This window comes from Anastrepha ludens, chromosome 2 (assembly GCF_028408465.1).
Source record: "Anastrepha ludens isolate Willacy chromosome 2, idAnaLude1.1, whole genome shotgun sequence".
NCBI classification, from domain to species: domain Eukaryota; kingdom Metazoa; phylum Arthropoda; class Insecta; order Diptera; family Tephritidae; genus Anastrepha; species Anastrepha ludens.
The window spans coordinates 153,739,049-153,799,996 of record NC_071498.1 but is presented as its reverse complement, the minus strand read 5'-3'; the positions used below and the strand labels follow the sequence as shown (position 1 = coordinate 153,799,996).

The following is a 60,948-nucleotide window of genomic DNA, read 5'->3' as shown; positions in this document are numbered from 1 at the left end:
GGGCTTATCTGCGTAGACAAGCGACTTCACACAGCCTCACAAGAAATAGTCCAGCGGTGTTATATCGCACGATCTTGGAGGCCACGCCACAGGTCCACGGCGCGAGATAATGCGCTCACCAAAAGTTTCCTTCAATAAATCGATTGTTGCGTTGGCTGTATGGCATGTAGCGCCGTCTTCTTGGAACCAAAGGTCGTCCACATCAACATCGTCATTAATCATGTCACTATAGCGCTCTCCATTGACTGTAACATTATGGCCGGCTTCATTTTTAAAGAAATATGGACCAATGATTCCCTCTGCCCATAGAGCACACCAAACAGTGACTTTTTGAGGATGTAACGGCGTCTCAGCAATGGCTTGTGGATTATGTTCACTCCAAATGCGACAATTTTGCTTATTGACATACCCATTCAACCAAAAGTGAGCTTCATCGCTGAACAAAATTTTCTTGTGAAAATCGGGATCGGTGGCCATCTCGTTTTGGGCCCAAATTTGCACGATTTGCAAACGTTGTTCAGGTGTAAGTCTATTCATTATGAAATGGCAAACTAAACTGTGCATAAATCAAGTGACAGCTGTCAAAAATACCATCTACGAAAAAAGTAGTGCCAACTTGAAAACCTAACCTCTAAAAAAAACACCCTTTAAAATACATATAAAAAAAAATAAATTCTTTTGTTGAAATTTTAATTTATATTAGTTTTCTTGAAATTTTTTTAATATTTAAAATTTTTTTAAATACAATAGTTTTTTTAAATTGAGACAACTTCGCTTCGTTTTAACAATTGAATTTTTTTTTAAATTTTTTTGGATAAAATATACTTTTTAAAAACATTTTTGAGACGGAAAGTTATAAAACAATTGTATTTTTCATTTTTATTTTACAAAAAAATAATTTTTATTGTTGAAATTTTAATTTCATTTTGCTGAAATTTATTTTATGTTACAAATTTTTTTTAAGAGTTTTTTAAAGTGAAATATCTTCAGTTCTTTTTAACACTTAAAGTTTTTTGGTAAAATATGCTTTTTAGAAACATTCTTTTATAGACGAAGCTTAAACAAAAAATTATATTTTTTTGAAAAAAATTATGTTTTTCTCAAATATAAATAAAATAAATAAATATAAATAAAAAAAAATAAATATGTATTACAAAAAATATACATATATTTTGTTGTTTGTTTTAATTTTTGTGGATAAGATATACCTTACATAAAAGATACTTTACTTTTTTACAATAAAATATAATTATTTTTGCTTACACTTTTTTTTTAATTTTTTGGATAAAATAAACCTTTAAAATTTTGTTTTTAAGAAAAAAAAAACAAAGTAAAAACAAAAGTAAAAATATATATATAGTTTACTCTCTCCTAACGGACGCCTCTCTTAAAAGAATACCTCCCAAAAGCGAACTTTTTTTTTCAGTACCGCAAAATTTTTCCCACGGCAGGTGTATAATCAGATTATTGGTATTTCCTGACGAAGCTTGGGCAGACTTAGAAAGAAGGTATACTTAAAAAGACTAAAAACTTGTTTGAAAGAAAATATTTAACTTATGACTTTAGGTTATTTTTCAAACAATATTCAAGCCTATGCAGCTAGCGCTCACCTGTTTAGTTTTAGGATTCTAATCTTCTTACTAACTACAGTAAATAAATAAATAAATAATTAAGTAAACGAATAAATATTCAAATACACACATATATACTGCCATACTAGTTATTTATACAAAATAGAAATGAAAAAAAAAAATTAATTAATTAATCTAAAAACTCAACTTAATATTTACAGAACGAAATCAGAGCTTTGCCGGCCTTTTGCTCTTTTTGTATTTGTCCATCTACGCCAATCAGTGTATCCTTTTGCACTGTAAAAATAAAAAAAAAAATTAAAAATAAACAAACAATGAAAAACATACGAAAGAATAACCAAATTAATCTTCTTAAGAAACCATTTTTATTCGAGGGATCATTTTATTAATTACCAAAACTAAAACAAAACTCGCAACGTGAACGGAAGAAAGCAAAGAAAAGGAGATGAACCTTTCCAAACAATACAGTTATTTTTGTAAGCATCAAAAACAGGTTTGTAAAAGAAAAATAAACTTGTTAAAGTAAACTTGTTGTTGTTTGGGTTAATTTTTGAAGACAAATATTGTAGGTACCTACATTTCCGAGCAGTTGTTCATATTTTAATAATAACTTTAACCCGCGGCCCCGCTCGCGTAGGAGTAGATTTGAGGGATTTAGGATATGTATATAAAAGAATTACAAACAATAATTTCATAGAAAATAATTTTTTTTTAATAACCATAATATTACAATACCCGGCATCCGTTGCTATGCCTCGTTGAATAAAATCAAAACAACCAATCAGTAAAATATCAAGCAAAATTATTTTTATTAATTTTCTATCTCCAGCCGTTTTTGAACTTTTACGCATTTGGTGTTGTCGTTTCGTAGTGATGCGCGGACAACGTACAGACATTCACCTTTATAGTATAGAATTAAAAATGAGAGAGTGTTCACAGAATTGCTAAATGAAGTAAGGAGCATTGGGAACAACTAAATTGATATACGAGGTTTGCGCTTTTGCAACAATGCGAGTGATGAGCTATAATTCAATATTTTTAGCAATAAATTTGGTACTTTTTAGTTTAAAATTAGTTTAAGTTAGGATAAAAGGCTACCAAATATTCAAAATTATCGCGTTCTGATACCATATAAGGGCCTTCAGGGGAAGGAAACAGACATGAAGAAGGGGCTTTGGATTAGAGGATGACGACCAACGGCTGCGATTTACCTTCGTATTAACCGCTTTAAACTACTCATGAATTTCACTAGACGGTTGATTTTTGAAGCCGCAATATCCGCAGGTGTAGCGGAAAAGTGGAAACACAGATGACTAAACCTTTGCACGACAAGAGCAGAACAGCTGAGAAGAAGGTGCTGAAAAGATTCCAGCTCATTCTCTAAAAAGCTTCTGCAGAAAGTACTTCAAGCAATTCCAAGTCCCACCACATGAACAACTAATGGACAACGCCTGGTGAGGTTACCTACCACATTCGAAATTTGCGGCTTTGTTAGACTTAGAAGTTCCCTCGAGTACCCCCGATTTACCCGTGGCGAGAAGGATCTCGCGACTTTGCATGTTTGCGCACTAGCTTAGCGCTTGCTGAGTTAACGCGAGGTCAATCTTTCCAGAAGTAGACCACAGGTTCCCAAGGGAACACCAACCCTCTAATTTTGTGATGAAACCGTCTCCACGGTTCTCTGTCTAGCCAGCTCATCAGCCCAGTAGTTTCCATCTATGTAGCTGTGATCGGGACTCCAAATTAGCCTAATATTGAAGTATACTGATGCAAGCGAGAGAGAAGTCAAGTATTCCCCAACTAATTTCTCACACGCAAACAACGAGCCTAAGGCCCTAATTGCCCTTGGCTACCAGAGTAGATATTTACGTCCTTTAGGTCCAGTAATTCCAGAAGTAGGCAACCAATCCACTGCTAACTTAATTTCGACTACTTCGGCAGGGAAAACTCTACAGTGGTCCGGAAGCCAAAATTTGAGTTTTATGTGGAGCTCCTCGCGGAATATCTCCCCATTGGAGCCATCCGTAAACATGTTTGCCTTGCCCCGTCTTCGAATGTTGCACACCGCCCACCCCTCCCTTGACGAAATATGCATGGAAAAAGTTCCACACGGATCTAGCGAGGGTTTACCAACACTATGGGGATGAAGTCAACTAGCATAAACTTACATATAAAGTGTTCACTTACGAGCTTCATTGCTTTTTTTCCGCGTGTTCAAAAATTCATTTCGCCCGAAAGATGGAATTAATTCATTAAAATATTCATGCAATGATTTACTACGATTTTCGTAGAATTCTAACACGAATTCTGATGTCCCCCAATTTGGGTCGAACGAAGAATCTCACTTTGACCCATTTAGAGTGCTCCAATCGAGTCCAAATGTATGACCGACCCCCACTAACTTTGGACGGCCGATCCACCATGCCAGTGGCACACCCCCTGGAACTCTCCTGGGGGGTTTCCCATACAATCATTTCAAAATATCACCATTTTTGGCCTTTAGAGGTATGGTTCCTTCGGCAAAGTTTCTTATTTTGATCCCTAGAATATGATTTTCACAGAGCAATGGGCGATTGTTTTGCCTCCCCACAAATCGACCCGGCCTAGTGTATACGAACCAAAAACAAACCAGCAAACGACAGTATGAGTGCTCCAAGATGAGCTTCATCATCGCAAATCGAAAAATCTGAGCAAATCAAGCAAATCGAAAAATCTGATCTCGCCGCCTCTGTACCACTAGAAAAATTTAAAACAGTCAAGTTCTGGCGGTGCATAACCATTTATTTTAAAGAATTTTTCAGAGAATTAAGAAAAACCAACCGCCAAAGACGAATCTTCCTTCACTAAACAATGCGAGCTCTCTCGTAACGACCCACCCAAGAGAGTTTTTGGGCGCTCAAAAGGTCTGATTTGTTAACTAATGAATTTTTTATGTTCCCGAACATCAAAAATAAAGTGCGAGGTCGATGTTTTTCAACACTTGAAGAAGTTGTTGAAGTTTTTAAATGGCCCATTTTGGAGGTGTCCACTTCTAAGTGGCAAAAGTGCTTTTAAAAATGATTCAGGTGAATGCCGAAATATATTGACTTCCAAGAATAATATTTTGAAACCAGTAAATCCATTTTCATTACTATTGTAGTATACTTTAATTGTTGAGCGCAAAATATAAAAGGTAACCCTCGTATATGTAGGTTTAATGATGATCAAATGTTGTTAAATAAAAATATTAAATGTACCAAACTCGACCAGGATGAATTTTTTTATATGGATAAGCCTCAGGCTCATCTAAGATTCCTTAAAAATAACCCATGATCAAAAAATACCGGGAAGGTGATGTTGACTGTTTTCTTCGACAACCAAGGCGTAGTGCACCATGAGCACCTTCCATCGGGCCAGACAGTCAATAAAGCATATTATTTATCAGTTTTGAAGCGTTTCAGAGATGCTGTAAGTCGCAAACGGCCGGAAATTTGGACAACCAATTCTTGGATTTGCACGCGCCATCGCACAGAGCCCAAATTTTGTTGGATTATTTGATCAAACACCTAGTAAATACCATCGTGCAAACACCGTATTCACCTGATTTGGTCCCGTGTGACTTCTTTTTGTTTCCCAAGTTGGAGTTACCACTTCGTAGAAGGAGATTTCAGTCGATATATGAGATCAAAGAGAATGCGACCATGTAGCTGAATGCCATTCCTTCGTTGGCCTACCAGGGGTGCATGGAGCACTGAGTTAAATGTTTACACTTGTGTATTGCTTCAGACGGGTCATATTTTGAAGGTGATAAAATACATTTGCCTAAAATTTAACTCTGTTTTGTTCTATTTAAACTATAGAAGACTATCAATGGTGAAATAAAAATGACAAGTCGCAGTATTCGGTGGGTTTGAATTTGAAGTTCACCGAAGACCATTAACGTCCGGAAAAAAGTTTGTTTTTTCGTTTTCACAGCTCGTAGGCACCAGCAAGCCTCTGCATGCCTTTTCGACAAGAAAGCACTTCTGATAAAAATGTGTCATGAAACTGTAGCAAAAATTCAAGGCGAGCACTACAAATTGAAGGAGAAGCTTAACCAAATACGCAAGAAAAAATGTTTGAGCCAATAATAAAATACTGAGTTGGAGTTTGAAAAAGCAAAAAAAAAATCATATAGTAAAAAAATAAAAAAAAATTGTGATTCACATTATAATTCTTCAGTTTTGTCACATATGTGAATATATACCGGTAAATACACATCTGTACATACTCATATGACAGCTTTAATTTGTCCCGCGCTGCCCGCAGTAACACTTTTTACTCTTCCTTGCTTCGTTTTTGCCGTCCTTTCATATTTTTTGCACCTACAGTTAGGATCAGAATGCCTTTAATTTTTTGTTTGTAATAACAAAGCTCGCAGCAAGTGATACCAAAAGGAGTAATTTAATCAAAGTGCGGAACATACAAAAATGTTGCATCGTTATTGGCAAGAAATTGACGCGAATGTACAAGCATAACGAAAATGTGACGCGAAAATTTAACTAAGTGGCATCCGGCGTTGTAGCTTTTTGTATCCTTGGCAGTACTTCCAATTTCCTGTTTTCATGCATTCGGTGGGATGCAAAATTATAGGGGCGCAGATCGGCGCGAAATTTGCATCCGGGCTAATGCGGACATAACATAAACAACTGTTCGAATAAACAATGCATATACAGGGTGATCCAGATAGTGAAATCTTCACAGAAAGTTAGTGTAACGACTCACACTTACACTTTAAATATTTATTTGACAAAACATTTTTATGAATGTACAAGTAAATTCTCGGGGAGAACATATTTATCAACTACCAATTCTCTTTTACTGCCCTCCTCCCGTTGCTGTCAGAGCCAACCGCGTTGCCAGATCTCCACAGTTAGTATAATATTTTGCTCGAAAAATCAACTTTTCTGAGCAAGTGAATTTTTATCTCAGAGATAGCGCCAAAAATCGGCATCAGGCCTTGGAAAAGTGGGTTAAGAGGATGTGTTACGGGGAAGCCAGCTACTACTTGAAAATCCAATTCCGGAATCCTACACAGATCGTTACACTCTTCATATGAACGCATTTATGTCTACCGACAATTGAGTACCGACGTGTCAGAGTTTCTTCTACAATGGAATAAATCGAGTATCGTGCAGTGATTGAATTTTTATTTTTGGAAGGTTTAAAAGTAAAGAAAATTTTTGAACGAATATTGAAAGAGCCATCAATTAATAAAATATAAAAATGGGTTGCTTAATTTAGAGGTGATCGTACAAGTCTCGAAGACGTCCAAAAACAGCGACAACACCAGAAATCGTACACAAAATACAGGTTATCGTATTGGAATATCATCGGGTGACTGAAAGAGATTCAGTAAACACCCTAGGCATCTCATTGGGCACTAGAAGCAATATTTTGACCGAACTAACCTGTGTGTACAATGAGTGCCGTATTCGGTAATAGCAGAACAAAAACGCATTCGAAAGTGACTTTCTCAGCATTGTTTAGAGCGTTTACGAAAGGCTAAAGTGGATTTTGTGTGTCGATTTATCACCAGGCATGATACTACTACCACGATCCTAAATCAAAACAATAGGCTAAATTGTGGTGTGGGTCTGGTTCTTCGGCTCCGAAACAAGTTCGTGTCCAGAAATCCGTCAAAAGGCCAAAAAGGTGTTAGTATCAGTTTTTCTTGACAACAACATAGGGTACAGGGTAAAGAAACCGAGTATAGCACTTTACACGTGCAAGAGAATGTTGAGTAAAAAATAGGGTATCCAACCAAAACTATCCAATTGTTCCGACACAGCCATTGTAAGGCCAATACTAATATATGCGGCACTAGTCTGGTGGCCCGCGAAGAAAAGAAATACAACCAAACCAAGCTGAAAAAGATACAAAGAACAGCGTGTATCTTAACTACAGGTACGCTTAGCACCAGTCCTACTGAAGCGCTTAATGTACTAACTCATCTGCTACCATTAGATTTACACATTAAAACAACAGCTACTTGCAGCGCGGTGAGACTCAGAGACATAGGAAGCGGGACAACAAAATCGTACGGTCACACCAAGATCCACCTACAGGGACCCTCGCTGCTCGAAAACAGATCAGACTACACAGCTTCAAGAAAGACTTTACGGGACGTTTTCCACCGGCGCCGAATGAGGCAAATGGAAGGTGATTGGAAAATACAATATTGAAATCTACACTGACGGTTTTACCCATCCAATATTGACTTGGTACTCTCGAATATACCCACGTATATATCTCAGCCTTTAACGATAAACTAATTTGATTCCGATCACCTACCGGTAAAATTTGTTCTCAATTTAAATTTCAAGCATATCGACAACTTTATAAGGGATTACGATAAGACAAACTGGAAGATTTATCGATCCTCATTAAAAAATTCTTTATGTACTTGGTCAACCAACCTTGATTTAATTGATTCCACGGAGGATATTGATAAAAACGTAATAATGTTCAGTGAAAAAATAATAGCACTTAAAACTTTGAAGACCAATTTTCTCAAACTACCCCAATACATTTTAAATTTAATAAAAACTAAAAACTATTTTCGTAGACAATGGAGTCATTACAGACAGCTCTCTGACTACGAAGCAGTAAAACATTACTCTGTGCAAATCGCAAACAGATCTTTCAGTATAGAAATGCCAGCTGGAATAAGAAACTTAGTTCAATTGAAAAGAGAAGTAAGCCATTCTGGAACATTTGTAAAATAATGCGAAGAAAACATTCAGAACTCCCACCTCTGAGTGAGTCAAATAAGACATTAATCTTAAGTCACGAAAAAGCAAATTTGTTTGCATATAACTTTTTAGAAAATCATAAGGTGTCCAATCAACTAGGATCTCCACTCGTCTCAATTTAGTCTCACGAGAAGTAGACACACCACTATCTGAGTACGTGGATTCAGATTATATTCAGGATCTTCTGCATGATGCACCACTGAGGAAATCTGCAGGGCATGATGACATAAAAAATATTATGCTCAGACACCAACCCAAAGAGGCCGTGATATATTTTACTTTTTTGATAAACTCTTGCATAAAATTGCAATATTTCCCTAATGCGTGGAAAACAGCTAAAATAATTCCAATTCGCAAGCCGGGCAAGCCAGCAAACGCAGCTGATAGCTACCGCCCTATTAGTCTTCTAAGCAGCTTAAGCAAGGTTTTTGAAAAAATTATCAAAAATAAAATATCCCTGTTCTTAGACACCCATAAGATTATACCAAACGAGCAATTTGGATTTAGACAACATCATAGTACGACTCATCAGATTAAACGAATCTATAATCACGTCAAATCTAACTTCGATCACAAGAAATCAACCGGTTTAATGCTTCTTGACGTTGAGAAAGCTTTTGATTCGATATGGCATGATGGTCTCATTTACAAATTAATAAATTTAAAATTTCCGTTACCACTAGTAAAAATCATAAATTGCTTTTTAAAAAATCGTTACTTTTGCGTATTTCTGAATGACGAATACTCTGACATGATCGAATTACCCGCTGGAGTTCCCCAGGGATCGGTACTTGGTCCTCTACTGTACATTATTTATTGCTCGGATTTTCCCAAATTAGCCAATTGTTCATATGCTATGTATGCAGACGACATTGGCATATTTTATTCGCATGCGTTTGGTAACCAAATTGTAACCCAACTTCAAGATGCACTACAAAACATGGCAGACTACTTGTGTACTTGGAAAATAAAATTAAACATTGGTAAGACGCAAGCTATCTTTTTCACTAGAAAAAGAAGTCATTGCTTTATACCAAGTACAGGTTTGAAATTAGGTAGTTATGATATCCCGTGCGCCAATACCGTACGATATCTGGGGGTGCTTTTTGATAAAAAAGTATCTTTTTGCGAGCATGTAAAGTACATACAGGAGAAAGTAAATTTGGCGATTAAAATGTTATATCCCCTAATAAATAGACGCTCAGGCTTAAGTGATGATAATAAGCTAATAATTTATAAGTCTATATTTCAGCCAATAATATTATACGCCTGTCCAGCCTGGAGTAATATCGCAAAGTCACATGTTAAGAAACTGCAAGTCTGCCAAAATAAGGTACTCAAAATGATGCTACGACTCCCATGGCATTTCTCCACCAGAAAGCTTCATGATGAATCAAAAACTAAGATTTTGTCAGATCAAATACAAAATTTGACTAAAAGATTCAAAACTCGTTACTGTAAGTTTTTCGGACAATCTGCTAATAACTAAACATTCTTAATGTTCAATTAGGCCGTGGTACTTAAATGCCTATAGATTAACCCTAGCTTGTAAGAAAAGAAAAAATCGTTTAAAAAACCAAACCTGTGATAAATATATAAATAATATATAATGATGTAGAATTAAGATTTATATCATATTCTGTAAATTGTGCGATAACATAAATATTGTAACGTTTTTCTACTTAATAAACTCTTATCTTACACTGACGGTTCTAAGATGAACTGTGGTGTGGGGGCTGGCTTCCTTCCGGAGTCGCTCAACCTATCTCAGTCAATTCGACTTTCTGACTACATATGCCAGCGTGTTCAGGGTAGAACTGTTAGCGATCAGAGAAGCATTTAAATCACTGAAACTCTACAAGGAAGTTGGTGCAAGAGTAGCTATCTTTTCAGACAGTCAAGCAGCGATCAAGGCCTTATACTCCAACTTCAACATAACAGAGGCAGTCGCCACTCCACTTAACACAATAAAAGCATCCATTGCTTCACACTATCATGCTATAGCTGAAAGAAGGCGAAGGCATCTAACTGCATGTATTACAACAAAAAACACGTGGCCGTCGTATAAAATCCAAAAGACGAATGATATGTTAGGATGCTCTCGACCAAACATTTCACGCATCTCTGCAACCCTTACAGCTCATTGGAAAGAAGGACTTTGCAGCCAGGCTCAACCTCCCTTTCAATCGCATTTGCAGAAGTTGTCAAGCGGAAGGGGTGGAGGAAATTCTTTTCCATTACTTATGTGAATATTCGGAGCTAGCTAGGGTACGACTTCGCTCTTTCGGTAAGCCTTACTTACAGCAAACTAATGAGATCTCAGACAACGAGATAAGGAATTTGCTGCTATACCTGGATCTCACAAAATGGATCTGACTTAGAAAAAAACAAAAAACAATAAAAAAACAGGACATCATCTCACGATGGTAGTAAAATGACGCTGGTCGCTAATTAAGATTATTTCAGTAGAAATACTCAACCACTTCAACAACAACAACAACAACATATGTTAATAATAAGAATAATAAGAATATCTTTGCATAGTGAAGAAAAATTTAAAATTTTAGCTTTGATCGAGAATTCCGACAACAAATAAAAAAGCAAACAAAATATTTATAAACACATTCCGTTACTGTACTTGTCTAAGACTGTTAGGCGCCAACAGTTATTAAATAAACACACACATTACAAAAACAACACCAACAAAATCTTTGCACAACTGATGAAAACAACAAAAAATGCAGTCTTTTGGGGTTAATATTTTGTATGTCCTTCTTCAGCATCAATTACCGCTTGAAGACGACTTCGCATTGATTTAATTAGTTTCGAAAAACATATTCCAATGGTATTTTTCTCCACGCTTCAGTATCAATAACTTTGGTGCAGTTGTACAGTAACCACGACCTGCATAAATAAGATTTATGTTTCGGATCATTATATTGATAGTATTTGTATTTAAATTTGTTCAAATTTTCCGGGTCAACAAAGCCGCATTTTCTAAAATTTGGATTCACTCACTCCCATTGTTGATATAGGTACAACCCAAACCATTTCTGACAGTTTTCCAAACTTTACGGTAGGGATAATATTTTTGTTTTGTAGTGCTGTGAGAGGCTTACGCCAAAATCTCTGGGGTCCATCATGGTAGTAGAGCATCACTTTCGTCTCATCTGAGAAAATAACGTCATCCCAGTACTCTGTAGGAAGTGATATGTGCTCGGCGGAAAATCGCAATCTTTTATAAACGTTTTGTGTTGATAACAGGGGTTTTTTCCTAACCACTCTTGAAGAATATTTGTGTTTTTGCAACACTTTTCGAACAGTTTCATGAGAAGCTCTTAACCCGTAGTCTTTTTCCACTTGAAGAGCTAATCCTCTTGTACTGCTTTGCGGACTTTTATAATTAGTTTTAATAATTTTAGGTTCAATTCGCTTTTTTTAGTCTGTCTGTAGATCCTTTCAACTCGAGTCTTTCTTCATTTTCAGCATGGCTTATAATATTATATACAGTTTTAATTTTGAGGGACAACATTTCGGCGATTTCTCTGGCTGATTTGCCCTTGTAGTGATTGAAATACACTAATTTAATAATATTTTTTTAAACTCGTTTTCCTAGCATTTTTTTATTCAAATCTGAGATCACTTGTAGCACTGAAGGCAATCACTTTATAGCTAAATAATTTCTTACCCCTTTCACATTCCATACCATTTGAAAAAAAACCAAATGAATGAAATTCGCGGAAAATAACTGCATTTTTTGTTATTTTCATCAGTTATGCAAAGATTTTTCTTGACTATGCAAAGATATTCTTGACAAACTGTATATACTACCTAGGGACCCAGTTTACCCATTTGATGATGCAAATTAATCATTAACACTAAACCTACCATGACGAGTCAAATGACCCATTTTAAACTTTTTTTCAGAAGATTTTGGAAATAACATTATTAAATCGCCGTTTTCTTTCACGACTTTTATTAAAAAATACATCGAATGTATTTTTCAAAATTTACTTCTCTCTTGCTAATTGTTTTACCGAGAAATATATGTGATCTGCTCTAACTACCGTAACGGGTCATTTGACCCATGCACAGATTGTGTCTCTTGATTGAGCCGTTTTTCCTATTACATGATATATTTCGCTCCATTGAGTTATATTTATTGCAGACTGACGGATGAATAGCCAATTTCGTACTACTACAAGCGAGCGTAACAGTAACAGTCTTATCCCAAAAATGTCAAAACATACAAGATATTTGAAATCATTGGAAGTTATAAATAACATAGATGAAGAGTGTTCGGAATTCAGTGAGGAGCAACTGTCTGAAAGTAAAGTAGATAACATAGTACAATATAATAATTCATTTGACAGTACAGATGAATGTGAGTCCTCAGGTAAAGAAAGCGAAGTCGAGAAAAAGACCGTTATCGAGTTCAGAAAGTGAAAAATATGTGGAAGACCAATGTACTGAAATTGCGCCTGATGATACAATTTGGCAAGAAATAGAACAAAGCTCAACACCTGGACGTTCTCCAATTTATAATATTTTTAGGGAGGTTGTAGGCCCGACAGCGTGTGCCAAACGAATTATAATGAAGGGCAAAGTAAGAACTGCATTTTCTTTGATTATTGTCAATCGTGTAATGGAGCACATAAGAAAATGCACAGAAGAAGAAGCCTCTCGAGTATTGGGAGCTCAATGGAATTTTACTCCTGCAAAAGTAAATGTATTTATTGGTCTTCTATGTATAGGCACGTGGCTTATATCAAGCAAAAAATTTGAACATTTCATATCTATCACTAAATGGGGTCTAGCCAGCAACGAAGCCAGCGTTTACAAGATGATAAATTCGCTCTAATCTCAGAAGTATGGTACAAATTCATCAAGAATAGCCAAAATTGTTAGAAGCCTGTGTAACATGTAACTATCGATGAACAGCTCTTCGAAAACAAAGTAGATTTACACAATATATGCCGAACAAACCGAAAAGTTTGGTATCAAATTTTGGCTAGCATCTGATGTCAGCACTAAATACATCATAAATGGATTTTCATATTTGGAAAAGGAAGAAAAAAGAGGTGCTTCAACTCCGCTTGCGAAATTCGTTGTTCTCAAACTAATGGAACCGTTCACAAGATGCGAAAGAAGCGTCACTACAGATAATTTCTCTACAAGCGCTTCACTCGCTACGAAACTATTAGAAAAGAGAACCACTCTTTTGGAAACGATTCACGGAAGCATAAGAGAACTGCCCAAATTAGCGAAGTAGAAGATAGATGGTGCGCCACGCTTCTCAACAAGACTATATAAATCGAGTCATTATTCACTTACCATTTATAAAAGTAAGACAAACAAAAAAGTGCTTTTACTAAGCGCAAAACATAAATCTGTAAGCATTGAAACATATGGCAAGCGTATACCAGAAACGATAAGATTTTACAATAATACTAAGTACGGTGTAGAGATGACGAATCAGATGACCAGAAAATACTCAGTAAAATCAAAATCGCAAAGATGGCCTGCGCAGATTTTCTTCAATATTCTTGACCTGGCTGGAATCAATTCAAGAGTTTTATATAGAGAAACAATCGGCAAGAACACCTCTACATAACAATTTTTATTTTAATTAGCTGAAGAACTTGCCGAAAGAAGATTTTCAACAGGAGCAAAAACTAAGCAAAGAATAAACTATTTTTATGTTTTTTAAATTTAATATATAAACTATTTTGAATCATTAATTGAAAACAATTGTTTCATTCATGTACCATATATAACATTTTAAAGGCGGGTCATTTGACCCACTTTGGTAGGAATAGGAATACATAAAGTATCGGTAGGTTTAGTGTTAACTCATCACATTGACTTTCCGCACTTTGAGGTGCGCCGGTTGAGAAGTGTAGCTGATAGCGTGAAAATGGTGTGGAAATGGATGCATGACTTTCATCATTTTTGTTTGCTGGTAGTTTTTCTGTGAAATCACAATTTTTTTCTGGTCCTCCTCTTTTACCCAGAAATTTCACTTTTTTAACTTCACTAGCTTTTTTGTATCTCAGATACTCATATTTTTTGTCTTCTAGTTTGGCTCAAAGTGTTAAAAAAAATTCTGATTTACACCCACTGGCTATCTGGTTCTTTAGTGTTTTTTTTTTCATCAATACGCCCTTTGCGATTTTTCTGAGCTTTCGCTTATGTTTGCACGTCACGTTTACATTGGCCTTTGGCGTCCTTTGAGACCCACGAAAGTAATTTCGCAGGGAGAATAGGTGACTATTTTAGAAAAGTTTAAAAAAATGTTAAGCAAAGCAAGCAATAGGCGCACACAGAGGACTACTACTTTCTGCAAGAATTTAAGTTTCAGCTGCACTCATACAGAAATTTAATAAATTTTTGAAGAATGGCTACAAATTCGAAATAGAGATGAATTTTAAAATAATTTAATTATTCAACTTAAAAACATTTGTTGAACTTGAATTTTTTGCCATTGCCTGTCGAGGGGCTTCTGCTATTAGCAACAACTTTTTCTATCATCTTGCTGTTCCATGCACAGAGATTCGAATCCACGCGCCCCCACGATATATACGATATATACGACATATATACACGATATACACGATACACGATTTTTGTGTAAGTAGTTTTAACCAACCTTTCGTAACAAATATCAAAGATTTTTCTCTTAAATGAAAACTTTTCTCAAAAGTTTGTTTGCATACAGAAAATATTGAATATTTCCCATAGCGCGTAGCAAAGTATGTATAGCGTTTGACTACAAACTTAAATCTGTACTCCTACTTCAGTTTTTAGCTATTAAAGATATGAAACTTTCGCATTTTCTTTCCCACTAAACAAAAACATGCTAACTTCACACAGAAATAGTCCCTTTAACACTTGAGTGCTTTTGAGCTTACTAAAGTTCGTTTACTCTACATATCTCTAAATTATTTTTCACCTTAATTTACATGAGCTTGGGGCACGTTTTGCGCTTTCGTTCGCCTTTCAATCCTTTTGTCACCATCCAAATTCATCTACGTCAACTTGCGTGCCTGCACCAATTTGTTAATGTCATGATATGTCGAAACCATTGCCGGATTCTCAAAGTCCTTAAATTCTGTGCATCGATCAAACGATTTCTCACAATCAACTCCATCTTGCCCATCCTTGGCGGCGCGCATATACTTGAAAAAGCGTAAAATATCCGGATTGTCGGAAGTTGGCTTACGCAGCTCGTTTAGTTCGCTGCAAAAGGAAAGAAAAACAAACAAAGTCAGTAAAGATAAGAATAAGAGATAAAAGTATTCATATTAAATGTTCAACTGGAAGTAAAGGCAAAGTAACAAAGCGACATTTGAGCACACAGAATAATCAATGCAAAAGCCAAATTACAAAATTCTACACATTTACCAAACAAATAAATATCATCAAAGTGAGATTTTTCAATAAAAATGCACAAACACTGGCAAACTCTTCCTCTCCCCAATCGTACGTATGCCTTACGTTAGCTCTTATAAGCAACGAACAGCAAAACAAGAATAAGGGGAAGTATGTATGTGTGTATGCGTAAGCAGTTAGCAGTAAGCAATACAGCGCAGCCATTATTATCTTCTATATATGGCAACTAAACTGGTACTTTAACCACAACGCGTATCTTTCGTCTACCTTGGCGTATAAGCAACATTTATTAGGAATACAAAAGAAAAGAGCAGCTCTCATCCTGTCTCGCGTCTCGCGCATTCCATTCAACATTGCAAGCAAGTTTTGAAGCGTAAAGCGCTGGCAAGTTAAAGAGGTTTGTGGAAGTGCAAACATACTTTACAATGGAATCAAATAATTTCTGTGGAATTTCATGGGTTTGAGTAGCTGGGAGAGTTTATTATGTATAATGCAAGTCGAGGCTGCATGAAACAACGCTAGTGCTTTGAAATTTTTTTTACCAGGCAAAATGCGAAAAATTTAAAAGAAAATGTGGGTATTCCACAATACGATTTGCTCTTTTGTGAGGTACTTATTAAAAAGATTTTCCTGCTACGTGATTTAAATGGTGTTATTTACTTTGATACGACGAGGAATGTCATTCTGCCGCAGAAAGAAAGGATGCCGCCTATAGAGCTACGCTGCGATCGGGCGCAACGCGAGCCATGTGAAATGAGAGACTAAAAAGGAAGAGAGACGCATTATCCGAAAGAAGAAACGAGAGACCGAAATACGTGAGTGCGAGGAGCTTGAGATGCTGACCAACAGGAATAACGCCCGAAAATTCTATAAGAAAGTTCAGCTGCTTACAGAAGGTTTTAAGACCGGACCGTTTTCCTGTAAGAACAAAGACGGCGACCTGGTGACTGACATCCAGGGCAATCTTAAATTATGGAGGGAACACTTCTCGAACCTGTTTAACAGTGATAGCTGCACATGTCATAGAGAAAGTGAAGATCCCGATACCCCAATCGACGACGACGGAATTGACGTTCCGCTACCCGACCATGACGAGGTGAGAATAACGATAACGCAGCTAAAGAACAACAAAGCCGCGGGCGCCGACGGACTGCCGGGTGAGCTATTTAAACATGGCGGCGAGGAGCTGGTAAGGTGCATGCATCAGCTCCTATGCAAAATATGGTCGGATGAAAGCATACCTGCCGATTGGAAATTAAGTGTGCTCTGCCCCATCCATAAGAAGGGGGGTTCTGCAATCTGTGCCAATTACCGCGGGATTAGTCTTCTAAATATCGCCTATTAGGTTCTAGCGAGCGTATTGTGTGAAAGGCTGAAGCCCACCGTCAGCCAACTGATTGGACCTTATCAGTGTGGCTTTAGACCTGGAGAGTCTACCATCGACCAAATATTTACAATACGCCATATCTTGCAAAAGACCCACGAAAGGAGAATCGACACACCATCTTTTCGTCGATTTCAAAGCTGCATTCGACAGTAGCAAGAGGAGTTATCTGTATGCCGCGATGTCTGAATTTGGTATCCCCACAAAACGAGTACGGCTTTGCAAGATGACGTTGCTCAACACCAGCAGCGCCGTCAGAATTGGGAAGGACCTCTCCGAGCCGTTTGATACCAAACGAGGTTTCAGACAAGGTGACTCGCGTGTGACTTCTTTAACTTGATGTTGGAGAGCATCGTAGGAGCGGCAGAATTTAATCGCTCAGGCACAATATTTTATAAGAGCGTTGAATTGTTGGCGTATGTCGATGATATTGACATCATCGGCCTTAACAACCGCACTGTTAGGTCTGCCTTCTCCAAACTGGATAAAGAGGCAAAGCGAATGGGTCTGGTGGTGAACGAGGACAAACTCGCGTATCGGCACCCACGTCACTGTTGAGATTTATGATTTCGAGGTTGTAAAAGACTCCGTTTATTTGATATCCAGTATTAACACCGATAACAATTTCAGCCTAGAAATCCAACGTATATTCTCTCTTGCCAACAAGTGCTACTTTGGACTAAGTAGGCAATTGAGCAGTAAAGTCCTCTCTCGACGAACAAAACTAACACTCTACAAGACTCTCATCATGCCCGTCCTAACGTATGGCGCAGAAGCTTGGGCGATGACAACATCCGATGAAGCGACGCTTGGAGTGTTTGAGAGAACGATGAGCTGTATGAGCTTTACGACGACATAGACATAGCGCAGCGAATAAAGATCCAGCGGCTACGTTGGCTGGGTCATGTTGTCCGAATGGATACAAACGCTCCGGCTCTGAAAGTATTCGATGCGGTACCAGCTGGTAGTAGCAGATTAAAAGGAAGGCCTTCTCTGCGTTGGAAAGATCAGGTGGAGAAGGACTTGGCTTCACTTGGTGTGTCCAATTTTTGCCGGTTAGTACGAGAAAGAAACGACTGGCGCGCTTTGTTCAACTCGGCCAAAATCGCGTAAGCGGTTATTGCGCCAATTAAGAAGAAGCAGAAGGAATAGACGCAGTTGCATCGAAACTTTTGTAGATTAATAAGCAAATATTTAATCGGTATTTTCGCGTGTTTAAATTTTAAAATGATTAAATTTTTTCCAAATTTTTTTAGTTTACTTCTTAAATTCGTCACGTCTACAGATAAACTAATTTTTAGAAAAATTTAACCTTCGGTAAACCCACCTATTTTCTTAACGCGATACACACATTTTTTTCCACAAAGAGTTAAAGTCTTTATTAACATTTTTTCTCTAAGTATTTCGATAAAATAAATTTGAAATAAATTGCTTAACTTAATTTATTCAAAGATGTCAAATAATACGCTTGGATTTTAATTAAAATACGTAAGGAAAATTTTTATCAGAAGTAGGCTTTGCATTCTAAAGAAAAAAGAAATTATCGAAATGCTAATTTGGGCTTCAGAAAACTGTATAAACTGAAAACAAGGCAGTAAAAGTACGAAAAGGTAACGAATTCATAAAAATTAGTTAGTGTGTAATAACTAATAAGTTAGTTAATTACTTTTATTATGTCGTTTTTGTAGTAGGTTGAACGAAATTTTTGTATAAAATTAAGAGAAATTAAAAAATATGTAAAAAATAGTATCAAAATGTGCTATACACTTGCTTTCTACGCTGACAGTGTGTACGTAAATATAACCAGCACAGTTTGTTCAAAGGTGAATTGTTATCTTATTTTCTATCCTATTCTCTAACTTTTTATCTTCCATTTCTTTAAAGAAAATCACTCCATCTTTTAGAACAATAATTGAATTGTGAATTGAACAATAATGTGAATAAAAAAGTATGTGAACTGGGAAAAATTTCACTCAATCACTTTTTTAGATATGCAAAAACTCGGTGCGCACCAACTACAATACATTATGAAATCAAATATAAAATCGGCGCGCCAAAAAAACAAACAGCTAACGACATATTTCCAGATGTCAAAAATAAACAAACTACAACCCATAGAATATGTTGTATGGTGGTCTGAGTCACTGGCCTGAGTACCTTCCGAAGGTTGAGACCTTGTCCAAAATAATTCAATCACTTCACAAGGAATCGCTCAGTAGTGGCCTTGCTGTCTCTAAACTGTTCAAATTCTCAAGTAAGCGTTGAATATTCTCTACTTTTTTCAGCTCTTTATATCTCGTAAAAAGATCGTTATGTGGGGCTCCGAATCTGACCGTTATATGAAAAATAATCCAGTGTGCTGTTTGGTTCTTAAATTTCTCAGCAAGTGCATCATAAAAATAGTTTACCTCAGTTTTAGTTTCAGTTGATATAATCACAAATTTAAAGCTAAATTTTTAATTTAAAGCAATTTTTTTATATATGTATGGAAGCCAATTTGGCTGTATATTTTCATTCGGTTGGAAGAACTAAGACATTTTATTTATTTTTTGTTTGCAAGAAGAAATGCCTAGAAATTACAAAAAAGGCATATAGGATGATTGAAATGTTAGTTTGTTTATGAAATCAGTCCAAATGTGAGTATCGAATAAAAAGGGAGAAATATCACTTGCTCAGGTAAATACTTTCTTTTGTTGCGCAAGACTGGTAAAAGAACTTTTCAGTTGAAATATCAAGCCTATGGTGATGAAGACTTAACACCTGGCGAGTTAACTGAAAGTGATATAAGTGGTAGTGAGAATATAAATGAAGCCCATAATCATAAACTCCAAAAAACTCATTCGTGAAAGTCAAAATTGAAGGCAGTATTGACTTACTTCCATAATTAATACAGCCCACAAAGGCGAAGCTGGCCTAACCAATAATAACTAATTCCATTTTGGTATTTTAAAACATTTGGTGCTAGGTTGTTGGCATTTAAAAACAATACTGCTTCATGTCATTCTAAGGTAGAAGTCTGGTAACTTATTTTGAAAATTTCGAATTTCGGTTTTTTACATATTTTGAAAGTGCGATATATTGGTAATATACTGTACAAATTTTAGACCGAAATTCGAAATATTGACGAAATTATAGCACATACATGAGAGCGGCTCGTACTTGCGCGGCTCAATTGCTAAAACTTTAAACGCGTTTTTCTCAAAAACACGTTTTTCCGGATGGCCGTCGTGAAAACAAATTTTCTATCTAACGGATTGAGCTGAAATTTAGATATGTTTTTCTACACATCAATAGTTCTGGCGGCTAGTGGATTTTATTTATTTCGTCCCTAACTTTCCATTTTTTAGTCTGATTTCCACTTTAAAAAAAGGCAATTCTCTTACGAAGTCCGCCATTTTGTTATTTTTTGTCAAAATCATTTGATCTTACTACCCGCCAAAACGACAAGCACACTGATTAATAAGCAATTTGTTTTTTCTCCTTCAGATGACCACAAGTGACGAAATCACGCCGGCTAGCCACTGTACCTCTTTTTTTTTGCCGCTTGCTGCAGTGTACAAAAATAGTATTCAAACATTAAAAAAAAAATTTTTTTGTACACCTTCTAATACCTTTAATAACATATCAGAAAATCAAACCGATTGAATTTTATTTTCCCTTCCAAAAAATGTCCCAAACATGGCCTCAAAAAACGTGTAAGTTACCAGACTACTACCTTAACCCTTTCGCTCCGACTTTTCCAGGGGATTTGCTCAAACTTTATTTTTGAGTTTTTGGATACCCATTGGTACTTTATGTGCATAGAAACTAGATGAAGCTTGTAACTTATGTAGATAACGGTATTTTGAGGTGGGACATATGTGTCCCAACAGTATTTAAAAATGGGATATATTTGTCCCAACAGGGTACAAACTACACCTAGAAAGTAGAAACATTTTTTTGGTAATAACATATGATTTGTACTTTTATTTATTTTATGAATGTGATGAAGCGAAACATTGTATACAGAATGGCAAATTAAAAGCCCGGCAAACAATTTTTGTTCTTTTCTCGACTTTTCGATTGGCGCATGCTACGCACCGACGTCTTTTAGACTGCTCTATGAGTAAATGATCCTCCACATTTGTCATTGATTTGTACCTATTCGATGATCTTCCAGACCGACGGGATCATTTATATACGGCAGATTCCTTTCCTTTTTCAATTAGCGACTCAGCAATCTCGACCAGCACTGGTAAGAAGGTAGGTTTCTTCCTATTCAGCTCCGAATATATAACCCAAGTGTTTACAGCAGCCATCATCATGCCTCGATAAAATACTTTTTTCCACCATTTATTTGATTTTCTGTTTATATCATACAATCCCGACATTTGATCTGCCAAGTCCACACCGCCCATTATTGCGCGGTACGTCTTTACGATGTCAGGGCATGGAAACTCTGCCTCAGTTCCATCTTTCATTTTGCGTCTAACGGTGCTCATTTCAGAGTGTGGCAGTTACTGAGCAGCATTACCTCTTTGAAGTCCTGCCACTTTACCGCTATGGTACCTGTAATCAAGAAAGTTACTTAAAAAATTAATTAAAGGGTTTTAGTTTGACTTCGTTCCCGCCGAATTAACTTTGAAAATAGCTTCGCCTCGCTGCAATTTTTCTGGTATTTTCGGAACATTCTTCCGGTTGGACATGAATGTTCCCAAAGCTGGATATTGTATGTTGTTAAGTGATTAACAGTGGTGAAAAAACGATCAAAGCAAAGTGTCACGTCAAGGTTAGAAATCGGTGCTGCAAGATCATTCACAACTCGTTCGCCGAGTGTCCTTTCAAGGACAGATTCTTCTTTTCCACAATAGATACTCATGTCATAGGTGTCTCCAGTCAAAGAATCGCAGCGAAGCCACATTTTGATGCCCCGTTTCACTGGCTTGAGTGGCATATATTGCTTGGGCAATGTACAAAGATATGCTTCTTGGAAACAATTTGCGAAAAATTTCGTAGGGGGTTGAGTGGCGCCCAATATTTACTGCAATTTTGCATTCGCGGTGGTTACTAACCGATTTTCTTGAAACAAACGACTCATTCGGTGTGCTCCAAATAACCGTGCCTGAGGCTTCCTCACCTCGTGCAGGTCGATCGTCTATGCCACCATTCTCGTCACTCAATCCGGTCTCCTCCGAATCGCTGGAAGAATCGTCATTGCCAAAATTAGCTGTGTGATACATTATGCACAACGTACTGCTGGGACATATATGTCCCTATATAAAGCCCTGCTGGGACACATGCATCCCAAAATTAATTTTCGCTGAATATTTTTCTCAAAACTCTTATTAAAATATATATTTGTACTTACCAGTAAAAGGGCAATATTTTTCTTTAGAAAAATTAACACTTCTTATAAAAATACGTATTATTTCACCAAAATTACGCGTAAATTTGATGCAATATTAGGGACTGCTCACAAACAACTGATCAAAACTAAACACGATTGAAACAGTGTGGAATGCGGATAACGGTAAATTGAAGGTATTGTTCGCAGCTAGTGATTAGGACATTTTGGTTGAGTTTCCTATGAAAATTGCAAGTTTCAGGGTGAAGTGAAAATGCTGTGGGATATCAGTGTCCCAGCAGTAGCGAAAGGGTTAAGATGTTCCAGACTGATTTTTGAAAATCGCATTTTAACTGTAAATACTTCCCAATAATCATTTGAATTCACTACACACACCTTCTATCCTTTTAGAATGCCTAGATGTGTCAATTGGCAACGACTATACCTACATATCTACCCATTCTTTCTTATTCTCAGATTCCTGCCGGTATCTAAGCCCTTGATAAACAGTGATAAACGGTTCACTAGACAGGGCTAGTTTACTGAGGCGGCAGTCCTTGATCGGGAAAAACCCGAGTCATTCCGGTAACGTATAACCGGCTGCCATGGGATTGAGGCTACCTAAATCCTTCACTCGGCTTGCTGGTTGGCCGCACACATCAATATATTTATATGCTAAGTCATATCCAGGCACTGGGTTCAGCTACAACAACCGCTAAAGTGGTGGAGCAAAGCAGAACTAGCCTTACGACCTTGAGCGAAAACCATAAAGTTACCTTAATCTGGGTCCCGGGACATCGGAGCATCGAAGGTAATGAAAAAGCGGATGAACTGGAAAGAAGGAGATCTGCCATGAATAACGCTCTTGCAGAATCGGTATTCACACCATTAGGTGCAGTCAAGAGTGCAAGTTCCCTAAATTACCTTCGAATCGCAGATTGTTGATGGAGGGACCAGACGAAATGCAAAATTAGCAGAAAGTTATGGCCCACCTACAACCTTAAGCAATCGTCAACATTGATAAACATGAAACGACGGGACGCCTGGAGACTAACGGCAGTCACAACTGGCTTTTGGTTTGTGAGAGAACAAGCAGCCAAAATGGGCATCCCTCCCAACACATACTGTCACAGTTGTAAACAACCGGAGAAAAAGGAAACAATCTTCCATTTCCTCTACGAATGCCTGCCCTAAGGAAGGACAGAATGTTAACCCTGGATAAACCGCTGTTCGAGAGTCTGGAACAGCTGTCTGGCTTAGATGTCAACAACCTGTTAAGGTTCCTGAACCGCACAGACTGGATATAGTCATGTTGTAAGTAACTGGTAAACAAGTTGGTAACGAGGATGTGGTAACAAAATGGTGCGGAAGCGCTAGTTGGATTCTGGAAGAATCACCACTTAAACCAATCAACCAACCAAGTCATAACGAGACTATTTTGAATAAAATAAAGTTAGAATCAATCACATTTGAAAAAAGGAGTGCATATCTATTAGCGTTGAACTGATTTTCTTTACTTTATAAAATCCAGTTCGAATAATATTTATTGTTGTGAGCACAACAAACAACCGCATCAACACACACACAAACAGCCCTAAAAAATTTCACTCATCCACAAGCACAAAACGTTGCATCTAAAAATAGGTTCCACATCAAATCCAATTGCCTACTTTTAGGCACTATCTGCCATAAAACAACACATTGCCATTACTTCATCTAACACTTTTTCTTTCTGTTCTTTTCTTTCTTCCAATAACTACTTACCGCGATAACTGCGCCGACACCAAATTACTATACGGTGCATATTTGGCCGGATTCGCATACATCAAACAAATCAATTTCTCACGACAATTCTCATTATCCGAATTCAATTTCAGTTGAGCAAATACTGAATCCAAACGCGATAGCAGCGGACTGTAGAAGGGATCATAGTTGGAGAGAAGCAACGATGAAGTGGGCACCTTTTGGAAGGTCTGGAAAGTGTTAGTGTTGGCTGGCGCAATCGGCTTCGTGCGTAATGGCGCGCCAAGACCACCACCACCGCCCAAACCGCCGCCAGATAAGCTACCAGAAAGTGAACCAGAATTTTTGAATGACGCGGAGCCGATTGTCTGTATCGCACTTAAATAAGTATCTGGCATTTTATTCTGCTGTTCAATGCGATTTATGCCGCCTGCCGGATTGTAGGTGTAGTGAGTTTGCGAAGCTTCTGTGCAGAATAAATATGGAAAATAACATATAAATTTTCTAGGTTGATATTCAGCATCCACTTACCTGCTTGATTGTAAGCATAGCCTTCTTCTTTGGTACCCTCGTCGACCACTGCAAATTTATCATCATCGAAATTGATTGTATTGTCGCGGAAGTCAAGGTCTTGGGGCGCATCAGCTGGGCGTATAAAAAGTGGTGCAGAGCCGGAGACAATGCCTAGAAAGCGAATAATTAATTTTTTTTATGGCGGAACTGTGATTAATAACTTATTATACTATAAAGTGGTGCCAAATTAATCACCCTATCGGAGTATCTATAATTTTTGCGTCTTACGTCAGTCATACTATAAATATATTCTCAGATAGCCAAGCGACCATTAAATCAATGAATGCGGCTATACTAAAATCAAAGGTTGCACAGGAATGCTGGGCAGCCCTAAATGATATTAGCGTCGTATTCAAGGTCAGCCTTATTTGGGTTCCGGGACGCAGAGATATTGGCGGAAACGGTAGAGCTGTTTAGCTAGCCAGAAGGGGTGCTGCTCTTCAATTGTTCTGTGATAAAAGTACCATTGGGATACCTTCGGCCACGAGTAAACTAATAATAAGAAACAACATTACCCAAGAGGCCAATAGGTCAGGGAAAGATGAAGATACATGCGTAACAGCTAGGTTACTATGGCCGCAAATAAACAAGAAAAGGAAAAAGGAATTGCTTAGCCTCTCAAGAGATGAATTCTCGAAGGTCATTGGCTATTTGGCAGGCATTCCTTGAGATTCGGAGTTTTCTCCCATTAATATTGTAGAAGCTGTAGAGATGAGAAAGATGAAGAAAAAGTTGAGCACTTCCTTTGCAATTGTCCAGCCTTAGCTAAAATTAGAGCAAGTTGTCTAGGTAAACACTTTTTCAATTCTCTTACAGAGCTATCTGGCGCGAGGATTAGACCAATCCTGCGTTTCATAAGAGGCTCAAAATGGTTTCATGAAAATAAATAAACAAGGTTTTCGTGTCGCACAGTGGCATCACAATGGACCTGTAAGGTATAAGTGAGTTGGTAACACGAACCGACTACTATCATAACCTAACCTAACCTACTACACCTAACCTAACCTAACCTAACCTAACCTAACCTAACCTAACCTAACCTAACCTAACCAATTTTTTGGAACATTATCATAGATGAGCTTCTTTCTATGCCGCTGCCTGAAGGGTGTGAAATTCAGGCCTTTGCAGATGACATCCTCTTAATAGTCAGCGCCAAAACTGTAAAAGAACTGCAACTTTACGCTAATGATGCTTTGCGCCTAATATATAATTGGGGAAAGAATGTGAAGTTGACTTTTAGCGACACCAAGACATATGCTATGGCATTTAAAAGTAATGCTAAACAAGCTGAACTATTTTTAAATGGCAATCGACTAATCTTCGTCAAAGAAATTAAGTACCTGGGTGTAGTAATAGATGATCGACTGAGATTCACCAACCACGCTAAGTACGTTGTCGATAAAGCTCAGCGAGTATATAAAAACTTATGCCGATATGTTAGACCCACATGGGGTGTACACGCAGACAACGTTATCACAATCTATAAGCATGTTGTGGAGCCAACTATAACTTACGCTGCAAGTATATGGGGCAAAGCTATACAGTTTAATTATATTCGCCGTCTTCTTCGCTCGTTCCAAAGAACTTTCGCTATACGAGCAATCAGAGGCTTTCACACAGTTTCGGCTAATTCGGCTCTGGCGCTTGCAGGATTCACACCGCTGCATCTGAAGATAAAAGAAACTATGCAAATCGAAAGTGTCAAATTATCCGGAGTATATGATGAAACACTAAACGTCATGCTTGAACAACGCACTACACCAAAAAATCAACTACATCCTTCCGAGCGTCAGTCTATACGTTTTGAAAGTATAGCATCACAACAGGAAGCTGACAATACTATGGATGCAAATGCGACCCACATCTATACCGATGGAAGCAAGTTAGAAACAGGCGCTTGTGGATCAGCTTTTGTCGTTCATAAACAAGATGACGACTGGACGTCACGTAAATTTAAATTACATGACACATGCACTGTCTTCCAGGCTGAAGCTCTAGCAATTGACACTGCACTTAAATGGGCTCAGAATGAATTGAAAACTGAAAAGCTAGTCATATATAGCGACAGTCGCTCTTGTTTGGAAGCTATCCAAAATCGGAGCAACCCCAATCCTTTAATTGCATCAATTCATCAGCACCTGTACCTTCTTCGCCAGCGACACAGAATTGACTTTTACTGGGTCAAATCGCACATCGGTATTGAAGGAAACGAGCGTGCAGATGAACAGGCAAAAGAAGCAGCAAATCAAGGAGTCGATCCAGTATATACTGCATTTCCCTTAAGCTATGCTATACGGCAAATACGTTCTCAAATATTCGAGTCATGGCAGCAGGAGTATGCCGACGATACCACTGGCTCCATCACAAAGATTTTCTTTCCAATTCTTGAAGATGCGCAACTATACCGACAACTCTTTGGGATATCATTTGAATTGACACAGCTCTTTACTGGCCATGGTTTCAACAAGGCATACTTAAAGCGATTCAAAATCATTGACGAAGACTGGTGCCCGTGTGACCAACTCACTGTGCAGAGTATGCATCATCTTTTGCACGACTGCCCACGCTTTCACAGTGCACGACAGAGACACGAAACATTCTGTGCACAATATGATATTCCAGCATTCAACATAAAACAAATTTCAAAATATCCTAGTTTGATAACATCATTTAATGAATTTGTCAAAAAAATAATTGATAATTTAAAAAACTTCAATGCTTCAAACATTCCTATCTAATGTCTTAATCATAATAGTAATATAGTAGAATAACCATCTAACTGCTTGTATCCAATCGCAGGCATTTTATTTCAGTTAGTTTTGTTAAACTATAAAATATTTATGTAATTGAAAATACTTGTAATCTATCTGAATGTTATACTGCACATATGTATGAAAATATTTGCTCTAGAAAACAAACTAATTGAAATAATAAATTACTCGAAACGCAGTAAGCGCGTAGAGCCCAAGGAAAAAAAAAAAAACCTAACCTAACCTAACCTAACCTAACCTAACCTACCATTTTTACTAGCGTGATAGAAATCACTTATATAAAACTCATATAACCACCCAATTGCGCTCTAAGGACTTGGTTGGTTGCTGCAGGTGCCGCTATCCGTCTACGGATTCAATAAGGATTAAATTCTTTTTGCTGTCTTTAATTAATTTGCCCTAAATTACGGCGTCCTATAAGTATTTATATACCCCACACTAACACAATAAATATTTAATCCGACTGTGCTTACCTTTGCCCAGTAGTTTGCCAAACGATCCAATCAATGTCGGAAGGAACAACGCGAACAGCAGCGATTTCAATACCTGCAAACCCATGAAAATTGGCCAAAGCGCCTTCTTCAAGCCTAAATAAACCAGTTAATGGAATTAAAGTAGAAAATTAAAATTATATATACCAACGTGTGTATGTCTACAAATCTACGTAGGTATTGTAACGCACCTGCAAAGAAGAGCAGCCGTCCGGATTCCATAGCACGAGGAATATTTACACTCACATCGCCATCTGCCTTGCGTATTATTCCCGCCAAAGGGAGATGATGCTGATACTCATGGTGGTGGTGTTGGTGGTGTTGGTGGTGGTGGTAGTGCGGACTGGCGCTGGCATGCCGTGTTGGACGCTTTTTATACACGCCTCCTGCAAGCGGCAACCCATCAGGGCTGGTATGATTTCTTTGCAGCGCATTAACCAGCTCAGTAGAAGGTGCGAATTGTGCTTTGTTGAAGAAACTCTCAGCGTATTCGACCAGCAATGCTTCCAATTCTTTCACATCATCGCCCACTACATTTTGGGTAACATCAACCAAATTCGCTGGCACTGCAGATGTGTACTGTGGTGGGCCATTAGCTTTGCTGCTATTCGGTAGTTTTCTACCGCTCTGTACCGCTTGTTGGGTTGTAGTCAAAGGATTTTGCAAAGCTTTGCTTTTGTGTGTATGTACTGCTTCGGATTCCATATCATTGGTTAGTGTTGGCATTTTGGTAGCTTTTTCTATCCTCTCACCTGGTAGTTTCATTTTATGCAATGTTTGTCCGCGTATGCTGGCCGTTGATTCCTCCGCTTTTGTTTGTGTGGCATCGCCCTGAGTTATTGCCTTTGTGACTTCAGCTCGTTGTGCCACTGTTGGTCGTTTGGTCAGTGCCTTTGCAGTTGAAATTTTTTGCTTAGCATTTACCAGCTCAGTATTGTTGTGGTGAACAGCATTTGCACCATTTTCCTTTCCTTTGTGCTCCATTGTCACGGCGATGCGTAGGTCGCTTGCCGGCGGCTCGAAAACGCGATACTGACCTGTTTTGGTAAATACATTCTGTGCAATATATTCCGGACTAATATCCTTGGGGATAATCGGCCGGAAACTATTTTTGTCATCACTCGCCGCCCATTGTCCGTCGGTGGATAACAGTTGACTAAATTTCTCCGCTCGCATCGCTCTCTTATGTGATTTAGTTTGCTCGCCCAAGCGTTTCGTCTCGTGAGCCATTACGCTGCTATGGCAAATGTGTAATATTATTGCAGCAAATAGCAGAAATATCCATGGCATTCGGCGCTTAGCCGAGTGTGAATGGAAGACGGTGTGTGTGGTAGCAATGTTGGAGCTGCTGGTAACTGTGGTGGGACATGTGTCGCATGCGGGTCGACTTGCCAACCATTTTTCAACATGGGTAGGTTCCATTTGTATATTCGGTTGGCTTATCGCAAGCTTTGTTTTATTTTTACCAACAGCTGGAGTTGTTATCGTCCTTTGGGCTGTGTAGTTTGCTGTCGTCAAACTGACATTCATTTTCGCTGTTTTTGCTGACTGTTTGCCTTGTGGTGGTGGCATTTCTTGCCTTTTTTGTTTCGTTTTTGTTGCTTTGATTACTCGTGCTTGCCTGCAAATTTTGTCGTCCATACCGTAAGACTCTGTTTTTCTGGTATCGTTTCGCTTTATTGCCCACAGCTGCATCTTATTCACCTCATCTCGCGGGAATAATGCTGGGAAATGAAATTTATTATATTTAATTTTGATGATTTTCGGTATCCTTCTTTCGTGTATATGTTTTTTTGTTTTGTTTTTGTTTTTCTTCGACTGGCTGCTATTGCAATTTGTTATTCGGTCTCGGACATTCAAATGATTTCTCCAAATACCACTGGAGCTTTTATGATAAATTAGATTAAGCCAATTTTTCTAGCCTGAAATGGTGAAAAATAAAAGAAATGTTGGATTATAACGCAAGCATCAAAGAAGTTATTGAAAATGTTGACACCTACACGCGTATATAAAAATAAGTTAGTAATAAATAAAAATAACATACAGCCAAAAACTAAGGATCTATAAAGCCTTTATCCACCTCGTGCTCGCCTACGGACGTGAGCTATGGACGCTGAAAGTTGCTGCCACTAAGCAGCTAATGCATTTTGAAAGAAAAGTTGGTCCATCCACTGGTGGAACAACCCCAGAACACCACAAATAGGAGGAATAGAAGTGCGCACGCCAATTATTTATTTATTTAAGGCAGCAAGATGGTTCCATTCGAATTAGTTATAATCATGTGTTGGGGTTAGGTTTGGCAGCCGCATCGCACATAGAGACAACGATGCCACTTAGACCACGAAATGGGTCCGCTGTGAGCCGCGGTGGCTGGGCTACATTTCCCTCTCCATATTGAACCATCCTGAGCTTTTGACAATGCGTGAAAGGTTGTTGATACCTAAAGTGTATAGATTATCTATATCCATTAGGAAGTAGGATCTTAAATATCGGTTCCTGCATCTGGCTACAGCTGGGCATGTGCAAAAAAGGTGTTGAATTGTTTCAAACTCCTCCTCATTTCTGCAGCTACGACAGAAATCTTGCGTGTAAACACCTAATCTCCTTGCATGATTTCCTATGAGGCAATGTCCTGTGAGGGCCCCTACTAAGGTCCTGATTTGAAGTCTACTTAGTTTTATAATACTCTTGGACAGACGTAAGTTTAGCCTTGGTCATGTTTGCTTAGCAATTTCACAGGTGTTAACGCTAATCCATCTTTGATTTGCAGAACTGATTAGTGCGAGAGGTACCCCAATAAAATTACTCATGTTTGGCATACAGGTACCTTCTCTTGCAAGTTGGTCAGCCCTACAGTTCCCTGGTATATCTCTGTAGCCTGGAACCCATCATAAGATCATACGATATTGTTTGGCCATCTCATTTAGAGATTGGCGTCAACGTAAGACACTCCTTGATGTTGTTTGGAATGCATCTAGGGCTCGTAGGGCAGCTTGGTTGTTCGATAGAATGCAGATATGCGTTGATGATATTCTGTTCTAGTTCTAATTTTCTAGTCCTTCTATGCTTTGTGGTACCACAGAGTGACGTGTTCCTAGGGTAACCCCGATACAATCTACATACTTTTCCCAGTCTGTTTTCCTGATATTTCTACCAGGCTTAGATTTCGGTAGATTTTTACTAACCTCAAACGAGATATATCTATGATCAGAGAAGGAATGTTCTTCCAAACCTTTCCAGTTCCTGATTCTGTTAATAACGGAGTCAAAAGCAAAAGTATCGTCTAACACTTCCTGTCTATTTCTAATGACAGAAGTAGGTTTATTACCTTTATTGCAAATCTGTAGTTTAGTTCCTATCACATAATCAAAGAGACACTCACCTCTAGCGTTAGTATCAGTACTGTCCCATCAGTACTGTCCCTCGTGATACGTATTTACATCCGCACCAATTGCGCCAAGCTTCTGCGCCTGCGCTACCAGATCTTTGCATATTAATCTCAGTAGCTCCTCATGGTCATGTTCGAATGTGTTGGGGTTAATATTAAAAAAAAAAAATGAAATATTCATACGGTTAATTAAGTTCCAGAGAATCAGAAGGCTCGTGTATGTTATGAAAATTCCCAGAACGAGCTACATGTAAAGCGCTTGAATTTCGCCCGGTTGGAGACCGAAGAAGCGGACGTCCAAGAAAAATATGGCTCGAAGATGTGGAAGCGAACTTTAAAAACCTAAACGTGAGGCGTTGGAAGGATATGGCTTTGAATACGTAGAGATGGCGCGTGGTTCTTAATGAAGCAATGGCTAATCAAGAACTGTGATGCTAAGAAGAAGAAGAACGTACAGTCAGTGAACAATATTCGCAATCTTTTTCATGCTACAATTTTTCGTAATTTTGGTGTAAAGATATAGTTTTTAGTATTATAAAGTCCATATAAATCGAAATTGCAAACTTTATCTGAAATTTATAACTTTTCTTGAAACTTTCACCAGATTTTTTTTCTGATGTGCAATCTTAATGCTGGACTAGACTACGTACGCACGCCTGCAGTTTCGCGAATTCGAAATATTTCCGTCACACCAGGCACACACCCAACAGAACATTCATGAATAGTTCAATAGGAATAATATAATACTTCTACTATGTAAATTAACACAGCACAACAACCAACAATAAAATAACAACATCCTGCCCCACCCAGTGCAGATTAAGGATGCAATTACGAACCTGAAGCTCAACAAAGTTGCGGGCGAAGATGACATACAGCCTGAACTAATGATTGAAAATTCTTCATCCCCACATCACCGCCGTCTGGAGCAATGAACAGCTGCCTCCGTCAGGGACAAAAAGTCTCATCGTGAAGCTGCCCACGAAAGACGATATGCGTGACTACAGCAACCGGCGAGGAATAATACTACTTCACACCGTCCACAAAAATGTAGCGGCGATCATACAAAGCAGGCTCAAAGATATCGAACGCTCCTTAAGAGACGAGCAAGCTGGTTTTCGCCCTCACCGAAGCTGTGTTGACTAAGCCAATACACTTCGGATTATAGTAGAACAATCAGTTAAGTGGCGCTCCCCGCTCTACATGACGTTCGTAGACTTTAAGAAGGCGTTCGACACTATCAAAAGAGGCGCAATATGGCTGGCACTAAGTAGAAAGGAAGCCAAGATAGTCCGCCTCATCAAAGCCCTTTACAAGAACTCCAAACTGGCTGCATTATAAAGGCGATACCAGCGATCCATTCACTACCAACGCATTCGTTAGGCAAAGTTGTCCCCTGTCGCTCCTTATATTCGCCATTGTCCTTGATGACGTCATGAGCCAACTAACACTGCACAAAAAAGACATCGCATGGAGTTTCACTAGACATCTTGAGGACCTGGACTTCCCCGATGACATATGGCTCCTCTCTCCTCTCTGACATGCAATCGAAGGCGGACAGACTAGTCGCGCTGGCACGCACTGTCGGACTGGAGATCAACATCGCCAAGACCAAGGCTATGAGAGTTAACCACAATAACGCAAGGCAGATATCGGTTGACGGATGCCCGGTGGAATTTGTCGAGACCTTTTGCTACCTCGGCTGCACTATTATGGCAGATGAAGATGTCAACTGCAGGCTAAACAAAGCAAGGGCGAGATTCGGGCGAATGCGTACAGTGTGGGGTGGTTCGCAAATCTCCAGGCGATCTAAACTGCGAATATTTAGCTCCTGTGTGAAGTTTTTATTGTTGTACGAAAGTGAAATATGGCTGGTATCCAACGTCATCACACAGACGCTACAATCTTTCGTTGACAAATGCCTCCACTTCATCATTAGAATATTCTGACCGAACACCATCAGGAACGACGCGCTCTTGAGATTAACGAATGAAGAACCCATTCTTACGCAAATCAAACGCTGAAAGTGGCGATGGATAGGTTGCACGTTGAGAAAACCACCAGATAACATCACGAGAATGGTACTGGACTGGAACTCGCAAGGAAGCAGAGGTTGCGTTCGACCAAAAAATCCTTGGAGAAGGTCGATGTTGCGCGAACTAGCAGATGCCGACATCTCATGGGACGGTGCCTTATGCACCCGAGTGTAGTGAAAAAGGGAAAAATAATAATTTAAACTCACTTCTTGGAAATAAAAAAAGGAAATATTTATTAAAATATATTTGTTTTTAATTTGTAGTCTGTGAAATGAATGATTAGTGACAGAGTAAATCAGTGTTACAGTTTAGTGATGTGGGCTTAAAGCTGATTGAACTCGAGTGCAATAAAGTGTAAATTTTAAATTGCTAAAAATTTCAGTTGATTTTTATTAATTTTTCAGCTTTCTCTCTCTTTCAAACGTTCAAGCTTTATATAAAAAATTTGTACAGGACCATCGTGAAGAAAAAGAAAAATTATAAATAAAAAGACATTTTCGCCAACTTCAACCTTCCACTTTGTTACGCTCGAATTAAATAAGTTATAAAACTGCATACCAGAAAACAAAATAACAATTCTGAGGAAAAAGTTCAATTTTTTTTTTCATTTTATGAATTTTCTTTGATTTTTAGTTTATGTAAAGAATGGAACTTTAAAGCAGGTTTTTTTTTATTGTAGTAAGAATTTTTATGCAAAATTAGTGAAAATAATTGCGAATATTGTAAAAAACTCACAGTACCAAAACTTTTTGAACTCACTGTACATATATGAAGTTTATTGCGTTTTCTTAGATATCTCAATTCAAACGCCACACTTCACATTTTTTTGGTAAGTAATTTTTTTACTCGATGCTTTTTTCGAGTTTGGTGCTGCTACCCACATATTTTCCCAGTATTTGCTCTATGACAATGCTATAACTATCATTCATTATAAATTCCAGTGTTCGCATTAACTAGTTCGTAGCAGGAATTACAACGGAAAACAATGCTCTTCCCCCACTACTGGTGAGTAGTAATCTCACTTCTCTCACATCAATTCTTTTGCTCCGCTTCAAGCTATGCTACGGTTAGCAGCTGAGAGCAATAGTAAAAAAAAGTGTAAGGGCACTCTGGGATTGGAGTATTAGCAAAAGAACTTGTAGTCGGCCGGAGTGCTACTTGAGAAATTATCCATCTGTGCTCCAGCTACCGCTACTGCTCTCGCTTCTGTTGCTCTGCTGCTACTCCAATAGCTGCAATTTGGACAGTATTCGTTTCTTTTTTGTTGGATGGATTTTTTGTGAGTTTTTGCGGTGCTACATTAAAAACATAACCAGCCAATTGTGTAGTGCAGGTTGTAGGTATCGTTGACCTTAAAGTTACCACAAGTTTCAACAAGTAGGCAAGTGATAGTGCAACAGCAACCGTCATACCAATCATAATAACGGTCGCATAAATTTCAATTTGTCGTTATTTTTTCGTATTTACTTTTCTTGTAACTTCTGCGTATAATTGAATTTGAAAAGTTGAGATTTTGCAATGCTTCTAATATCTTCCGCTGGAAAAAACTTTGTCAAAGTTGACTCCAATAAACTTGCAGCGTGTAAAATATACACTAAAAGGCAGAAGTATTCTGTCACTTCAGGGAGAGTTTTCCCGCAGGCAGAAAATACAATTACACAGAAAACCAATGATTTGGTGTACCTCAGAGGTGTTGGGGACCATTTTTTTGTTTTGGTATTGTCCTTTGTAAAATTTAGACAAAACTAAACAAAAAATGAAAGCTCGACCCATACTAAAATTAAGAAAAGGTCATACTCGATTACTGAATACATGCGATACTTTTTGCCAATATTTATTTAGTGCCCGATCGTTTGTTCCGCTACCAAAATCAAGTAAAAGAAACGATACTTGATGTCTTCCACAAATGGAGCGACCTACAGGTTTACGCCGCCTCCAAAGCCAGATAATTTTTTTGAGGAACTCTTTCATGGCAGAAATACACCTTATACGGGGGCTTGACATTCCCTGCCGAGGAGCGAACGGTATGAGAAAACAAAAGCCAGTATAAGTAACAGTTTGGTATTTGATGAAGGAAGTACTACGAAGGTGTCTAAAATTGTACTAGTTGCAAAATTACCAATTAGAGGTGTATGCAAAACCAATCAACATCAACAATTCCTTTTGCCCCAAATGGAACACAGGCCCTCTAATCTTTTGTTGAGGCTTCAGTTGTAAAACTATATCCATATAAACACAAATTCTGTACCTCCACAATTGAATTAATTTTTCATACCTGTAGTTATAAGCCTAAGAAAGGTCTGGTGAGCTCCATGGGTAAAATTACAGGATACTCTCTAACATGAGGCCGCTTTAAACTTGAAGAACAAACTCCTTTTGCAGACAGTCGCTTTGAGGCAGACGCTACGAGCTTAAGGGGCCTTCAATTTGTATATGTCAAAGTAGTCCCAAAGCTTATTCCCTCTATAGACCTGACCAAGCCTCCCACGCGGATTAGATACTCTCGTCTTGAGCTATGGTTGCTCAGGGTAGCAGGATGTATCACGTAGAGGTGAGAGTAGGAATTGAGGTTATAGAATGCTGATAGCTGCGTCCTCAGACTTCTGCTCTTACTCCCCTAAGGATCCTCTTACACCCCTCAAAACCAATACTCTCCTATTATTGTAATTAACAATGTTTTAAGCAAGAATGAATAATGCAATGAGGATTAGACGAATAAAAGTGTTGATAGAGTCAATCATCTGTTTTTGTGTCCATTATGAAGAAGTTCATTAACTGATGCAGAGGCTTAATAGTATATTAACTAACCGTTGTATAAAGCTGGCAATACATTTAAAGAATAATCTAAGGGAGTAATGGAAATTAACATTCACTGAAGTTCATCGAAGAGCTCCCAAATGTCATTGCTTCGCCTGAAGTTGTTTAGAGAATTTTTAAATATTGTGGTATTACAGGGAACGAGTTAGCTGATTAACTGGCTAATGAAGACTCTGCATGTATGCATTAGGCCCTGAACCTTTTCTTAGTGTTATTTCTGCATCGATTCAACTATAGATTGACGACTTAATGAGGTCTACCCATAGAGGGCGTTGGTCTGGGTTGAACTCGTGCAGAGTAGCCAAGTGCTTTGAGAATGAAGCAAACAGGAAAATGTCGACCTTTCTCCTAAAGCTCAGCAGAAAGGACCTGAGAATAAAAAAAAAAAAATAAATAATTGGCGCGTACACTTCTGTTAGGTGTTTGGCCGAGCTCCTCCTCCTATTTGTGGTGTGCGTCTTGATGTTGTTCCACAAATGGAGGGACCTACAGTTTCAAGCCGATTCCGAACGGCAGATATTTTTATGAGGAGCTTTTTCATGGCAGAAATACACTCGGAGGTTTGCCATTGCCTGCCGAGGGGCGACCGCTATTAGAAAAATGTTTTTATTAATTTTGCCTTCACCGAGATTCGAACTAACGACCTCTCGGTGAATTCCGAATGGTAATCACGCACCAACCCATTCGGCTACGGCGGCCGAATACTGGTGGGTATAATCATAGGGTACAATGCCTGTGGTCAGCATACGCCTGCCAAGGGGGCCGTCGACAGCCTAGTATGCCTATTCTGTCTTGAGGATCACGACACTGCAGAAAATTTTCTCTGTAGCTGTCCGGCGTTTTCCAGAACAGACTTAGGATATTGGGTTGCGATACACTGAGTATGGATAAAGGTAATACTCTTCCTCTTCCGAATCTCTTAAGATTCATCAATGAATCCAAAAGATTTGTGGAAGAGTGACCTCAAACTAATTTTTCAATCGTACCACCCACATTTTATCTTTCCTATCTAACTATTCTTTCTACTGAAACCTATCCTGGTGGGGCACAATGGTCTCCTGACTGAGTGCTTCGACTTGTCCAACCCCCTACAAATGTATTCTAATCTAATCTAATGGGTAACCATAGAATTTATAAACTTGCGCTCGAACTGTTGCCAAATTTTGGCGCTTAGTAAAATAATCTGCTTCATTGAGTCATCAAAGAATCTCCCTATTTTAACGCAAAACATCGATGTCTTCAGCGTAGCACAAAAAGGTTATATTTAGGATCCTCAAACTCTTAGTTGGATCATAGGGCCTCCTCTACGCCATCGAACACTGTTTTGAACCATGGCTTTAAGTTCATTCCAAGCCTTATTTAAAGACCTCATTCCCGCCTTCGTTGAACGGCGCCAGGTGGTTCGTGGCCTGTCTACATTTCGTCTTGTCTGTTGGAAGCGATTTCATCACAACGCCAATTTGGCGATGTTGTTGTCCCTCTCCTTCAGGGTGTGGCAAATCCAATGTCGTTTCCTTCTGCGCATTTCAATCCCCACATCGGATTGATTAGCCTTCCTCAATAACTCGGTATTGGGTATAGTTTGAGGCCAGAAAATTCGCAATATGCGGTGCAAGTAGCGATTAAGGAAGGTTTGGACACACCGTGTGATCATTGCGGGGACCTTCATCGTTTAAAGCCATATGGCAGGACGTACTTGACGCATGCATAGAAATAATTCGCAGTTTGACGTGCGTAGTTATGTTATTATTTCGCCAGAGCGGTGCAAGAGTGCCACACAGCGCTTTGGCTTTGGTAATTCTGCTTTCAACGACAGTCTCACTTCCTACCAAGTAGCAAAGAAATACTAAGTAGCCTACATTTTCTTGGCAAGTGACATTTTTAAAGTCAACCTAACTTCGAAAGCCAATTATGTACAAATGTGAAATCAGTGTACGTGTATTTGTTGCGTAAGTGCTTCACATTTTCTACGCGCATCGTAAAGCTCGTTAATGTTTTAATTGGCCAAAATATTACATCATGTGAAATAATTGTTCATAGCTGTAAAGCATTAGACTTTATAAACGCGGAGATGCGAATTTTCACGCTTCAAGTTGCATTGAATTTTATGTGCCATTATAAATATGGGGGGAAAATATCATAAGCATGCGAGTTCACTATCTCAGCATTTACTTCGATGACATTTTTATGCAAATAGTCAGGCCAACTGTGCATAGGTAATGTTTGGAACGTGATAGCGACAGAGTGTCTATATGAGCATAGAGCTTCCGGAATGCAGGCAGAGTTGTGAATACATACATTAGGGCGGGTGAAATGTTTTCCCTATAATGGCGTTTTTATAAAGAACATCAGATACGCCGATGGCACAACTTTAATATCGGACGGCATGGCTGTACAGAGATTGGTCGATAGATGAGAAAGAACCAATTATATGGTTTAAAAATCAATGTCAATAAATTTCATGTCAATCAGTCGTAGGAATGTCTACAATAATCTTACATTGACAATAATAAAGTGCCGATTGAACGGGAAATAAATTTAATTACCTTCGCCGCTTTATTGAGGTAACTGCGATGATTCAATGGAAATTATATGCTGCTTAGAAATGGCTAGAACAGTTGTTTATAAATGCAGCAGTGTTCTAAGAAACGCCGATTTTAATTTAAATCAACTTACCATTAAAAATATTTTTTAGCGCTAGACAGAACGAAAAGCTGTCTGTACATATTAAGAATTTGGCCTTATTAAAGACTGCGAATGGATTATTTCCATAAAACGTTGTATAAAAACTATCGCACTTGTGTTAAGTGTACGGAGAGCATGAAGGTCGACGACACTTATTGATGCAGGAAGGAGTTTCCAGGGACATTGACTAATAATTTTCGAGCAAGATGCCGGTAAAGAAATACCGAGTTTGTTGCAGTTGTAGATGCAACTATGGATAACCAACCAAATTTTGAGAAACCGATTTTGCTGAGAAGCGGTCTTAAATGTGTTGAAAAGAAATTTATTTGTGGTACTTGAAAATTTGGCTATAAGTTTAAGAGCGGTTATTTGACATCTTTCGGTGATAGATGGAAGACCAGCTTCAGCTAGGACACACTTGATAGAAGACGTTGGGAAGGCGTTAAGGCTACGCCTGACCGCTGAATGATAAGGGGCATTGAGAAGGTTTAGATACTGTTGGCACACCAGCCGTAAATGGGTAGACAGAAATCGATTTTAGATAGTACGAGTGATCCAGGACTGGTGCTAAGTGTGTTTTGATGTATACAAAGGTGCTTTGAAGCCAAATATTTAATAATGTTCAGCCTGGTGAAAAGGCTAGTTCTTAGTATTGAACAGTGGGGTTTGAAAGTGTTCTTATCATCAAAATTACACGATATTAAGATTGACCACGTTCTCTATTGGCGAATTGTTTACGCTAAAGTTTTTACGTTGGCAATTATGCTTTCGGCACAAATGTAGCCCTTGGCATTTGCTATAGGTCAGTGTAGTGCCTGAGTATTACCCCAAGCATTGATATCATTTAGCAAGGTGATAAAATTTCTTTCGACTGTTGAAGGATCTTCAGACCTAGTATAAAAAAAATAGCATCATCAGCATAAATACTGAATCAGGGATAAATTAATAAAATATCCTAACAAAATGAAGCTTCTATGGATACCTAGCCACATAGGAAATGTAAAAGCTCAAGCAGCAGCCGAAAATACATATTCCAACCCATCATCCATCACTTTCGACACATTCTTCTCGAATGTCATCTTTAATACTATCAACTTTCATTCTTTCCACTTCAAAAAAATTGAATCGCCTCAATTTAATCATCTATCCACTCTTATAAACCTTGATTGCAAAAAAACCCTATTCCCAACTGCCCTTTCCAAACACCAGATCAAAACTTTCATACATCTGAGACTGGGTCATACTAAACTAACACACGAACATCTTCTCCTCGGCTCTCCTTGCCGGACTTGTCAGTTTTGTAGAGGGCATCTCTCAATCCAACACATCCTAGACCTCTGTCCTCGCACCTCGGCAAGCAATGAGGAACTTCTGATTTCATTTGTGTCATCGAGAAAGCTCCTCATAAAAACCCATCTGCCGTTCGGATCCGGCATAAAACTGTAGATCTCCCCAACTGTGAAAAAATATCAACACACATGACACAAATAGGAGAGGAAGGCCGGCCAACACCCAATAGAGGGTGTAAAAGCCAATTATGTATATGGTATATATTATATGTAAAGCTTTTTCTAATAGCTGTCACCCCTCCGCAGGTAATGGTAAGCCTTGACTTTCAGTGAATGCTTGGTAACCCTCGGTTCAGTCGAAGCGAAGTTATTGCGTCTCAAGTGTCAGTAAGTTTGTGACATCGGTAGAAAAATGAGTTACGAACAAAGATCTAATTTCAAATTTTGTTTTAAAATCGGTAAAACGTTAACCGAAACATTTGAATTGATGAAAAAAGTTTATGATCTATGGTTTATTTCAGAGATGCTTGTGAGGACATAAATGACAATGAACTTACGGACCGCCCAGTAATCACCGAAACTCCATCGAAATTCTTCGTAAATTTGTCAAAAATGAATCGAAACCATCTTTGAAATTCATGAAATCGTAGTTGAATAGCTCAAAAACATCGATTTATTGCATTTTCACTGATCATTTGGGCTTGCGAAAGGTCCGTGCACGTTTCATTCCGCACACGTTAACTGAGGACCAAGAATTGCTCAGAATTCAAAATTCGAAGGACCTCATTCAAGAGGAGAGAAAAGTCGAGAACTTACTTTACAACATTGTAACTGGAAACTAAGCATCAAAGCGTCGCGTTTGGAGAAGTCATTAATCAAGTCGATGCTCATTTGTTTTTACGATTCCAAGGGAGTTGTCCACAAGGAGTCCGTTCCAATGACCCAAACCATTACTGCACTTTTCTATCTTGGCGTTTGTTGCATCGCATTCGTCGAATTCGCCCTGAATACCGCGAAGGAGGAAGCTGTCGCTTATTCATGATAATGCACCATCTCATCGATCCATCGAGCTTGTGACTGATTTTTTGACTAGAAATCGGATTTTGACCATCAAACACTGACTGCGTTCGCCTGATTTACATAGCTTCCTGTGACTTCTACCTATTCGGAAAGAGGCCTTTGGCCATGAAAGGAAAATATTTTGCGTCCGTAGAGACCATCCAAAAGGCTTGTACCGTCATCCTGAGGGACATTCCGGATTCCGGTCAATGACCTGAAACACTCTTTTGATAAGCATTTAGATCCGCTCTGGAGAGGACTACCTCGATACATGGTTTTATGCGATCTAAATGCTTATGAATAAATGCTTTTGAATAAATAAACTCGAAGCTATCAGAATAAAGCTACTGTCGTTTCTATTTTAGCTCAGTCGTGTTTATTTTCGATTTGATCTTGTTTATATTTTTTATTTGAGAAAAAAAAAGGAAAAAATAATAATAATTGCTATAAATAGTTTTTTTATTTAAAGATACAGATAGATTTTCTATTAAATTTTATTTTCTATTAAAAAAGGAGCCTTGAAATACATTTTTGAGCTATTTTTTTATTTTAATTTTTTATATTTCTTTATAAATTATGCATATAGATGACATGAAATATAAATCAAAAAAATATTTAAAAAAATACTTATGTAAATATTAAAAAAGAAAACATCACAACGCATTTTATATGGCTCTTAGTCGGAACATAGTGCAAAATTCCGTTTCTTGAGTGTATTAATTTTTCCGGTGCAACTGCTTTACGACAGCAAGCAAATTTAAGGAGTCCACGCAGACCTTACAAGCATTTGGTTGTTGCCTTCTCACTTTAGTTCACTTCATGACGGTTATCAATAAGCTATTCAGAGAAAATCTAGCCGAAGCTGGAGGTTCTGAGCTCCTCGGACTACACAACAGAGAAATCGCTTCTGGCCGTGACCGAGTGATAAGCCATCTGAGATCTATTCGCCATGTGCATCTCTGTGAATAGCCCCGTTGCCCGCTTTTGAGCTACGCTTCCAGGGAATTTTTGTTCAGTATTGCCAGTAGAATACTTCAGGCGCTGAATTAAAGTTATACATACTTTTTCAGAACAAATTGGCCCGTCCTAATATACAGTCATACTTGCATAAACTAATTTTCACACCTACTTAAGGGGGGAGCCTGGTTTATGAGGTCTAAAAATTGCATCTCTTTGCGATTTTTTTTTAAGGAAAAAATTACTTAAGCACTGCAAAGTTTTTTCTATCTTTTAATGAACATTTAAAAAGTATAAAAGATGTTTATACTGGTTAAAACAAGTTGAAAAAAATGTGTAACATAGAAATTAGTAGAGTGCTGCAACGCTGGAGTTTCCAACTGGCGTACAAGATACATCTCGTAATTATAATCTAAAGCAAAAAATTTAAATGGATTTCTAGTTATCATGATTTTTTATTCTAGATGAACTAAGAAAACTGAGAGAAATTCCAAAATTTCAACTTTTTGGAGGTTTTAAAGAAAAAAATGCCTTTCTATAAAAAGAAAATTCACTTCAACTTGGTATAAAAATCTTGAAAATTTTTTTTTTATCTATTTTGTTAGTTCAAATAGAAGAGAATTTAATACTGAAGGGAACAAGCTATGATTCATTTCAAAAGGTTCATTAGTTTTTTTTCATTCATGTACGCCAATTCAAAGAAATCATAAAAATGAAAAGTCCAGAAAAGAAGATAAAGTTTGTACTATAGCTGTCCGGTCACAGCGTAACTACCTAACGCTCGCCTACCTTTGGCTTTGTATCTACGGAAATATTGAGAATTAGGCTCTGTAACTTTGTGTGAATATTCTGAAATACATTAGGAATCGCTTAAAACAAAAAAAAATTGATTTTTTGACCTTATAAACCAAACTCCCCCCTTAAGTATGTTTGTATATATATGAGATAACTTTCCAGGAGAAGAAAGCTAGTCTCTTGCATAATAGCCTCGACATAATACTCATCTATCACTCACATAAGCACATATTTGTCCATATGTACTTATGTATATATACATATATGTACGTGCAAGCATGCAAATACAATTGACATCGGATATATATCCGATTAAATTTAATTTAAATGTTTTTCACGTGAAGTGCACAACGCACAATCGTAGATCTTCACGCGTATGAGTAGATAATATTTTGAATGAATTTGTATGTCGCATGGATAAGCAGTTAAATCGGTGATGTGAAAGCGTTAACATGATTCAACTGCCATTAAATTGCAGCAAACTTTATAAAGACCAGGTAAAATAAAAGTAAATAACAAATTTAATAAAAATAAGCAGAGAGAGAAATAGCAAACACGAAGCAATTCTCGATTACATAGCGGCAATAAAACAGATAAATTTGTAGTGCACACATACACATGTCCGTATGCGTGAATGTTCAGATACTGCAACAAATAAATACATAAATAACAATAAAACAGTAGCACTGCAGGCAATTGGCCTCACCATTCGAATGGAAGCGCGCCAATTTTCACTTTCTTTCACAAATTTAATGGCTTTGAAATAAAAACAATATTCCAATACATACACACACACACATGTACATACATATATGTGCTCGGTACGAATTCCAATATTGCATGCAATAAAACAAGGGAGTTATGGCAAGAAAAATTTAAAAAAATAATGAATTGAAAAATTACAAAACACGAGTGTATAGAAGTTAGCAGCAAAAGAAAGGTGAACAAATTGTTGGTACGAATACCATTGAAGTTAAAGCCATTAAATATATGATAATGTAAAATTAATATATTACTCAATGATTAAACTTACCTACGAGTATTAACGTAAGTCTCAGGCGACTAACTCATAAGAGGGGGTAACAATTCAAGCGCACGCAAATGGTGAAGAAATTATAGAAAAAAGTGAGGAGAAATGCCATGGGGAATTTGTGCGCATACACCTTCAAAATCTTTTTGAATGAATGCACAAAGACGAACATCTCCAGCGCCAGTGCTTGCAAAAGCAAGAGATAAAAAATAAATAAAAATACAAGCATCGAAATTTGATTTATTACGGTAGGTAAATAAAGTGCGAGGGTGAAATAACTCGCACAACACGACCAGGTTTTGTGTGTAGTGAATTCTTGTGGCACCAGCCTGTACGATTTTCAATTGACGATGTTCTATACCGATAAATGGAGTATTTATGATGCAGGAAAATGTACATGAAATATCCATACGTACCTACATAAAATATATTCACTTTTGACTAACAGGGATGGTTTGATTTTGTGATTGATTTTAGTTATTTTGTAAATATGACAGCCTAAGTGAGAGCACACAAGTAAAGTATTTTTTAGTGATTACTAATGCAAGCCCTTGAGGGAGCCTGTTACCCTTAGAGCGCACGTCCCCAGGTGCCGAATAGAGGAATGCCTTCCAGATATGCCTGGTAGGAGAGAAATATGTCCCATGGGCACACAGGGGAGAAGTAAACTTCGTTAAAAAATGAACTCTCCGCAACATCTGATTTATTTTATCATGTGAGATGCAGTTGAAAGGGGGTGTCTGTAGGTGGAGCAAGCGGCTCGCTATAAAAATGTGATATGACAGGCAGAGCTGGTTGCCTTAATGTAAAGGGTTTTCCAATAACATGTGTTATTTTGAATAACCCGCTTTTCAGTATATGCCACTTTTAAAGCTTTCATTTTTTGATATTTGACAAGTAGAAACTAGGTCATTTATAAAAATGGAACGATTGGAACAACGCATTGAAATTATTAAAATTCATTACAAAAATGGTGAAAATTTGCCAGTTACGTAAAACTTGAACATTTTTGGGTCACGGCACCTTCTCGGACCGCAATACAGAAATTGGTGAAAAAATTCGAGCTGTTGGGACAAGTTCGTGATGTGAAGAATAAAACCCGTGCACGTCGCTCATGAACAGCCGAAAATACTGCTATTGTAGTCGAAAGTGTTCAAGAAAACTCAGGTTTGTCCATTCCTCGTCGTTTTTTAGAATTAGGCATTCCACAAATGTCATTACACCGTATTTTAAATAAAGATTTGGGTCTTAAGGCTTATAAAGTCCAGTTAACGCAAGAACTCAAGCCGGCCGATCATCAACAACGTCGTGTCTTTGCGGACTGGGTCTTTGAAATGCATGAAAATGATCCGAAATTCCATCGAAAAATCATCGTGAGTGATGAGGCTTATTTTCACCTAGGTGGCTTCGTCAACAAGCAAAATTGTCGGTTCTGGGGCTCAGAAAATCCAAGAGTTCTGGTTAAAAAGCCTCTCTATCCTCAACGTGTGACTGTTTGGTGTGGTTTATGGTTCGGCGGAGTCATTAGACCTTACTTTTTCGAAAATGAAGCTGGAGCAACAGTTACGGTGAAATGATGATCGGAGTTGGATGGTATTGATCTGGACAACGTTTATTTTCAACAAGACGGCGCTACGTGCCACACAAGCAACGAAACCATTGATCTTTTAAGGGGATAGCCCCTATTATTGAAAAACCCTTTATATTCACCAGTGGTGCCCCTACTAACGGGCGTGGGGTTGCGCAAGATTGATAGCCCTGCCGTAAAACCAAAATACTCAAGAAACGGGTTCGCCGCCCTATGTTCCGACTAGGAATGACGGTAAATTGTATGGTTACATACTTTTTTTTGTAATCAGTTTATTGTCTAGGAAATAAAAAAATAAAACAAGGTGGACGAATGAGTTGATGCATGATTACCGGACACATCAAATGATAGAAACAAGTTTTTTCTAATAGCAGGCAATGGCTCATAAAAACCATTTGTTGTTCGGTGTCGGCTTAAACCTGTAGCTGCAAACTCCATTTGCGGAACAACATCAAAACGCATAACACAAATAGGACGAAGAGCTCGCCAAAACACCCAATAAAATGCAAGATTTATAATTTTTACAAATCGTTGACGCCATAAAGATCAAAATAAATTTTCCATCAATAAAAATAGTTTCTTTATTTAGTAAAAAAGTTATTAAAAAACAAAACTGGATGATTAATTTGGCGCCACCTTGTACCATGGTAAAAATTAAAATAATCCATCACTCAAAACATTTTTTTTTATTTATGTAGTAAAAAAGTTATTCAAGAACAAAATAGGATGATTAATTGTACGCCTGGTCCGTAAAGGCCAAAATAAAAATTTCCATTACGAGAAATAATTTTTTTTTTAATTAGTAGAAATATTATTCAAAAACAAAATTGGATGATTAATTTTTAATTTACTCAAAAACAAAAATAGTTGATTGATTTTGCGTCACCCTGTATCATGGTCCATAAAGGTCAAAATAAAGATTTCCATCACTCAAAATTATTATTTTTTATTTAATGAAAAAGTTATTCAAAAACAATGATTAATTTTGCGCCACCTTGTATCATTTTCCGTAAATGACAAAATAAAGATTTCCATCACTCAAAATTATTATTTTTTATTTAATAAAAAAGTTTTTTCAAATAAAATTTGGATGATTAATTTTGCGCCACCTTGTATCATTTTCCCTAAAGGTCAAAATAAAGATTTCGATGAGTCAAAATCATTTTTGTTTAATTAGTGAAAAAGGTATTCAAAATCTAAAGTGGATGATTAATTTTGCGCCACCTTGTAACATTTTCCGTAAAGGTCAAAATAAAGATTTCCATCACTCAAAATTATTATTTTTTATTTATTAAAAGGTGTATACAAAACCAAATTTGGATGATTAATTTTGCGCCACCTAGTACAGTCTAATAAGTTTAGACTTTTTTGCACAGAATAGCCATAATATATTTCTGAAATAGATAGTAAAAGTATAGTCTGTACATATATGTACATAAATCTGAATGCAGTTGGTCTCTTTACCTCTGCTTTCTTAGCTGTTACAACCATCACCATAAAATCCAACCAGCGCTACCTTAATCAGCTACTTAGTAGGGTGGCTATCGTAATTTGTTAACTCTCAAGAGCTGTAAAGTCATTTGTGTTCGAAAGCACTGCCAGGGGTATGCCCCCTCCCGGTATCATAGACAATAAAAACTACAAACTACAAAATACACTACGTACACATACACAGACAAAAGTAATTTATATTTATGTCGAGAGTTACAAAGTAAATAAAGAGAATTAATAAATTTCAATTCAACGTAAATGAAAGAAAGCTAAATTGGTGTAATGATACAATTGAAATATCGTCAATTAAATAAGATTTTTCCATTCTCTTTGCTTTTCTCGCCTAGCTACAAAAACAATTTTAAGGGCATCTATCAATCTCCGCTGAGGCTGGGAAGCTAAAGAAAACTACGCGAAAGTGTTGCATGGTGAGATTTTGTTTCAAGCCGGTTGAAAGAACGATTGGCGGAAGAGTATTCTGCAGCAAGTTCCCCATCAGCCTCATAAATATCTACTCCAACAGCCAAGCGGCAAGCAGAGCCTTTGGCTCAAAACGGTGTATTCGAAAGTGGTCAAGGAATGCCTGGTTTCACTTTCAGATGCAATTTTTTGACAAAAGGCTCAACTAGGCACCTGGGCAGAGTGAGATTGCTGGACTACCTGCGGTCTGGTTATGGAAAGATATGCTGCACGTCATCTCAGCGAGCGCTGAGCAACTACACAAACATATAATATAAGGCTGCGAAATCCTTCTGGCGACTTGGCGCACATTTAATTGGCTACAAAACTGCGTATCTAAACTGTCTGAAAATAAAATGTTTTTTCTTTTTTTAATTTTGTCTTATTTGTACACAAAGAGGCTTATTTTCTCCAATATATGTTTTTGCTCTTCTTCATTATTTGACAGCAAAATATAATTCAAAACATAATGAGTAGAAAGCCTCTGCTGCTGGCGCTGCGTTGGCTTCAGTTTACCTAATAATTTGCTACCATATAAAAAATAAAAAAATAAAATAAATGAATTAATTTGGTAAAGTAAAAAATTATGAGCATTTTTTGCTTTATTTTGACGATGAGCATTTTTTAAAGAAAATACCGCTTTCAAAACTTCGCATAGAATGATGCGATGCAAAGTTCGCATACATCATTAAATTTGGCTCAGTAAAGACATCTGGCGTATAACGCATAGCATTTTTTCTCTAAGAATATAAGTACATGCAAACATATTTACAACTTGTTGACTGTAAACAAAGATATTTGAATACCTACTTAGCTGGAGAAAGGAATGCAAAGATATAAAATAGAAGATGAATAAGAAGAAGATCTGTAAGCATCGCTGAAGTGCACAAACATTTTACTTATAGCTTTGAAGTATCTTTTTAATAAATATCCTCCTAGTAGACTGAATTCCAACTCATAACTTGCCTCTTCACATGCACAAGGCAGCATTCTAACGCTATCGCCATAGGATATAAGATTGGTTGTGCATTTTCAGAGGCTTAGTCTTGCCATAAATACTGTGACAAGTTTTACAAGCATACTGCGAGAACCAATTCTCAGAAAAAAGTTCCATTATTTTTGCTTTTGTTCGTATGCATTGTCTACTCATAAATTATACTCAGTTTCATAGCAAGTTTCGCTTATTAACAGTGGTATGGGGAGCTAAGGAAAATCGCATTACCGTGACTGCATTACAGAAGTGTGGTAAAAGTGCAAGTGAGATTTACGGGTTGCTGAAAAACTTAATATTTCGAGAATGTTAGTTTAATGCACCATCAATCGTCTGAAGTGTCAGACAGAAAAAGAAGTGGTCGCCCTCGCGTGGTTCAAACCAGTGCAGGCTTAAAAGCCATTCTAGGAAGAATTCGCAGAAATCATCTTAGAAAGCAGAAAATCATGATCATAGACCAGATCCATGTCAAGTAATCTTGAGTAGTAGTCGAGATAATCTCCACATGAAAGCCTTCCATCGCTCAACTGGTCATCTTTTGGCAACGCACTCAAAGAAAATTAGGATCGACAGATGCAAGCAGCTTCTTCTGTGGCACGCGGTCAACGCCCATGACAGTATTCTTTTCACAGATGAGAAAATTTTCATTGTTGAACTTTTAAAGACGCAAAAAATGTTGTACAAAGGGTTCAGCGTGGCCACCATCCAGCCTCCGTAATAGTTTGGTGGGGAGTATCTTCTAAAAGCGTTACATCTCTTCATTTCTGCGAAGGCGAGCTGGAGTAGTTGAGCAGTACTTTCTTCAATGGAAAGTATTGGTTCTTCCAGCAAGATTTTGCTTAAGTCCATAAGGCAAAAACCCCCCCGCAGTGGCTAAAAAACAATATTTCTGGGTTCATAGTCGCAGAAGATTGGCCATCTGGAAGTCCAGATCCGAATCCACGGGACTACAGTTTGTGGTCCGAATTAGAAGTAGAACGCCGTCTGTCGAAGATCTCACAGAAATTTGGCGAGTCTCAAACAATCTTTGGTTCGAGCAGCGATGCCAAACTATATTATCAAATTTTCTACTTAACCATAGACAAAATTACGTTTAGCTGTCATTTGCGTTTTGTTATTCCATATCAGACGCGTTTTTGTTATACCACCTTTTATAGTGACATCACGGAAACGCGTTCGAATGGGATAAAAAGTATGTTATGTTCGTCTCCTGGTTCTAAGCTACCTCTGCACCAATTTTCAGCCAAATCGGTTCGGCCGTTCTCGAGTTATAAATAGTGTAACTAACATGACTTTCTTTTATATATATAGATTATGACTGAAGTTCGTGTTTCTCGATCTCTACTTAATATTTTTTACCAAAGTAGGGGTTTCCCCAACAATTCTACAAACGCTTATTATAAAAATTTACACTTTTTAGAAAACAAATAACTAACTCTTTATACAACTACTGAATTAATTCTGCAGCTAAAAAAGTCCAGAACTCAACGCGTAAAAACTCGTTTGTCTTTCATTACGACGCAGTGCGAAAACTAGCAGATGGAAAAGCTACAAAAGTGTTAGGTTTATTATTATAAAAAAAATATCATTAAGAAAAATGCAAAACCTAGCATTATGTAAATTGCGTTATATGAAAAGGTAAATGCGTAACTGCGCAATTCAGTGATTAAAAAATATATATTTTTATGCTTTTATGACTCTATTTAATCTGAGTTACATATGCCAGACGTAAATAAATTGTTGAAAAAGAAAATACAAATACAAATGCAAAAAATATTGCAAATTTTCTTTACTGGCATCAGAATGAGAGTTCAGCTATGCGAATATGGATATGGGAGGTATTATGCCGCCATTCTGGAAAAATATGACATGCAGCTCGTGTGAAATATCTCTGCATAGCTTTCGTGCCATATTATATGTGCCATATTATATGTGCCATATTATTCATAAATATACACTCATACAGATGAGAGAACTTTCCAGTTGCTGTGAATGCTGGCATTAAGTTAAGTTAGTGCTAAATTAATGGGACGGATTTAATTAAACTAATACAATTACATAGTAAAGAGTGCATCAAAGAAATTCCAAATGCTGAGGTGAGAGGTGCATTGCGGTTGACAACCAATGTTGCTACCAAATAAATTTATTTTGTAGCCAACAATGCAACAAATCTGGCTGAAATGCATCCATATTTTTTGTAAAGCTTCAAATCATAATTAGCGAATACTGTTTGCTTTAATTTGTTTGTTTACAAGTGAAACATACATGCATACGTATATTATTCACTAAACACAAATGTACATTCACTAACAAGAATTATTCTTTTTAATTCTTTTTTTTTTTTGCTAAATAAAAAATTTTCAACTACTTTTTTGCAATTGTTTCTACATGAAGTCGCTTGTGTAAGTAATTACGATCATTTTGAATCCAGAATTATTAAAATCGGTTCACTTTTGACTAAGTTATGGGCATTTCAAAAAATTTTTTTTTTATAAAATTAAAAAAAATCGAGTTTGAGCCGAAAAACAAAATTGCCGATAACTCTTGAAAAAATTTTTTTTCGTTCGAACAAAAAAATACGTGTCTCATTATTTTGACCAGAGACAAACATATTTAAGTTACATCGAAATCGAAGAACATGACCCGAATAGCCCGGTTGAATTGAAATGGAAAGCATCTTAAGAGGTTAGGGGTAGTCAGAGGCCCAAAACATGAAGATTTTCAATATTTTTTTTTTTGCTAGTCTGTTGCTTTATAAAAAACAAATAAAAACATAGCATTAATACACCATTTTTTTGCTTGACTTTAGCCAAATTTCAAAAAAAAAAACTAATTATTCTAATTGTTATTCTGTTTGTGTGGAGCCCGTTTCTCCCGAAGTCCCTTGCGGTGATCATCACAAGCCCTTGAAGATTCATCTAAAATCAATCGGACAAGAGAAATTTTTTTTTGAAAAAAAAATACCAGTCTAACGGTTAGACGCGATAGAAGTGAAACCTTCCATAAAACAAACTGAGAGAGAATGAGACGAAAGCAGCATTAGGAGCAGGATAATTATAGGTTCATTATAATATTGCTATAAAGTTCATACTTTATTTTCTTCATTTTATTATTATTCATCCTCAATGTTTTCAATTTCAACAAATAATACGAGTGGCTTATGATAGCTAAAATATGATACAAATGCTTTGGTTTCGATGTTGTCAACATATCTTTGAAATACCGCGTCAATTGTTGTTTTTGATCGTGTTGTCGATTCAGTGCGATTGTTACACATTTTTAAGTTGAATTTTGTATTGAGAAAGTCAATTAAAGTAACCGCTGTGTCCAATGCAAAATTTACGTTAAAATCGCCACTTAAAATCATTGGAACTTTATCGTAATCTTTTCTAAGTATCCGCGATACTTCTGGTGTATACTTTATTAAATTTTCGTGAATGAATTCCGTGATGCTATTTATGGATTGATTCGGTGAAATATAAATTGCCACAATTAAAACTGTTTTTCCATTGCTCAATCTGGTTTCGCATGCACATATTTCTCCCACTTTAGAGAGCTGAACAGACAGTGATTCTAGTTGCTGTGCATTCAGAAATATTTAAAAATGAAAATATTTACGAATATAAAAATACGGAAGCAATACAGCACACGCGGTTGCTATTATGAGCGTCGTAATGCGTATATTACACAGACGTACTAACATACACACAAACATTCGTAGGACGCTTGGTCTAAGCAAGTATTAGGTAGTGTAGTATAGGTATACATAATGCCTTCTCGCTCACCGTTGCTACGTAATACTCAGGCGCGTACACATACGTACTAGCGTACATACAAACATACATACGTATGACGCTTGAACTAAACACCAAAGCAAGTAATAGGCAGTGTAGTATACTTACTACAATACTCACTATACTAGCGTGGCTCAGCAGTACGCAGCCACACACATATACGTATATCAACATATAACGCTTCGTAGTGTCGCTTTTTCGTTTCATCGAGTCTCAAATCACTCCCAACGATACTAAAGAAGTTTTCACTTCAAAAAATTCTTTAACCAGGCACGATTTTTTTGAGTCTTTTATGTTTTTCAAAAACAGTCGAAATTTTGTTGAAATCTACCAAGCGGTTTATAAGTTACAGTGATGACCAGTTCAAAAAACATAGTTTTGAGAAAAACGCATTTAAATCGAGCCCCGAAACGCCCGAGTGCCCTATGTTGATTGTTGAATAACTCGAAAGGTATTTGTTGGATTCAGTTCAAATTTTTATACAATATTTTTAAGATATTATACTTTGCACAAAAGCAAAAAAAAAGTGCATGTAGCGTAGTACACATAACAGAAGTGAAGCTCTCAAGGCAGACAAAGAAAGAGGGAGAGACCCGGGAGAGAATGAGAGAGAAAGGGAGAGACCCGGGCGAGAATGAGAGAGAGGGAGAGAGAGTGAGGGAATGAATATATATCTCAATAAATTCACAACATTTGCAGAGAATACAAATAGACAAAATTTACAAAAATAAAATAATGGTTTAAGATAAATCAACACGTGTTTTATGTTGTATTTCAATCCTACAAGAAATCAGATACATATAAGCACTAGTGAACGAGTTTCTTCCTAACAATTGCAGAAACAATTTCTAAAGCCTATGCAGGTGTGTATAGGTATATACACTAGCATGCATACATATATACATACGTACTTGCGTTCTAAGCTTTCTACAAAATAATTGTGTTCATACGTAACTACATCCATGCACGTTCAAACATGCGTACATATATAGTAAGCCTAGCGACTACAAAAACAAAATACATTCATAGACGCAGTCGCAGCGGCCATGAAAAAAAAGGGAGACGTAAATAGCCTAAAGTGTATCTAAGATATATATAAGGTATAGTTCTCTCTGTCCTTTTCCTCTACGTTATATCTTCTTTCTATCTCGCGGAACGAAAATGCCCAAAACGTTGCATGGCCTTGAAATTTTACTTTCCATTCTCGCTCATCCATCGACGCCTAAGAAGTTTCTGAAAATTCTGACTACCTCTAACCCCTTAAAAAGCAAAAAGCACCTCAAATAAATACTAATTAGCCATTAACTTTCAATTGCTTCTGTTTGCAATATTCAGTTTGTACTCTACGGTTATTGGTGCTAGCTGAATTACTTCTTCTCATCTTCCACTCCTCGCCATCATCTTTATTCCCTTAAGCTAATGACTCATCGGCTTCAGGACATTACGCTCTTAAATTTTCCATATTATTGAACGTACACCGATTTCAAGCCAAATGGATTTTAAAATTTCATCTCTATTTTCATCTCTACATGAAGGTGGCAAGATTACCCTAACTTTAAACTTGCAACTGCTGTCGCCATCCATGCACTATGGGTTGCATCCTCCAAGCTTAAGCTGGACTTCATACCACTATTTTATATCAAAGTATTTTCGCATAAACTACACGCGATCCGTAAATAATTAACTTCCTGTCTTATTTTCTTATAAATTTCGCACGCCACATTCGATGGCAGTGCGTATTTTCTGCAGTAACGAAAAGCTTCTTCGAATCACACCAATCCGTGCTGCGTGGAATCAACAGTTCTTCAGGCGTATTTCTGCCTACACCAACATAAAATCTTTAGCTTATCTTTGATGGAAGCCAAAAGCTATAAGAAATAAATTTTAAATAAATTAATTACCCCTCCCCGTACATACATACGCATGCAATCGTTTCAATTGGGCGTATAATTCATTGACCTTTGAATTTTGGCTAAGGCAAATATCACAAATGATGGAACTGTGCCTTACAGCGGCTTATCCTACTGCTAGTGTTGCCTCCTCCTTGGCCTTGAAAATATGCAGTGCCTTAGCGTTTCTAATTGGCGATGGTTAGCACGTGGCAAAAATGACTGGCGCAAAAAGTTGAGTCAAAATCACTTAGGCGTTTCAAACAAAAGATTATTATTAATATTAAAAAATATTATTATAAGAATGGGCCGGAAGTTGCAAGATATATATTTTGGACATTATCTGTTCACACTTAAGTGGACAGTTTCTATTCGATTGAAGGAAAAGAAATGACTATTTTCGCCGAATCATTTTCGTTTTGTTTCTATGATATTTTCATGAATGAAACTTCTAAACAGGTATGGGATTTTAAAAATGAAAGCTAAGTATCTGTGCGTAGGGGAGCAAATAATATTTATATACAGTTTGCTAATGGAAGCATGACCGACAAAATTCAAACTTGTAGTTCCTTTATAAAATAATTTAAATGATGCTAAATGGGCTTTATGCTTTTCACGATACGCGTTGTGCAATTCGTTAGTTTTGTGAGAAATTTAAAAAGCGTACGCTATTTTTACAAAATGAGTTCCTTGTTTGAAAAACGATTTGTAGCAATGTTTCTATGTACTTACACACAATAAATGCCCACCCTACCTAAATGCCCAAATTTTTCACGTTCATCTGCAGCAAAATAATTGAAGAAGTCGTGGACATTCACAAGTAAAAAATTTTGACCTAGCTAAAAACCTTGACAACTTCCCCAAACGAGGTCCAGAAAACTTTAACTCACTGATGCAAAATCAGAATATCATTGATTTCTTTGTGACAAGGCCGAGTTTATCGTTATGTGGAGCTAAAACAGTTTTAATGAAAGGGGGTGTTAATGAATCCAGAGACACGATTCAAGGTCATTTATGTGCAAAGGTCCTTCAATCCCTGAGCATATTGAAAAAACCGCAGGTCTAATTTTCACACATGGAAGAAAAAAACTTGCATGGGCTAAGACAAATTCAGAGCGGAATTAGGGGGAATAGTTGCACCCGGCGATTCTGGTCTAATGCTGATAATCGGCAGCTTCATCGAACTGTTAAGTGTCCAGTTAAGGTCCATGTTTGGAGCTGCTTCCACGAAAAAAGATCTGGTAATTTATTTGTATTTTCCGCCAATTTAAATGCAGCTTTGATGAGCGAAATTTATTAAAAGGTATCATTGCCATCAACGCTAAAAAGCCCATTGTATTTAGAGCTCTGGAAAGAGGGTAGATAGTCAAGGAGGAAAGGAGAAAAGTATCAGAGAAAGAGATAGGAAAGAACAGACAGAGACAGAGACGGAGACAGAGACAGAGACAGAGACAGAGACAGAGACAGAGACAGAGACAGAGACAGAGACAGAGACAGAGACAGAGACAGAGACAGAGACAGAGACACAGGCAGAGACAGAGACAGAGACAGAGACAAAGGTAGTTAGTCCTGTGAGAACTTTCCAGACTCTTTGGCAAATCTGTAAATAGCCTCCAGTTTTAGAGAACGAATATTATTCATTCTTACGACATCGGAACCCAAAATTCGTAGCCTTGCTCCAGCAAAGGCAGGACACTCACAGAGAAAATGCACAATGTTATCCGCCTTCTTCAAGCAAAACAAGGTCCTCAATGAATCCAACGGTGATCATATGCTGACTCCATGGGTTATGTCCTGTAATAATACCGACCATCAACCGAACGTCTTTCCTTCCAAGTTTTAGTAGAAAGTTTGACAGTTTTCTGTTTGGACTTGTCACAAAATACTTTGCAGTTCTGCAGCGTTCTAGACCAAGCCATCGCTTTTTATGTAAATTGCATACATACGTATCCATCTTTCAAGTTTTTAATGATTCTCTCGACTGAGAGATGCGTTCTTCAAACGGTTTTTCCAATTTCGCGAAACATTTTTCTCTCCCTCCCCAAACTTAGAATAATTTTTCTTTCACCAACTTCAATTTCTATTCTTTTGACCTCCATATTCATCGATAACTAAGAGGCAAAATCAGTAGTGAAGAGTTAAATCGAAAAAATATTTTGAAATTTTTTTTTTTAATTTTTCTGGCATACATGAACATAAATACTAAGAAAGGTAGTTTGTACGCACAGTTTTTCAGTTTCAAAATTTGTAGAAAATTTCAAAAAATTCCGAAAATGTTCATTGAAATTTCAAACTTTTTAATCGGAACCTTCCGGGTATAAAGTTTTATATTCCATTAAATTTTGATACGACTGCAGCGATGGCCCTGGAATACAGACTTACCACCGTTAGATGCCTTTGCAGAAAACCTTGCAGCGAAATCCGCAGGAAGACTAAAAACCCTAAACGAACTCTCATGCAGAACCTATGAACACAGCTCAATAAAGCATACCAGATATAGTCAATATGAACTATATGGCTCCGGTTTTTTAAGGGGGGAAAAAATTCAAGATCACTATCGAAAAGAAAAGAAACGCAATACACTTAAATTTTATACGGACGGTTCTAAAATGACTTAAAGTAAGCGCTGGGGTGCATGGTACTGTCGAAAGCTAGACCCAAGGAAGTCATATAAGCTTCCAGACTACTCCAGATTATTCCAGGCTTTTCGCAATTAGTATGTTTTACTAATGGAACCAACTCCAAGGTTGACTTTTACATAGCCAGTCAGGCAGCCATTAAATCAATTACATCGTTTAGTACGTCCAAGACTGTTCTTCAGAGCAGAAAGGCAGTAGAAAGTTTGGTAGCGAATTGTAAAGCTGCAGTTCGTTTGTTTTTTTTTTAGTGGCTGAGGTAGGGTTCAAAATGGCAAACATCGGAAGATATTGCGATAATTCGCTTATGTTTGGAAGAATTCTTGTAAGAGCTCCGTTGACTGCCGCTGCTTTGGAACCCACAGTTGCTAAGTGTTGCTTAAAGCATAGCCGTGCATCAATCATTACGCCTAGATACGTTATTGTCCCTTGCGACAGTATTTCATGGCCACCTATCCGCAATTTCATGAACTCTTTTTTCTATGCGCAGTTAAGAGGACCGCTTCTATTTTTTTGTACTGCCAACTTCAGCCTTGCTACAGAGAGCCATAGTTGGACTCTAGCTGCGGCATCATCACACTCCTCCTGCAGGTGCTCTTGTCCGTGACCAGGATAGCAATGCCATCGGCATAGCCTACCAGTGTTGCTTTATCCGGCAATTTTAAGCTAAGTACTCCGTCGTACATGGCGTTCCACAGTGAGGGTCCAAGGACTGATCTCTGAAAAACGGCACCAGTGACTTTATATGTCTTTAGATCGTCGTCCGTATCATACTGCAAGATTCTATCCCTAAAGTATGTTCGTGTTATGCGTGTTAGATATCCAGGAACTTGGAGAAGCTGCAATTCTATTGGACATTTAAGGGAACGAGATAGTAGATGATATAGCAAAAAACGGGTTCTTTCTACCTTCTATCGGATCTAGTTAACGAAATTCCGGAGTCGATACAGTTAGTGTCCGAACTGTTTGGGAGAGTATGTCCACTTGTAGGAAAGCAATAGTAATGTATAAGCAGGACGATCAAAATCGTACTCCATTTATAGATACTATCGCTATTACGAAGATATTGTAGAACTATGATAGATGTGATGACGGGACATAGCCCAGTAGCTGCGTATGCTTATAAGATGGGAATCTCGGATAGCGAGGAATGCAGGAAATGTAGGAAGCAGTGCTCAAAGAAAACTGTAGAGTATCTGCTTTCGGGATGTCCTGCGTTAAAATATTTGGGGGCAACACAGTTTGACGAATTGGAAGACGTCTTAGCAGTAGGTTGGAAGTACTTCCTTAAATTTAAAATAGAAACAGGCACCATGCGGGTGGACTATTTCAAAACGTATAACCATGAACACCAGCTCGTATCGCTATGGGCCGAACCGGGGTATGCGTGACTGCAAATCAAGCAAACTTAAATTTTGGTAAAAATGTGCAAGTTTGAAGTGCATCAAATATCGCTTTGATTTTTGACCTTTTTTTATAACAGTCTTGTGCATTTTCTCGATATAAAAAACATTTTGAATATTCGTGATATGGATCAAATCGAATAACACCGTCAACACAAAAAAAAGTGAAAAGTTGGAAATTTTGAGATATATAATTTTTTTTGTAGTCACATCATTTCATATCAAAAAAAAATACAAAAATAAAAAATTAAATAAGAAATAAATAAACTGTCAAAACTTTGCAATATGTCGCGCAGCTATTATTGTCAACGCAAGTGTAGGTATGTATGTATGTATATACAAAAATTGATTTTAGTGAAAACTACATCAACTACGCGCATATAAATCAATTCCACTCACGCGTACCCATTTTTCATTTTTTTACTTTCCAAAACTTTTCAAGTACAAAATAAGTAGAAAGTCATGAAAATAAGAAAGAAAAAATTCCACTTGAATGCAAGGAACTGTGTAAGCACTGAGAAAACTTTTTACATTAACATTTAAATAAATTTTTGAAGTGACAAAGTTTGTTATGCCATGTTGACAACTTTGTTTCCACAACCCGCCCATAATAGGAAACTCTGATGGCTACAATGCAAATAGACAAGTGTACAACGGCGTCCAGCTGAAAATTTTATGCTAAGTAGGTTTTTTTTTTTGTTTTGTTACTTTAGAAAGATCTGTTCGTTTGGCTGGTTCGTTGCTTATTTGCGTTATTTTTGCATTTTCTCAGCAATAAATTATTTTACGATTGCGCTGTTTTGCATGTCCGCTTCCTGAGGTGCCTCGTTGTTCGAATAGTTTCATTTTAAGAAAACAGTGAGGATGAAAGTGCAAACTTTGTCGTCTGCAAGTGGCAGAGTATGAAAGTGAGTGTGATGAAATTGTGGCGACACGCTCTAACTGAAATTTTTCATTCCGTATAATTCGGTGCTAATTGGCTGACAACTTCGACTTGTTTCGTACTTTTGTTGATTGTATTAAAAATGAAATTTCAAAAAGCTGTCAGATGATGAAATGGCTGTCATTAAATTTTTTGGTATTAACTGTAGAAGTGAGATTTTCACTACTTTTCTACTGCTTATCAAGAGGTGACGCAAAAAGTATCATTAAAAATTTTCTTCTGTCGCATTTCTAGATGACGACAAGACGCAGTTAGCGGGTGCTCATATCGTCACCTACTATAAGTCGCTGTTAGCAGTTCTAATTTTCAAGTAATTGGAGTCTTCGCTTATGTTGTAACCAGCATTAGCTCCAATAATGATCTTAGCCTGAAATCCAAGGGAGAATCTCTGTTGCCAAAACGTGCTTGAAAGCAGCAGTGATAATTTGAGTAGTATAATCCTCTCCCGACGAACAAAATTTACACTTTATGGTGCTCACACCCACCAACGTAAGCGTACGTCCGTATCAGCTGACTGGATGAAACAACGATCCACGATACTACGGAATAGAACGGTGGTGAGAATTCATTTGCATGGGGCTCTCATTAGTTGCATCGTGCCAGCTGATAACGTTGGTAAGTGTGAGCACCATTATAAGTCTCTCATCATGCACGTTCTGTTGTCTGGCGTAGGAGCTAAAACGATAACAACATCTGATGAGGCATCCCTTGGAGTGTTCGAGAGCAAGAACATGAACATTTTCGGTCTTAGCGACCGATTTGACACGGAAATTTGATGGTCTGGTTCTTGAGTTTTTTTTTTTGACAAGGCTACCAGAGGTAACAGAAAGCTATATGAGAAAGAACTGTGCAAATTTTAAAAACAATTAGTCTAGCAGATATGCCGAAAGGCAAAGACAAAGACCAAAAAACCGAGCATTTCTTATATGGAGAAAATGTCCCACATTGCTAGCAAAAACCAATTTCAAAAATCAGCACTAAGGAGAGCAACATACCAAATATTTATTGAAAGTAATCAACGTTCTGGTGTACTCCGCACAACAGGAGTGATGAGAGCTACTCCAACGGCAGCGCTTGAAAGAATACTCAAAGAATACTAAATCTGCCGTAAGACTTGGACTAATGGGGAAATTTTCCTGTATAACATTCGGACATAGCTCAATAGGAGTGTGTTATGGGATCAATACGGATTACACGGTGAAAAGATTCCGCACAACCATAGAGGGGGAAAATACGTTCCCACGAAGTCGGTTCTTCGCAACCGGAACGATCCGGATTTATATCCGGCCAAGGATTGTCAGTTCAGCAGCATTACTCGTATATGTATGGGGAATGCTTATGCTGCTATAACAACAACAACAGGGGAGAAAAACGGCATGAAACCAAGCTCTAATACCCTTCATATATTTACTGGTGGCTCGAAAATGTTGGACGGAGTAGGTGCAGGGTATTTGTGCAGAGCTAGGAATCAGCAAGCCGGTCAAGATGACTGATCACTGCTGGATCTTTCAAGCAGAAGTCCTTGCTGTAGGTCGAGCTGCAGAATTAGCATTCGTAAAGCCATCGGACAACTCCAAAGTAAATATTTAAGTTGACAGTCAAGCAACGATAAAAATTTTCTAAAAGGCCGGGAAGCATAGAGGGATTGACCGCAAA

The 60,948-nt window shown here is 37.6% G+C and overlaps 1 protein-coding gene across 1 annotated transcript; it reads right to left on the bottom strand.

Moving 5' to 3' along the window:
• Positions 1-1,395: 1,395 nt before the first annotated feature.
• LOC128855634 (uncharacterized) lies at positions 1,396-29,926 on the bottom strand. Its single transcript, XM_054090691.1, has 6 exons — positions 28,234-29,926; positions 28,025-28,138; positions 24,739-24,891; positions 24,229-24,673; positions 15,318-15,604; positions 1,396-1,868 (listed from the first exon to the last, which is right to left on the bottom strand). The coding sequence occupies exons 1-5, from the start codon at positions 29,735-29,737 to the stop codon at positions 15,394-15,396; spliced, it is 2,427 nt and encodes an 808-aa protein (XP_053946666.1). The 5' UTR covers positions 29,738-29,926; the 3' UTR covers positions 1,396-1,868; positions 15,318-15,393.
• Positions 29,927-60,948: the final 31,022 nt, after the last annotated feature.

What these genes read in the sequence shown, in the direction of transcription:
- LOC128855634 (XM_054090691.1), bottom strand. Translation starts at nt 29,737, where the DNA reads ATGCAGCTGTGGGCAATAAAGCGAAACGATACCAGAAAAACAGAGTCT. An exon ending in ACGGCTGCTCTTCTTTGCAG is followed by an intron (nt 28,139 to 28,233) that starts GTGCGTTACAAT and finishes TGGTTTATTTAG; the next exon opens with GCTTGAAGAAGGCGCTTTGG. An exon ending in TGGCAAACTACTGGGCAAAG is followed by an intron (nt 24,892 to 28,024) that starts GTAAGCACAGTC and finishes TTCGCTTTCTAG; the next exon opens with GCATTGTCTCCGGCTCTGCA.